Genomic DNA, 72089 nt, shown 5'->3' with positions numbered 1-72089 from the left:
TCTTACTCATCAAGTGTCTCCATACATCCACTAAGTTAAGATCACTTATCATGCTTTTCAGAGCGTTCTTCATTCTCGGGACATAAGTACTCTCTCTTCCTGTAGATCGATTTAACACAGGGTCTTACAGAACATTAAAATCACCACCTACAACTACAGGAACTGAAACTGCTGCCGTCCTCAATTCTAGATCTATAATGTATTGAGGGTTATTCTCATTGGGACCGTAATATCCGATGCATAAAATTTCCATATCAGCCCATCTTACCTGTGCTGCGGCCCATCTACCTGAACTGTCTGTGCTTGACTCTTTCATTTCTACTCCACGCCCAATCCTACTCAAGATAGCTACCCCCTTATAGCAAAATAATTGATCTGAGGGAATATAACTTTGAACCCAGCCACACCGCCCAAACAACTCCTTACTTTCATTTGCCATAATATGCGTCTCCTGTAGCACCATTACCTGGACCTGGCTATTTCTTAAATTCTCAAGTATTTTCCTCTGCCTAGGTTTAGTCCTCATGCCATTCACATTCCAAGTGAGAGACATGTGCATTCCTAACAGAGACTTTGTGACCTGCCGGAAGTTCTGTCCGTGATGGGGCATGTGGTGCCTGACGATAATTGCATTTCAGTCTCAGCAAATTTGGCAGCGAAAGTCATCACGATCGCAAAAATGAAATGAAAAAAAAAACGCGAGTGGTGCACATGTGCGTCACTGCAAGTGCTACCTTGCTGGCCACCAGCTTGCTATTACGCGCATGCGCGTGCCCTCTTGAGGGCGTTCTAAGAAGCTGGTCGCCAGCACACTAGCACTTTTAAAAGCAGCTACTAAATGTCTCTGCCAGACCACCACATGCGCTGGATCAGGCTGAGACCTTAAAAGGGCTTTTTCTGAACCTAGGGCTACCTTTTTGTCTACATTTTCCTATTGAAAATTACATTGGGAAAACATGTTTTGGGACTCCACTTTTTTGTCATCCCCCGCTTGTCGCTTCACAGTGAAATTTTCAAGACAGGAGCTGACCGGGGTGAGCCACTAGTTTTGCTAATTTTGCGAAGCTTCATCAACCGACGCCAAAGATATTGAGGCCCACCTCTCCAAATAGAAATTTTTATAAATAAAGACTGGCCTCGGGGCATGGGGTCCCCGGTGCCAAAAGAGGCCTCAGGAGAGGGGGCCACGCAGCTCCCCTTCCTATAAAAAAAATATATGGCCATGCCCCGGGGGATGGGGTCCCCGGGCCAGAATTGGCCACGGGTTGGGGGTCCACACGGCCACCCTCCTGTTTACATAAAAAAAGGGGTTATGCCCTGGGGGATAGTGTACCCAGGGCCCTAAAAAGACAAGAGAAGGGGGGCCAAAATGTTTATTTTTAAATCTGGTTTTGCGGCTAGGCCCAGCCCCCTCCCTGAATTAATTCCCCTTGAATACTGAGGGTCACTGGATGATGTCATTAGTGATGTCATCAGTAATGACATTTGAGGTGTCATCAGTGATGTCATCAGTGATGTCACTGACCATGTCATGAATGATGTAATATGTGACGTCATCAGCAGTGCATTGTGGGGGCGTGAGTTATAGTTAGCTGAACTAACTATAATGGAGGGATTTCAATGGTTTTGTACGAGTGAAATATCCAACTAACTATAACGTCCCTGAAACCTATGGTTTTTTCAGTGAATTTCTAAGGTTTTTCAAATGCTCATTTCTAACTATAATATACCTGAAACTAGGGGTGGGCGGAATTTGCGTGATTGCGTTACGCAAATATCCACGAAATGGTAACAAATCTCCGCGAACACGCAGAAATTCCGCGAACACGCGGAATTGCTTGTTTGCGATGCTTTTTTACTGTTCTCAATAGCTGTTTGCGTGCTCGCGGAGAAATATCTCGCGAACGCGCATCTGAGAACGTGAACAAGCAAATAATTTCGTGAAGTCGCGGAACGCAGAATTTTGGCCAACTTCGGTTCTCTGGAAACGCGGGATTACCCAAATTTCGCAAATTCCACGAGCGGAACGGAATTTCTAATTATAACCTGCCTGAAACCTGTGGCATTTTAAGTGAATATATATATATATATATATATATATATACATATATATATATATATATATATATATATATATATATATATATATATATATATATATATATATATATATATATATATATATATATATATATATATATATATATATATATATATAACCTACTGGCGGTCGCCAGTAGGTATATATAGTTAGGATTTTTTCCTATGGGATTTTTGAAAATTCTATGTCGAATAACCTTGGCGTTTGTGCACGGATTTGGGTGAAATTTTCAGGAAAATGGCACATTTTGTTTCTGAGCAGCCCCTGAAAATTTTGGGGGGTTTCGTCAAGGGGGGGCCGAGAAAAAAGGGGGTCCCAAAACGCGTTTTTAACATTGAGTTTTCCATAGGGCGGTTGGACTCACTTTTAGCTCGAACGGCTGAATGGATTTACACAAAACTTTGCAAAATTGTAGATATTGTTTGCCCGACGTGCCTTTGCTATGTCTCAATATATGTGCTCCAGAGGATTTTGAGAAATTAACGTTTTAAAAAACAGATATATCTGTGACAGCGCTCCGGTTAGCGCTCCGGTTCGCGTACCTGACGCATAACGGAACTTCGCGAAGCGAAGTTGATTGGCTCTCCGGTGTCTGTCAACATTCTAAACAGTCCGGACCGGCCGCCATCTTGTCTCTCGGTAGGATCGAGAGACAAGAGGAGTAAAAAAACGAAGGGGGAATTTAATGAAAGGGGGCAAGGTAGACCCCTCTTGACCCCCTAGGAATGATGTTGGGGTTATTAAAGGGTCCCGTGGGGCAAATAAAAAAAATGTGATTTTTCGCGGTAGAAGCGCTTCCCGGTACGCGAACCGGGTCGCTCACCGGTAGCGTAACGGGAGTTCGCCATTTTGTGTTTCGTTTTAATTAAATCACAAGATGGAGGAAAAACAATGTGGGAAATGGGTATAAGGGGGCACGGGAGACGTATCCTGACCCCCTAGGTTTTCTGAGGGTGGCTAAGGAGGCTCATATATGTTGGAATAAAAAAAAATGCATTTTTCGCGCGGTTAGCTGCCGGTACGCGAACCGGGTAGCGAACCGGGAAGCGAACATAAGTGAAAATTTGTGAAAAAAGGTACATTCGAAATTTGGAAAGACTAATTATAATAAGGTAGCTCTGAAAAGAGCTTTTGTGTTCTGTGTAAGTTCTAGGTACTTATAAGTAGGTACCAATACACAGTCTTAAATTTTGTATGAAAACTCTGTTGCCCTCATCTGAGAAGTGCACACCATCTTCTCTGTAGATATCTTACATGTAGTAACGCAAGTTATTGTTGTAGATGGAGCCCATTCCATGGCCTCTCATGTAAGCTGAAACAGACTTATTTACATGCTTCCTCGCTTTCTCAATTTGTGGACAAAATTGATTGGACCACCTCCATTTCTGTCTTTGGTATATATTGGAATATACTAAGGCAGTTTGAGGAAAAAGTGCCATTAATTGCTCAAAGGTGTCCTTTAAGAGCATTTCCAGACCTACCCCAGTCAATTTGCTCCTAGTTTAAAAAATACATATAAAGATGAATAATGTCTCAAACAATTTTTGAATTATTATATATAAATTTATTTTTCTGATTTATTTTCAAAATTAAAAAGAACTTCTAATAATTCTTGGTCAGATTTTGTCTCATTTTCAATTAAGAAATCCACAGCTTCAACACATTGCAGAAGTTCTATGTCCATTGATTCATCAAAGAATTCTGAATCATTTTCTGTGTCTTGGTTGCATACTGCAACAATTTCCACGTTATTTTTCTGCTCTCCTTCCATTTCTATGCTGTAAAATGAATTTTAAAAACACATATCAGTACAGATAGGGCACTGTTGGGTTTAAGTACAGACAGGTAGTTTGGTTTTTTAAACAGTGATTTTTTTCGTTGGGCAGTGTATGGTATCAAACTGGAAGTAGAAATATCAAAACATTTATGTGATAAAGTCTAAGTTAATTCTTAATTATACAAGACAAGTCTAACTCCATCCATAACTAAAACAGAGAAGTCTATTTTATTCTATAAGTATTACAGAGGGATAGTATATAACTATCAGAAAATGTTTTCCTAATTAACTTACAGTACAGAAAATACTTCAGTTTTTAAAATAACATCTCACCTTTCAAATAGAAGTTTAAGTTATCAGTTGAAATGTACTTGATATGTACTTCAAGAAGTAGTAGTCAAAATGGCTGTGTTTCTCTCTCTTTCTTTATATATATTCAGGTACATAACCAATCAAATGTCATGAAATAATAGAAGATATTGAAAGTAGCATTTTGATTGGTTGTCAATTCTAACACTTCATAAGTGTTTTGGTTAGGTAATTTACCTCAGGATATTTAATCAGGCTTACAGCATAATTTTCACAATGAAATTCCATCAAATTTGGGGAAATGGTAGGGACTGCTATGTAGTAGGGGCTATTCGATATTTGATGAAAGTGTCTGTAGTGGTTTTTCTGTAAATTAATTTCCCAACTTTTTTTATCGAGCGCTTACCGGTGCGCTCCCCGGTACGCGAACCGGCAGCGTTACGTGAGTCCTCCATTTTGAGTATTGGTAGAATTGAGACACAAAATGTAGGACAAACAATGTTCGGAATGGGTAGAAGAGGGCACGGTAGGCACTTTGTGACCCTCTAGGTTTTCGGAGGGGGGATTAGGATGCTGATACATGCTAAAATATTGAAAACATTTTTTTTTTAAATTTCGCGGGGGGAGCGCCCGGTATGCGCACCAGTAAGCGAACCGGGGAGCGTACTTTGGAGAAAAAAAAAAAAGAATACATTTTACAGCTTTTGATATTTGCTATTAAAAAACCATTGAAATTCACTGAAAAAAACGTAGATTATAGACCATATATAATTAGGAATTAGCATTTACAAAACCTTGAAAATTCACTGAAAAAACCATAGGTTATAGACCATATATAGTTAGGGATTAGCATTTTCAAAACCTTATTTTACTCGCACAAAACCATTGAAATTCACATATATAGTTAGATGCACTAACTATATATCGCGCACCCGCAATCCACTGCTGATGATGTCACATATTACATCATTCATGACATGCTCAGTGACATCACTGATAACATCACTGATGACATCTCAAATGACATCACTGATGACATCACTGATGACATCTCAAATGAAATCACTGATGACATCACTGATGACAACATCCAGTGACTGTATGTTTCTGAAAAGTTAAAATATGTCTTACATATTGAAGAATGAGTGCATGTATAAGTGTCTGGATGAAGGATTTAGTAGGTGCATGACTGACTGTATGAGTGAGTGATTAAATGTGTCTCACTGAGTGCATGGGTTAGTGACTAAACTGTCTTAATTTGTGCATCATTATGTCTGTTGTTCTGTAAACTGCTGCATGTGTTGATCAGTAGCTATATGAGTAACTATATGGGTTATTGATTGGTTGCCCAAGTATTTGTATGGGAGACTGAGTGTGTGTGTGGGTGGCTGGGAGGTGTATGACTCTGTGCATAGATGTGTGAGCAGTTGATTCACTAGATGTATGGGTTCAAAAGTGCATGTGGAAACAGCTGTATGGGCGGTTGACTGTGTGCATGAGTGTATTGGTGAGTGAATGGATATCTCAGTGCTACATGTCAAAGTAAGTACATATGTAAAACACAGTACATGTGAGAGTTGACATATATAAATAACTGTGCATAAGAGCCAGTGAATGTGTGAGTGGCTGTATGGATCATTGTGAACTTGTATCAGGGATTGTATAAGAGAGTAAATATGTGTTAGTATATGTTTGAATAAGTAAGGTGTGTATAACTGTATAGTTGAGGAAATGGAGGTGTGATTGATTCTTTGCATGACTGACTAGGTGTGTGAGTAACTCCATGGATGAGTGACAGTCTGTGAGTGTCTGTTTACACTGAGTGTATCCAAGGTTATATTAGAGTCTGAAGAGGTTCATCGTATTATCACATGAATGATGTCATCAGTGATGTGCTCAGTAATGTCAAATGAGATGTCATCAGTGATGTCATTTGAGATGTCATCAGTGATGTCATCAGTGATGTCACTGAGCATGTCATGAATGATGTAATATGTGACCTCATCAGCAGTGGATTGCGGGTGCGCGATATATAGTTAGTGCATCTAACTATATATGTGAATTTCAATGGTTTTGTGCGAGTAAAATAAGGTTTTGAAAATGCTAATCCCTAACTATATATGGTCTATAACCTATGTTTTTTTCAGTGAATTTTCAAGGTTTTGTAAATGCTAATTCCTAACTATATATGGTCTATAACCTATGGTTTTTTCAGTGATATATATATATATATATATATATTTTTTTTCAGTCTTCTTTCTATGTTGTGGAGGAGGTGGGGATAAAATGGTGTTTCTCACTACCATCAGGTTGACACTGACGAAGCCCTAGTGGCGAAACGTGTTTTTTTTTCTATTTTCTATTACGGCTTTCACCTCCAGCCGTCAAACTCTAGCTGGGCGGGTGCACAGACTGTGAGGGTGAAACTCATGTATAATTTGCAAAAGATCTTCCACCAGGGAAATAACGGGCACTCACAGGTATATAAAATCCAATCCTTTTTAATCCTGGCGAACGCGTCTTGGCGTGACTGCCTTTTTCAATGCATTTGGATAAATGAAATGCTCATGAAAGGTTACCACAGTTTTCTAAAAGGTACCACACGTCTGTCTCCAGGTGGGTTACATATGGACATGGAAAGAGGACAACATCTGCTATGACATGACTGATGACACCACTATGAATGGCGGGGGCACGAGTTATAGGTACTTGAGATAACTTGTGAATTTAAGTTGTTTTGGTAATTTAAAGAATGGTATGTCTTAACCATCTTAAATATCTTAACTGACATTTTCCCCAATCTATGATATATATATATGAAGAGAAATGTGGCGCACATGTGATCAAGGTTGCGGAAGGCAGCCAAAATGCGTAATATGGACATACAAATTGAATAAAAGCACGTATGAATATGTAGTCTGTGCCTAACCTTTTTGTTGACTGCAAATTCAGGATGTGTTCGATATATATATATATATATTACCTACTGGTGGTCACCGTAGGTAGTTATAGCTAAAACCTAGTTTCTATAGGAAATCCACAACATTCTATTTGCAATATCTTTGGCGCTGGTGGATGAATCTTCGCAAATTTCTCCAAGAAGATGGCCTGCTCCGCTCCGCTCCTTCTCTGAAAGTTTGGGGGTGATTCTCGAAGCGGGCCGAGAAAAAAAGGGGTTCCCAAAATGTGTTTTCCCCATGCAATTTCCTTTCAGCCTGAACGGCTGAAAGGAATTACAGCAAACCTGGCAAAAATGTAGAGTTCTGTTCAGAGATGGGCCTTTTTGTTAAATGCTGTAAATCCGTTCAGTAGTTCCTGAGAAAATCAAAAGTAAAATCCTAGATATATATTGGAGGTGTTACGGCAAGCTTACTGTAAGCTTACTGTACTCTGTACCTTCCCGAGCACGAGCTGAATGCTAATTGGCTGTCAACTGTCTGACAACACTCCAAACCAGAGAGTGTTGGCAGCCATCTTGTGCCTCAGTAGACTGAGGCACAAGATAGCAGAAAAACAAATTTGGGGACAAAAATTGCGGGGTACGAGAACCGTATGAGTACTGTACGCATACCTTTCCGAGTACAAGCTGCATGCCTATTGGTTGTGAACACTCCAAACCAGGAAGTGTTGGCAGCCATCTTGTGCTCTGTAGACAGAGGCACAAGAAAGCAGAAAAACAAATGTGTAGAACGCAAAAAGGGGGCAGGGTAGAAACACCCTGACCCCCTAGGCCTGCTCAGGGGTCCCACAAGGACGCCCAAGGCCCCCAATTTTTTTTTTTAAACCTGGTCTGCTTTTTTTTAAATTACCCCCCAGGGGGACCAAATCCCGGGGGCATAGTGATAAAGGAGTGTGGGGAGGGCCCCAATCCCCCCCATTCTGCCCCGGGGACCACCACCCTTGGGGAAAAGCAACGCAACCCCCTGGCGCATACTGTAGGTTCCAGGAGGGCTATTTTGGCCCCCATGGACCCACAGTATGCAAGGGGAATTGGTTCCCCCTCTGCAAATGTGCCAGGGGGCTGTGTTGCAGAGAGGTGTAAAAAGGAGGTTGGCCTCATTACACCTCTCTGCAATGCAGCCCCCTGTCCCATACTGGAGATTCCTGGTGGCCTAGTTGGCCCCCAGGGACCCCAGTATGCAAGGGGAATTAGTTCGCCCTCTGCAAACGCACCAGGGGGCTGCGTTGCGCAGAGAGGTGTAAAAAGGGGCGTGGCCTCATTACACGTCTCTGCAACGCAGCCTCCTGGCGCATACTGGAGGTTCCCCGGTGGGCTAGTTGGCCCCCAAGGACCCCCAGTATGCAAGGGGACTTAATCCCCCAACTTAGAACACTCTACAGGGCGCGTTATCACAGTGGTGAAGGTAGGGGGTGGGGCTTGAGGTGATGTGAGTGCAAACATGCCCTGACGCACGTTTTAAGCTGGGGAATTAATTCCTGTTCAATCCAGAGGTCCCTTAGGGGGCAACTAGTCCAACGGGTATCTCCAGTAAGCGCCACAGAGCTGTGTTGCAGAGTGTTGTAAAAAGGGGGCATGCCCTTTGAATGACTCTTTGCAACACAGCTGCCTGGCGCATACTGGAGGTACCTGGTGGGCTAGTTGGCTCACAGGGGACCTCAGGATTGAAGAGGAATTCATTCCCCAATCTAGCTCACTACTATTCCTGAAAAGTAAATTTAACCGTACTTACCAGTAACTTGAATTTCCTTCCATAGGATATCATTGCCTGCTATATAAAATATATATAAATTAAAAAAATATTAAATAAAAAAATATTACAATTTCAATATTTGTAAAAACTATTTTTTTCAATTTAGATTACAAATGTGTAATGTAATTTAAAAAATAAAATATCTAAATATAAGTACTTTAAAATAATGTAGTAAATCAGTATAAAAAATAACAATTAATACATTTAACAATTATCATTTACAAAACCTTTGAAATTCACTGAAAAAACCATAAGTTTCAGCCACGTTATAGTTAAAAATTAGCAATTAAAAAACCTTAGAAATTCACTGAAAAAACCATGGGTTTCACACACGTTATCGTTAACTGGACATTTCACTCATACAAAGCCATTGAAATTCCCCCGTTATAGTTAACTATAACTCGCGCGCCCGCAATACACTGCTGATGATGTCACATATTACATCACTCATGACATGGTCAATGATATCACTCATGACATCACATCACCACAAATGGTTTTTTTCAGTGAATTGCTAAGGTTTTTTAAATGCTAATTTTTTATTATAACGTGGCTGAAACCTATGGTTTTTTCAGTGAATATATATATATATATATATCTTGAATGTGATCAAGCTTTGTGGAAAGCGAAACGCGTAATGGCGGCGGCTGGCTTGCTGGAGAAAATAAAGCACCTTGATTGAGCACTTACAAACGGATCTGTTCTTTCGTCATTGAACTTTGGGCTGAGGCGGCTGCCTCAGTTCGTGTGGCGAATTTACGTGCATCTATATATATATATATATATATATATATATATATATATATATATGAACTGCTTATGACCTCAGCTATTACATGACTCATGACATAGTGACATCACTCATGACATCACTGAGTACACCATACACAGAACCACTCACACCTCTATGCACCCTTTCTTGTTCCACTCACACACCCACAAAACCACTCACAAACCCATACAAGTACTTACACAACCACTCTTTCATACATAGAGCCACTCACACACCCACTCACTCACTCATACAGCCACTCACACAAACAGTCATTTACCAACACAGCCACTCACACAGCCACTCAGTCATCCATATAGCCTCTCAACACAGCCACTCACTCACCCATGCAAGCACTCACACACACACGTACACACCCAACCACTTACAAAACCATGCACACATCCACACAAGCACTCCCATATCTGCTCCCTCGCCGAGTCATTCACACAAATACACACACTATTCAATGCAGCCATTCACACACCAACTCACTTTAACAAAACATCCACTCAAACAGCCACTCACTCACCCATACAGCCCCTCATACATTCAGTCACTCACTCATATATCCATTCAGACACCCACTCACTTACCCATACAGCAGCTCACACACCCAATCTTTCACCAATACAGCCACTCACACAGCAACTCACTCACCCAGTCAGCTATTCACATATCCACTTAAATACCGATACAGCCACTCTCACACCCACTCACAAACAAATACACACAGTCACCCAGCTACTCATATAATATATGTTAGAAGTAGTTTCACTCATTAGTCGTGCACCTAGTATACTAATTTAACTTTTGCAATAGCTTAGTATATATGTATAACAATCATAAACTCTTAGAACATACTTACACTCACTAAGTGATGTCAATAGTGATGTCATTTGAGATGTCATCAGTGATGTCACTGACCATGTCATGACTGGTGTAATATGTGAGGTCATAAGCAGTGTATTGTGGAATCATAAGATATAGTTAACTCAGGTAACTATAACTGGTAAAGTTCACTATGTTTGTAAGAGAGAAACACAAGCTTAACTATAATATCCCTGTAACCTTTTTTTCTGGGATTTTCTGAGGTTTTTGGTTTTTGTTTGCGAACTGTATCCTGTAACCTTTGAGAGTGTGTGTGTAAATGAGCACAAACGTGTCTCTGTGGGTGTATGAGTCAGTGCATGAGTGTCTCAACAGGTGTGTGAGTGGGTGTGTGTGTCTGAGTGGGCCTGGGAGTGGATGCATAAGTGTCTAACAGGTGGGTGAGTAGGTGCATGAGTGTCTGAGTAGGTCTGTGAGTGGGTACATGAGTCTCTGAGTGGGTGGCTGAGTGGATGCATGAGTGTCTGAGTGAGTGTCTCAGTTGGTGTGTGAGTAGGTGTAAGAGCGTATGAGTGGGTTTGTGAGTGTCTCCATGAGTGTGTGAGTCAATCTCTGAGTGTGTGCATAAGTTTCTGAGTGGGAGTGTGAGTTGGGGCATGTGTCTGTGAATGGGTCCATGAGTGGGTGTGTGAATCTCTGAATGTATATATAAGTAGGTGCATGATTCTCTGAGTGAATTTGTGAGTAGGTGCATGGATATCTGAGTGGGTGTATTAGTGGGTGCTTGAGTGTCTGAGAGGGTGTGTGATTGTCTGAGTGGGTGTGCAAGTGTTTGAGTGGGTATCTGAGTTGATAGAAGAGTAGCTGAGAGTGTCTGTGAATGACTGTGTGTCTTTGAGTGGGTCTATAAGTGGGTGTGTGAATGTCTGAGTGGGTCTGTGAGAGTGTGTGTGAGTCTCTGCGAGGGTCTGTGAGGTGGTACAAGAGTGGCTGATTGGGTGTGGGAGTGGTTGCATGAGTCTCTGAGAGGTCTGTGTGTGAGTGCATCAGTGTTTAATTGGTCCTGAGTGGGTGTGTCAGTGTGTGTGTGTGGGTCATTTAGTGTGCACATGAGTCTCTGAATGGGTCTATGATTGAGTGTTTGAGTATCTAATAGGGTCTGTGTGTGGTTGCTTGAGTATCAGAGTGGATATGTGAGTGGATGTGAGAGTGCCTGAGTGTATATATGAGTGGTTGCATAAGTGTCTGAGTAGGTCTGTGAGTAGGTGTGAGCACATCTGAGTGGGTCCTTGCATGGGTGCATGAGTCTCTGAGTGGGTCTGTGAGTGGGTACATAAGTGTTTAAGTGGGTCTGTGAGTGAACGCATGACTCTCTCAATAGTTCTGTAAGTGGGTGTAAGAGTCTCTGAATGGCTCTATGAATGGGTGCATGAGCCTCTGAGTTAGTCTATGAGTGTGTGCATGAATGTCTGAATGGGTCTGTAAGTGGGTGTGTGAGTGTCTGAGTAGGTCAGGGTCAGTGAGTGGTTGCATGAGTCTGTGAGTGGGATTGTGAGTGGGTGTGTCAATGTCTGATTGGGTCTCTGATTGGGGGCATAAGTGTCTGAGTGGATCAATGAGTATGTGCACAAGGCTCTGACTAGTCTGAGTGGGTCAGTGAGTGGATATGTGAGTGTATGATTGGGTCTGTGAGTAGTTGCATAAGTTTCTCAGTAGGTCTGTGAGTGGGTGTGAGTGCTGAAGTGGGTCGGCGAGTGGGTGTATGAGTGTCTGAATGGGTCTGTGAGTGGGTAAATAAGTCTGTGAGTAGGTCTGTGAGTGGAGTGTAAGTCTCTGAGTTGATCTGTGAGTGGATGCATGGGTCTCTGAGTGGGCATGTGAGCAGGAGCATCATTGTCTGAGTGGGTCTGTGAATATATATATTTTTAATTTTCTCACTGATATTCACAAATTCTCCATGACGTTACACAGGGGCCGTTCTGACTGTCGTGGTTAATTTGTGAATATCTTGCATGAAATAAAACAGTCCAGAGACATATTGTACACATGTGGAGTCCGTGACAGATTCTTATATTCCTTCAATGGAGTCAGAACACATTCAGCCTGACCCCTTATGCCAAGGTCTACCACTTCATTTCAGCCCCGGAGACTTTCCAGATAAATGAAAACGTTGGCCGCAACTCTTTGCTCGGGTAGCAGCCATTCAATCACAGCATTCCAATCTGCGTGCAAATTTGTGAACCATTGCAAATTTGCCACAAATCATCTGCGATCATTGAACTATAAATTTGAATTACCTTCAATATCTCATAAACTACTGAATAGATTTATACCAAATGACAGCTAGCTTTCTGCCATATTTGGTATAATTCCATCCAGTGGTTCAGGCTGCCGCCGTGTCTAAAGAGTCTATGGGATTTAACATTGGAAACACACATTTTTTCACCCCCCATTTTTTGGGCCCATGGGTGGCGGATCACCCTGAAAAATTCCAGACACAGCAAAACTCACTATAACACTTTAAAAAAAGAAAATGGTGAAGGTTTGTTAAATGACGCCAAAGATAAAGGCAAGAAAAAAAACACTTTTTCTATGGACCTCCTGGGAGCAAGACCTCTGACCTCCTGGTCAGGGTGACTGCTCATGCAGCTCTGTCCTTAAGGCACTGCCCCAGCGCCTTCTGGTCTCCAGTTAGGTGTTCGAGGCCCTACTTCACCCGCAGGCTCCTGCCTGCACCTCATCCCTGGTGGTCCAGTGGGAGAGCCTTGCTCTTCTGCTGGTCAGCTCCATATGCCTTTTCTGTCTTTCTCTGTTTTCCTGTTGTTGTTCAGTTTTTCTATTGTTGCACTGTTTTTTTCTGCTGTTCTGTTTTTTGTCAGTTTTTTGCTTCTGCTGTTCTGTTCTTTGTCTGTTTTTTGCTCATTTGTCTGTTTTTTTACTCATTTTCTGTGCCCTGTTTGTGACCATTTCTGTGCAATTGTTTTGGGCTTTTTTCCCGCTGTTACTGCTCCCATGGCCCCTCCCCCGCCTGTTTGTGCTCCCGCCACCCATCTCCACCCCGACCCCTACGCACCAAAGCCAAGGCCGTCTGCACCCATCCGCAACCCAACTGTGACCAGCGCCAGGGATCATGGACCTCTGACCCCCCCGCTACGACTCAGGAACCTTCCACACACTTATTCCTGGATGCAACAACTTCTTGCTCTCAATGCCAAGCATCACCCAATGCCTGTTCTCCTGCCGACACTGCCACCGCACCTTCACCCACCTTCAGACCTTGACAACTACTGTCATCCCACCAGACGTCAGCGCACCCAAAGTCCTCAGCTGCATCCTCCTCAATGTACGCTCCCTGCACAGATACTCAGTAGAAATCTAGGACCTCCTCAACACCCTCTCGCCCAACGTCACTTTCCTCACAGAAACTTGGACCAACTGAACATCCGCACCTGACATAACAACCACCATCCCCAACGGATACAAGATCCAGAGGTAAGACTGCCCCAAACACCATGAAGGAGGGAACGCCATCGTCCATAAAAGCTCCCTCTGACTGACAACCTCCATCTCAAATGACACCTCACCCCTATGGAACACATCCACTTCCAGATCCAGGTCAACCCCAGAATGACTATGTGGAACTCTACCCTACAGACCTCCCAGACCTGCGCCATGTTCACTATATCATTGTAGACCACATCGCGCCCCTCACCCTCACCTCCACGGATTACATACTGCTTGGAGACCTGAATTCCCACCTTGACTACCTCAGCGACCCCAACTCCACCACACTGCTCGACAACCTCACCAACATCGGACTGAAGCAACTCATAACCACCCCCACCCACAAGGCGGGACACACCCTCAATGCCATATTTGCCAAAGGAAACAACATTCACTTCAGTCACACCAGCCAATCCCTCTGAATGAACCATCACTGCGCCCACTTCTCCTTCTCAAAACCCACCGCACACTAGACAAAGCCATGCCCCGCACAGAAACTGGAGCATGATCACCAAAGAGTACTTCATCTCTGCCCCGAGCTGCATTCCACCCCCACCATGACCGATGCCAACTCTGCAGCTAACGAACTCCACAAATGGATCGCAAACTGCACCAACATGCTCGCACCCCTCCAGAACACCTACAGACAATACACCATGAAAGCCACCTGGTTCACCACAGACCTCTAAGTATCCAATCGCTTGTGCCGACTACTTGAGAAAGCATGAAGTAACAGCAAAACCCCGGAAGCACGAACCACCTAAGGGACCGCCACAACGGCACACCATCAACTCATCAGATCTACAAAGAGGAACTTCATCCAGGACAGAATCCTCTCCAACTCCCACAGTTCCAAGGAACTCTTAATATTCATACAAGATTTCACCAGATGCCTCAGCGAAACCTCCGATGTCCCTTAACCCCAGTACCACTGCAACAAACTCAGCTCTTTCTTCTACCACAAGATCAGGACACTCTACAACAATTGCAATGAACATGGCCAAGGCACCGAGCCAACACCCTCCACCAGCAACACCACTCAACCGAGCATCCTCACCTGGACCCCTGTCACCACAGAAGACACCGCAAAGACCATGAGGAGCATCCACTCCAGAGCACCCACTAACCCCTGCCCGCCGCACATCTTCCACAAGGCTGCCTCTGCCATTGCACCAGAATTATATCGGACAGTCAACTACACCTTCAAAACTGGCACGTTCACCGACAACAGGAAACGTGCAGAAGTTAAACCCCTCCTCAAGAAGCCCTCAGCAGACCTGAAGGACCTCAAGAACTACAAGCCCATCGCTCTCCTCCCCTTCGCCACCAAAGTCACAGAGAAGATCATCAACATCCAGCTAAGGAACTTCATAAAGTTCAAAGACATCCTTGAAACTTCTCAATCCGGTTTCTGCAGCAACCACAAAAATGAGACCCCCTCCTAGCCGCCACGGATGACATCCGCACTGTCCTTGATCAAGGCTACACTGCAGCCCTAATCCTACTAGACCTCTCAGCAGCCTTCGAAACCATCTCCCACTGCACACTAGCCAGACTTCACGATGCCGGCATACAGGGAACTGCCTTGGACTGGATCCACTCCTTCCTCACCGGCCAAACTCAAAGAATAAGACTCCTGCCATTCCACTCCTAACCCACAGAGATAAGATGCGGAGTACCCCAAGGATCCTCCATCAGCCATACCCTCTTCAACATCTAGATTACCACCTTCGCAGCCATCGTCAGAAACAGGGACTCAGCATAGTATCCTACACCGACGCCCCCCAGCTCATCCTCTCCCTCACCAAGGAATCCAATATCAGCAGGCACAATTTCCAGGAAGGAATGAAGGATGTGGCATCCTGGATGAGCAGCAGCTGCCTGAAGCTCAACTCAGAGAAAACGGTAGTCCTCATTCTCAGATTCACCCCCTCTGCATGGGACGACACTTGGTTGCCCCCTTCCCTCAGAAACCCTCCAACACCCATGGACCATGCCCACAACCTCTACATCATACTCGACTCCTCCCTCACCATGAACTGACAGATCAATGCCATATCCTCCACTTGCTTAAACACACTCTGCATACTCCGCAAGGAATGTCTGACTAAATATCGAAATTAAAAATATCGACATACAAAAATATCGGGACAAAAATATCGAAGTCAAAAATATCGGAATCCTATCCCTAACAAGGTAAGTACAAAAATATCGAAAAAATAATATCGTAGTACAAAAATATCGAAATAAAAAATATCGTTTTTTAAAATGTATTAATAATAATGTTAAAATAATTATAAAATACATATAATGTTACAAATATTAAATAAAAATATTAAAACATAATTAAAAAATTAAAACTAATACATATACATTTAAAATAAATTAAAAACTTAATAATTTAATGTAATTTTATATTTTGTAATTTCATTTAATTGATTTAATTTACATTTATTTAATTTTTACCCTGTACGACTGTACCCCAAAAACCCAAAACTGACCCAGAACCCTAAAAATACCCCTTTACCCATGAACTAAAAACTGACCCTGAACCCTAAAAATACCCCTTTACCCAAAAACTGAAAACTGACCCTGAACCCTAAAAATACCCCTTTACCCAAAAACTGAAAACTGACCCTGAACCCTAAAAATACCCCTTTACCCAAAAACTGAAAACTGACCCTGAACCCTAAAAATACCCCTTTACCCATGAACTGAAAACTGACCCTGAACCCTAAAAATACTCCTTTACCCATGAACTAAAAACTGACCCTGAACCCTAAAAATACCCCTGTACCCATGAACTGAAAACTGACCCTGAACCCTAAAAATACCCCTTTACCCAAAAACTGAAAACTGACCCTGAACCCTAAAAATACCCCTTTACCCATGAACTGAAACTGACCCTGAACCCTAAAAATACCCCTTTACCCATGAACTGAAAACTGACCCTGAACCCTAAAAATACCCCTGTACCCATGAACTGAAAACTGACCCTGAACCCTAAAAATACCCCTGTACCCAAAATTAATTAATATTATTTAATTACCAATTAATTATTAATTAACAATAACAATAAAGTAAATATATTAGCACATTTGCTGTAATTAATTTAATTTAAAAATTAATATTATTTTGCACAATTAATTAATTAAGAATAACAATAAATTATATATAAAAATTACTATAATTAATTTAATTAAATAATTAATAATAATTAATTACCAACTAATTAATCATTATAAATATGAAAAAAATTATAATAATTAATTAAGTAATTAATAGAAATTAATTACCAATTAATTATTAATTAAAATATGTACAAACATATATCAATTAATTAATTATTATTAAATTACTTCCCACCCTATTCCCCTATAAACCCATAACCCGCTACAGAACATATTTATCAATTAATAAATTAATTAAAAATAATTTAAAATTATTTCTCAATTAATTAATTAATAATTCCTAATAATTAATAATTAATTTAACATAATTAAATTACTTCCCACCCTATTCCCCTATAAACCCACAACCCGCTACAGTAGTAAAAGACAATATTTAATAAAATAACATTAAAAATAAATAATAAAACATAATAAATACAATATAATATACACTAAATTTATTTAAAAATTGATATTAGTAACATCAAAGTTATTAATTTCGATATTATTAACATCGATATTTACAACTTCGATATTACTGATATCATACCAATATCGATATTTAGACTGTCGATATTACTTACCTTCGATATTTTTGTATATCGATATTTAAACTTCGATATTTTTGCATATCGATATTTAATAATCGATATTTTGTCTGTGTACCCTCCGCAAGACCTTCAAATGGATCTCCCCCAATCCAGGAAGATCATCACCCACGCACTCATCACCAGCAGGCTAGACTACTGGAACGCTCTCTACACTTGAATCAACAAATCTCTACTTCACAAACTCCAGACCATCCAGAACGCCGCAGTCAGACCCATCCTCAGCATCCCACAACAAGACCACATCACTCAGCACCTCCGAGACCTCAACTGGCTCCCCGTCAAAAAAGTGTAACCTTCAAGCTGCTCCCACACACCTACAAATCCATTCACAACACAGAACCCAAAAACCTCAACAAAAGAATCTCCTTCTTCTTCTCCTCCCCCAAGAGAAACCTCCCTTCCTCTGATCTAGACTTGGCTGAAATTTCCTGCATCCACAGAGCCAGAAAGGGACGCAGATCCTTCTCCTACATCACGGCCAAAACCTGGAACAAACTCCCCCTCACCATTAGATGAAGCCCCACATTGCAAGCATTCAGGAAAAACCTCAATACCTTGCACTTCGGATTACCAGAGCTGTCTGAAACCCCCTCCCCAAAGCACTTTGAGACCCTTACTGGTTAGTAGTACACTTAACAAATGTGTGATTGATTGATAGAAACATGGTCCTAACTATAACTACCTACTGGTGACCATCAGTAGTCAAGTCAAGTCAAGTCAAAATTTATATAGCGCGCTACATACCCAGAGGGTCTCAAGGCGCTAGGAGAGGGGTGGGGAATTACTTGTCGAATATCCACGTTTTAAGTTGCTTTCTAAATGCTAGGTGGTTCTGAGTAAGGCGAAGGTGAGTGGGAAGTGAGTTCCAGGTTTTAGCTGCCAGGTAGGAGAAGGATCTACCTCCCATGGTGGTTTTGTTGATGCGAGGTACAGTGGCAAGGGCTTGGTTGGCGGATCGTAGCTGACGGGCGGGGGTGTAGAAGGACAGTCTTGTGTTGAGGCATTCGGGTCCGATTTCGTAGAGTGCTTTGTGTGCGTGGGTTAGGAGCCGGAAAGTAATCCTCTTATTGACGGGGAGCCAGTGGAGGTTTTTCAGGTGACCAGAGATGTGATCTTTACGCGGGATGTCTAATATGAGCCTGGCTGAAGCGTTCTGGATGCGTTGGAGTTTTTTCTGGAGTTTTGCGGTGGTACCGGCGAAGAGGGTGTTTCCGTAGTCCAGACGGCTCGTGACCAGAGCGTGGGTGACTGTTTTTCTAGTTTCGGTGGGGATCCAGCGAAATGTTTTTTTGAGCATGCGAAGAATGTTGAAGCAGGATGAAGAAACGGCGTTGACTTGTCTGTTCATCGAGAGGGAGGAATCCAGGATGACGCCCAGGTTCCGTGCGTGGTCCGTCGGGATGGGTGCTTTTCCAAGGGCCTCTGGCCACCAAGAGTCGTCCCAGGCGGAGGGGGAGGTTCCTAGGATGAGGACTTCTGTTTTGTCTGAGTTCAGTTTCAGACGGCTGTGCTTCATCCATTCAGCTACTTCTTTCATTCCTTCATGCAGGTTGGTTTTGGCAGTGTTAGGGTCTCTGGTGAGTGATAGGATTAGTTGAGTGTCGTCGGCGTAGGAGATGATGTTGAGGTTGTGTTGGCGTGCGATGACCGCGAGGGGGCTCATGTATACGTTGAAGAGGGTGGGGCTGAGTGAAGATCCTTGTTGTACGCCGCAGATGACTTCAGTGGCCTCTGAGTGGAATGGTGGGAGGCGGACTCTCTGGGTTCTTCCGGTAAGGAACGAGGTGATCCATTCCAGTGCTTTTCCTTGGATTCCGACGTTTCTGAGGCGTTGTAAAAGGGTGCTATGACAGACCGTGTCGAAGGCTGCGGAGAGGTCGAGGAGGATGAGGGCGACTGTGTCTCCATTGTCCAGTAGAGTTCGAATGTCGTCTGTTGCTGCGATGAGGGCGGTTTCAGTGCTGTGCTTGGCTCGGAAGCCCGATTGTGAGGAGTCGAGGGATTTGTTGGTTTCGAGGAATGCGGCGAGCTGGTTGTTGATCGCTTTCTCAATGACTTTGGCCGGGAATGGAAGGAGTGAGATAGGGCGGTAGTTTTTGAGTTCGGTGGGGTCAGCTGTGGGTTTCTTCAGGAGGGCGCTGAGTTCGGCATGTTTCCAGCTTTCCGGGAAGGTTGCGGAGTTGAGGGAGCAATTGATGACGTGTCGGAGGTGCGGTGCTATGATGGAGTCTGCTTTGTTGAAGATGTGATGAGGGCATGGGTCTGTGGGGGATCCTGAGTGGATAGAGTTCATCAGACGGATGGTGTCCTCGGTGGAGATTGGCTTCCAGTCATTGAGGATGTTCAGGGGGGGTGGGGGTCCTGCAGGGGGTTGGGTGGGTTGGTCTTCGGGTTGGTTGTCGAAGCTGTTGTGGATGTCTGCAATTTTGTTGTGGAAGAATGAGGCTAGGGAGTCGCAGAGGGCTTGAGAGGGGGTGATGTCGTTGGAGTTGGCTGAGGGGTTGGTGAATTCCTTGACGATGTTGAATAATTCCTTGCTGTTGTGGGCGTTGTTATCTAGTCGGTCCTTGAAGGCGGCTTTCTTGGCATTCCGGATCAGTCGGTGGTGTATGCGGGTGGCGTTTTTGAAGGCGTCCTTGGTGCTGGTGGTTGGGTCTTTTTTCCAGGCCTTCTCAAGGGAGCGACAGAGTTTCTTTGATTTCTTAAGATCATCGTTGAACCAGGAGGCCTTCTTGCTACCTAGTTTGATTTGTCGTTTTTTCAGTGGTGCTAGGATGTCGGCGCTGTTGGATAGCCATAGGGAGAGGTTGGTGGCTGCTTGGTCTGGGTTTGAGGAGTGGGTTGGGGGGTTTTGAAGAAGCGATGAGGAGATCTGGTCGATGGTGATTTTGTTCCAGTTTCTTTGCAGAGTGGGTTGGGGGTAGTTGTTGGGTGTGGGCTTGTTGTAGGTAAAGTGAACGCAGCTGTGGTCCGTCCAAAGGAGAGCTGTGGTGTGGCTGAAGGAGACATGTTTGCTGGAGGTGAAGATAGGGTCGAGTGTGAGACCTGCGATGTGGTTGGGGGTAGTGACAAGTTGTTTAAGTCCGAGGTTGGCGAGGTTGTCCAAAAGGGTGGTGGTGTTGCGGTCGTTGTTCTTTTCAAGGTGAAAGTTGAGGTCTCCCAGAAGGATGTAATCCTCGGAGGGGAGCGCGTGTGGGGTGATGAAGTCCGTGATATCTTCACTGAATTGTGCGCGGGGTCCTGGTGGCCTGTAAAGGAGGGTGCCTCTGAGTGTGGTCTTGGGGTCGGTGTGGATCTGGAAGTGAAGGTGTTCAGAGTTGGCGAGATTGACGTCTGAGCTGGTTGAGATGCGGATGGATTTCTTGTGGACGATAGCGATGCCTCCTCCTGTTTGCTTGATGCGGTCCTTGCGGATGATCTTATAGCCTTCCGGGATGGCAATGGTGATGTCTGGGGCTGATGAGGCGTTCATCCATGTTTCTGTTAGGAAGGCGACGTCCGGAGAGATGGTCACATGTGCGCCACATTTCTCTACATATATATATATATATATATCATAGATTGGGGAAAATGTCAGTTAAGATATTTAAGATGGTTAAGACATACCATTCTTTAAATTAACAAAACAACTTAAATTCACAAGTTATCTCAAGTACCTAAAACTCATGCCCCCGCAATTCACAGTGGTGTCATCAGTCATGTCATTTCAGGTGTTGCAGTGATATTCACAAGTTGGCATGTAAAATGTCATATGTGATGTAATGTGAGAAGTATTTAGCAGTGCATGGCTAGGGCCACACGGACCGCGCAGGAACCAGCAAAATCTTAGTTGAATGTCAATGCTTATATTGGCGGCCATCTTAAGCTAGTGTATGTATGATTAAAGATGCTGAGTGGAGGATTTTTACGATGTATCCTAATGTTAATGGGCCGAACAAAAAGTTAGAAGTTCATCACGCAATTAACAAAGCTCATATAGCTTTTCCAAAGACAAATCAAATCTAATAAAACATTATCTGCAAGATGCCTTATTCATGAGGCCAAGGATCACTGTGCAATCTAGTAGTTCACAAAGCAGATAGAAGATTACATAGTCTTTAGGTTAACTGCAACTACAGTAGGGTTGCTAAGGCTTGCCATTCAATCTGTTGGTTAAGGCAATTATACATGTGTTCTTCCTTCTCATGAGCACAGTATCCACACTCCTGTTCCTGGCGATACCCCTGACAACTAAGGTCAAGTTGGTGTTCCTCTGTTTTTTGGGGGTTTTGTATTGAGGCACATGTCTTCTAATTGGTGTTATGCCTGATTTGCTTAATTTCTTGTTGAGCACTTAGGTTTCCACTCCTGCTTGTTTTGGTGGCGTACTTCTTTATTTGGTGGTATACTGTACAGATACATTCATGTCGCAATAGTTAACATGGTTCCTTATTTATTTGTGTAATGTTGACATTTTGTCTTGCAGATGGTCCCATTTACCCCTGAGGACAGAAACGCTACTGCTTTAATAACTAAAACTCTTATTTGTATATACAAAATACTTTTCTCTTGAGCATTTGTTATTTAAAAGAGGATACTCTTGTTGAGTGATTACCGTGGTAACTTGGATATCCATTGTTGTATTCATTGAAAATGTACAAGTGATTTCATGGAAAAGTGCAATTCAATTTGAGTATATTTTGACTGTGCTCCACTTTTTTGTCATATTTTCTATATAATAAATTAATTGTAGAATTGATATATAGCTAAAAGCATGAAGAAAATGGTGAGTGCAGGGCAGAAGATGGGCCTTCAACTGACAAGGGAGTAAAAAGTAGAGGTTTGAGCTGCACTTGCATTCTGTGTATGAGGATAATATACAAGGCTGAGCAGGATCAAATATTATCCACTCTTTGCTTTGCACATTGCCCTAAAACTTCTTCAAGCTATACATATCAAAAATACAAGAAGGAAGATCAAAAGTGGAGGGGGGGTCATACTTATCAGTATACCACTTTGTGACGTAGGTTTGCATTCACTAATGCATTTTCGAGGCTCACGGACCTGCTCCATTGTCTCTGCTAAAGCACAAGTTTAATCTCTTGCTGCATGCTGTGAAATTTTACACAAGCAAGTGCCATTACTGGATCAGATTTTTATGCCCATTTGTTTTTTGCCACCATATGCACATATGCAAGTAAAAAATATTTGTATGAAAAACATGAGGCTATGAATTTCCTTGAACAGCAATGCAGTGATCCCATTTTATTTGTCAATATGATTCTAAATCTAAATGTAATGTTATGTTAGATACAATTTGCTTTGTGCAGGGGACCAACACTATGTTCAGTACATCAGGTGATTTTAAAGTAACTGTTTGGACACCTTTGTCAATGCAGTTTACCATATCATAAAATATCATATATGTTTGTTAAACAAATATACTTTTAGATGTGTTCATTTGAGTAAACAATTATGTAAATTATAATTTGAGGTGTGATATAATCAGTGAAAATTATCTGCTAACTTAAGATTTGCTGAATTTAAACAGCTATAGTAACAATTTTGTAAGTGCCGAGGAAGCAAGATGCAAGATGGCAGCCGCTTATGAGGCCGATGACAGCACTACGACCGAAGGGCTGTGGTAGCGAGTAATGCCCTGTGGTGAAATTTGAGCCATTTCAATGCGGAAAATCGAGTTTTTGATGCCCCCCGGCCGCTGCTGTGTGTTGGCGGACTGGATAAGAACCGGGCTACAAGTATTGAAGCTAATCTTCGAGCGCCTACCTTGTGTGGAGTGCCCTGGGTCGATGCGATCCCCCGGGACAATGGGGCTGGAGAATGCGGGCACTGGCGGTGCCGCCAAGGCTGGGGGCGCCCGAAAACCATGAGGCGGACCCTTGGGGGAGAGAGATCTGGTGAGTCCAGTGGAGCCGGCGCCCAGGCGAGGGCACTGGAACAAAAAACACAACATGGTCAAACGCTCCAGGAAAAGAGGGGGGGCGGGGCTAATGGGAATCTTCATCAGGCCAGCCCCTCGGTGGCTGATTTGTTACAGAGGTCCTGAGAGAATCTGCCGGATTCCCCAGCAGCCTTACAGCAAGCAAACAAGGAGTGGAGCTGGGACAAGGCGAACCTGCCGGAGCAGAATGCTCCCAATTTCATGCAGCATTAGAGGTGATACCAGTCAGTTATGTGCAAGGTTCAGGGAGTGGTCAGGAAACTGACTAAATCATGTAAATTATAGGGGAGCGTATGCCAGAGCTTGAGATGAGAATCGTTACAGCTGATACAGACCTTACAGATGCACGGTTCAGACTGAAGCACATGAGGCCAGGTTAAATGACATCCAGTCGAATCTAAAGGACCACGAAAATCGTCAGGGGAGAAATAACCTCTGCGTGCTTGGGGTCCCGGAAGGAAGTGAGGGGTCTTATATTCGGAGATATATAGTGGAGATGCTAAGGACAGCTTTCCCCAAATTGTCTGAGTGGAACTGGTGACACAAAGTACAGAGGGTGCATCATACCCCTTTTAAGCTAAGGCACCTAATAAAAGAAGACTCAAAGCCCTGGGCGATTCTTGTCTACTTCGGAAATTTCTTGCTCCGCCAAGCAATCGCAGAGAAAGGGAGGCCTGAGTCCAAAACATCCAGTGGAGGGGTGTTGTTCTTTGTGGGCCCCAACTTCTGTCACGCTTCTGTGGAGAGACGGTGGAGACTGGGACAAATGATTAAGCCCTTCCAGGACAAAAATATCCAAGTATATTTAATAAATCCAGCACAACTGAAAGATTTCTGGGAAGGACAGACACGCTTCCTTTCTTCTGAAATTAAAGCGAAAAAGTTTCTGGATGGCCTGGATGAAGCTAAATGATTTGACTGAAGAATATGATGAAAACCATAACCAGGGGGCTATCTTAATAAGGACAAAGCAGCTTAGATCAAAAATGTTTAGAATAAATAACACTGGTGAAATGGTGAAATGACAAATGTTTTAAAAAAAAGATTTATTAAAAAATTAATAAAAAATATACTTGTACATATAGGAGAGTGAGGAAGAAATAATGTATGTAATATTTTCTAAAAAAAATGAACACAATATAGATGAATATATATCAAGGTATTAAGGCGCAAGTAATGTATTAATTTACAGTAACAAGCACCACAGGGAAGAACTAGATGGTTCTATATATATGTAAATTGTAAATTGATACTTGTTTAGCGCACTTATAAGATAAGCATATGCACAATAAACGTGGGTAGCTTAAATGATCGGAATAAAAGATTACATATGGCTAAGTTTGTTAGATTAAATAATCTGGATGTAGTGTGTATTTAAGAAACATATATCCAATGGGGAAAAGGAATATGATGAGTATGAGAGGTTATAAAATGCTGGCTTGTACATCCCAGACTTCGAGTATTCAAGAGTAGCGATTTTTGGTAAGGTTGCTATGGGCAGAGCCAAACGCAAAGCCACATGGGCTGCCGTGGACCGTGGAGGAAGTTGCGGTGGGGCAGAGAGGCGGGTGGGGGAGGGGCAGGGTGGGGGGTGCTAAAACCGGCATATGGATAATTGGAGGTAAGTAAACAATGTAATTAATAAAATGCGATGCAGCGCATGCTACGAAATTCGGTTTATTAATTACATTGTTTACGTACCTCCAATTATCCATATGCCGGTTTTTAGCACCCCCCATCCTGCCCCTCCCCCGCCCCGCCTCTCTGCCCAAGCATAACTCTCTCCACGGGCCGCGCCTGCACATGGGCATTGGGTGGTGGTAGAACTTGAGATCGGGTACACCGTATGCGCAATCTATGGCTCAAATCAAGATAATTCTGAGATCTTTGAGGATCTAGAGTTAGAACTAGCAACCTGGCCCTGTCCTTCAATCATCTGTGGGGATTCTAAAATATTTGCCGAGTTAGGCAGCAACTACAATTACCTGGGGCGGGAGCCTAGAGTACACAGAGCACTGGCCTTATTATTATTATGTTTCTCATATAGCGCCAGAATCGACCCCCGAAGGGGTATCTCCGCGCTTGCCTTGGGAACCCGTCCTGGCATTTCCCTGTGAGATAGCCCCTACAGGGCATCCCCAAGGTGAAAGCCAGGCATCCCGCCGCAGGGGGGGCCGTTGTGGAGATTAAGCAAGCTTAATGCCCAGAGTTGCAGAGTGTGAACCCATGATTAGGTCAGGCACCGAAGCGAGAATTCTCGAGTCCATGGACATTTGAGCTCAAGACCCTGCCGCGTCGGGAATTGAACCCTGGTCCCGGGTCTGACCTCTGCTTCAGGGTCTGCCTGCTCTAACCAGTGAGCCACACGCCTCCCTTATTAGTAGCCATGTTCTTGTTGACATATGGGGGAACAACTAATCTAATGAACCAGGATCCACGTACTATTCGTTTCCCTATAAAAAAAATACCAGATTTGATTATTTTCTTACCTCAACACCCCTTATTAATAAAGTGGGGATTAAAAAGTTACCGAAGGTAATCGCAGATCATAATCCATTAATACTCAATATTGAAATTGATATCCCCAATAAGATATATAATAAATGGACACTAGGTAGGAAGCTCTTGGTCAATAAGCTTTATAGAGAGCATATCATGAAATGGGCTCAGGAGTTCCTGGATTTTAATAGATACAGCGCTAGTCGCAACACGGTATGGAATGCTTTTAAGGCTGCCTTAAGGGGAGAGACAATTAGCTATGTAGCACGTAAAAAAATAATTGACTTGAGAATGAACAGCTAGTAGATGTGCTAGCTAGGGCACAAGTAGATCATACAGCCTTGCAAACACAGGGATGAGACGCAACGGATCTACAACTACAGATTATCTGTTTAAAAGCAAAATTAAACAGTTGGCTTACCCAGAAATCAGCAGCAATTTATCAATCACAACAGAGTAAAGTGTATGAGACTGGGGAATAGGCTGGGAAACTGCTGGCAATACGTATTAGGTAGGAAAGTGTCAGGAATCAAATAGCTGCAATAAAGAAGCACGGCCAAACATACACAGAAATCAGCCATATACTCAGGGTATTCCAGGAATATTATTAGATTCTCGGTAAAGAAGAGGGAGGGATAACTCATGAAGACATGTTCAAAATAGTAGAAATTGATCTAGGGCCTCTATTGTATAGTCAGGCTAAGTAGGAGTTAGAAAAGGAGTTTACACAAGAGGAGGTATTAGCAGGGTTGCAAGAGTTACCTGCAGGAAAGGCAGCTGGCCCAGACAGTATCCCGCTAGAGATCTTAAAGCAAATACAGATAGTTATCGCTCCTTTACTACTGGACTTGTTCATGGGGATACAACAAAATGGGCAAGTACCAGAATCCTGGAAGGAGACTGATATTATTATCTTTCATAAGAAAGGTAAGCCGCCGGATAATCCTTCCTTATATAGGCCTATATCCCTGATCAACTCTGAAACAAAATTATATTCCAAAATATTGGCTATTAGATTGGGGAGGATCATTGGCCATCTAGTTTCACCCTTGCAGCATGGGTTTATCCCTGGAAGGGGGACAACTGATCATATCAAACGGACCATAGTAGACACCGCCACCATATTAAACCTTTTCCGCCCCGGCCGGTACACAGACAAAATATCGATTTTTAAATATCGATATGCAAAAATATCGAAGTTTAAATATCGATATACAAAAATATCGAAGGTAAGTAATATCGACAGTCTAAATATCGATATTGGTATGATATCAGTAATATCGAAGTTGTAAATATCGATGTTAATAATATCGAAATTAATAACTTTGATGTTACTAATATCAATTTTTAAATAAATTTAGTGTATATTATATTGTATTTATTATGTTTTATTATTTATTTTTAATGTTATTTTATTAAATTTTGTCTTTTACTACTGTAGCGGGTTGTGGGTTTATAGGGGAATAGGGTGGGAAGTAATTTAATTATGTTAAATTAATTATTAATTATTAGGAATTATTAATTAATTAATTGAGAATTAATTTTAAATTATTTTTAATTAATTTATTAATTGATAAATATGTTCTGTAGCGGGTTATGGGTTTATAGGGGAATAGGGTGGGAAGTAATTTAATAATAATTAATTAATTGATATATGTTTGTACATATTTTAATTAATAATTAATTGGTAATTAATTTCTATTAATTACTTAATTAATTATTATAATTTTTTTCATATTTATAATGATTAATTAGTTGGTAATTAATTATTATTAATTATTTAATTAAATTAATTATAGTAATTTTTATATATAATTTATTGTTATTCTTAATTAATTAATTGTGCAAAATAATATTAATTTTTAAATTAAATTAATTACAGCAAATGTGCTAATATATTTACTTTATTGTTATTGTTAATTAATAATTAATTGGTAATTAAATAATATTAATTAATTTTGGGTACAGGGGTATTTTTAGGGTTCAGGGTCAGTTTTCAGTTCATGGGTACAGGGGTATTTTTAGGGTTCAGGGTCAGTTTTCAGTTCATGGGTAAAGGGGTATTTTTAGGGTTCAGGGTCAGTTTCAGTTCATGGGTAAAGGGGTATTTTTAGGGTTCAGGGTCAGTTTTCAGTTTTTGGGTAAAGGGGTATTTTTAGGGTTCAGGGTCAGTTTTCAGTTCATGGGTACAGGGGTATTTTTAGGGTTCAGGGTCAGTTTTCAGTTCATGGGTAAAGGAGTATTTTTAGGGTTCAGGGTCAGTTTTCAGTTCATGGGTAAAGGGGTATTTTTAGGGTTCAGGGTCAGTTTTCAGTTTTTGGGTAAAGCGGTATTTTTAGGGTTCAGGGTCAGTTTTCAGTTTTTGGGTAAAGGGGTATTTTTAGGGTTCAGGGTCAGTTTTCAGTTTTTGGGTAAAGGGGTATTTTTAGGGTTCAGGGTCAGTTTTTAGTTCATGGGTAAAGGGGTATTTTTAGGGTTCTGGGTCAGTTTTGGGTTTTTGGGGTACAGTCGTACAGGGTAAAAATTAAATAAATGTAAATTAAATCAATTAAATGAAATTACAAAATATAAAATTACATTAAATTATTAAGTTTTTAATTTATTTTAAATGTATATGTATTAGTTTTAATTTTTTAATTATGTTTTAATATTTTTATTTAATATTTGTAACATTATATGTATTTTATAATTATTTTAACATTATTATTAATACATTTAAAAAAACGATATTTTTTATTTCGATATTTTTGTACTACGATATTATTTTTTCGATATTTTTGTACTTACCTTGTTAGGGATAGGATTCCGATATTTTTGACTTCGATATTTTTGTCCCGATATTTTTGTATGTCGATATTTTTAATTTCGATATTTAGTCAGACATTCGCCCCGGCCGCAAGGCAACCTAGGCGGAAAAGCGGCAGACGGTCTTTCCGTCCGCCACGGTCCCCCCGCCATCCTAATATGGCGGGGGGAATTTAGGTGCGGATGGCGGGCGGATTGCTGGCGGTGGCTACCGCCAGCCTGATGGGGCAATCCGCCCGCCATCCAAATGGGCCCCTTAATTTTCTAAAACTACAGTTCGGCTATCACTAACTATAAGAACGAGTTGACTGCCTTTATTACTGGATTCTGAAACATTATTCAACCGAATTTTACAAGTTATGGGGATGGATTACTCCCTAAATGGTGTACTGTGTTTCACCTTAGCCAATGGATTTATTATGGCTACTTTTAGTGAGTCAATCATAGGGAAGTCTAGAGCCTTTCTACTTACTGTACTAATTTTCCGAGCTAGTGCATAAAAGGGACGAACTTCATTTAACTTGAGTGCTGTGAGCTGTTGAGCTGACTAGGGGGTAAACACTGCTCCCTTACCTGCCGCCTTGTTCCTGGCCTGTGTGGTTCTCCCTCCCGCCGCAGCTGCTTCCTTCTACACTAGCGCGGCCACTGAGAGGGGGGGACTACACCTCCCGAGTGCCCTTGCGTCCGGAAGCCACCTCCTAACATCCTGCGCCCAGAGGCGCTAAAAAAAGACAGGAGTCCCGGTGGAGCGGGGGTGTTGAGCTGACTCGGGGGTAAACGCTGCTCCCTTACCTGTCGCCTTGTATAATACCGGGCGAGCAAGCAGAGTTAAGTCCCCATTTGATAGTAAGCCCTGTGGTTTCCCCAGGTCCTGACCAAGAAGTGGGTGCAGTCAGGATAGAAGAAGATAGCTTGCATACTTCAGGAACCCCTAACTTATCACAAGTAGTTATCCCTGTCACCCCTGTTAATACGATTGAGCCAGTTGTTGTAAGGAAATCAAAGAGGCCAAAAAGAGGGGGCCAGAAAAGTATGAAAACAAACATGGCCATTAGCAACTCACCTCAAAGCAATATGGTTACAACAAGGTCAAAATTTACTAGACCAGTACTTTCGAATACTATTGACCTTGAGGCTATCTATTGCAAATTAATTGAGCTAATGAAACCCATTCATGGCAAAATTGACAATATGGCCAGGGAGGTACATAAACTTAGAAATCAGATGGAGAAATCCAGCACTGCAGCTCATCTTGATGCACTTAAGCTAACTCAAAATATGGATAATACATTAGTTAATGCGTGCCAGAACAGCATGAGTGCACCTAGACAGGTAATCGCCCAGCAAACTGCCCCCAAGGAAAGATCAACAAATGACCTGGTCTGTAGGGACACTGGAGTAACCAGCCGCCAAGGGTCAATCACTATAGACACTATTTCGGAAAGACTATCCCCTAATTGTTCTATCATCACCACAGGGCAGACAGTGTTGATAAAACGTAGCAAGCAAGGTAACCCAGAACCCAATAAGTTAGGCAGGTCAGAGCCCGTGCGCAAAAACCAGAATGTAACCCCAGCTGTGATAAATTTGCCACCTGAATGTGGTGCCTATGTAGCAGTCCTTGCGAACGTCCCAAAACTAAAACCCACCCAAACTGAAAATCATGAAATGTTAAAAAATAAAACCTTGCACTGGTTTTCTAGGTATTGTGGCTTTCCTATGTACGGGGCTAACCAGATAATTATGACCCAAAGAGTAGGCTGGTTGGGCCCCCTTGAAAAGAAAATCGAGGGTGGCTGCGTAATTATTAATTTCAGAACACCAGACTGGGCTAGGGATTCCATTATGAATGCACCCCTCCCCTCTAAATGGGAGTACAATACAACTTTACTCCTACTAGATTTTTTCTATAGGGATCAGATAGGTAACCAGACCAAAGTGCATATAAACGATTGTTTTAGAGTTAACCATTACACCAAAGCCCACAATTTGTTCCCCTTATCTAAAATACAGGATCGTTTCTCCATCCCAACTTTTAATAGATTTCAGGCATTTGAACCAATTGAGGGCATCGATTGACTCATGGGCCATTATGCTCAGAAGCACGTTGTTGACGCAACATGCCGCGAAATGGGAACTGATGTTCAGACCTGCATAGTTAACCCTAGGGAGATATTGTCTAGATCTGAAATTAATCCTAAAGTGGTCAGATTGAACAGCACAGCTAGCAAACCCAAGGAGGTGGTTTTATATAATGATATACAGATGGTTGTAGGTAAGGAACAATATAATACTACACCGCTAGTAGTTACTAGTATACTTGATAGTCTAGTAATATCCCAACCCCACACTATTTTACAGGTCACCATCGAAGAAGGCCTTAATATTATCACCTGGAACATAGCAGGCATTGGTGGGAAATTAACCACCCCATTTTGGAAGGATTTTACCACACAAGGGTATGACATAATCTGTCTACAAGAGACATGGCATAGAGAGTCAATTCATGTCGAGGGCTACACATCTTATTGTGTAGATGCAGCAACTTCTACTGCAGGTAGGGCGAAAGTTGGTCTCCTAACTTTGATATCAACCAGGTTAACTGAGTTCAAACTTGGGAGTTGTTCCGAGGTTGCCCCATATGCACGGTTACTACGCTTGAAGCATCATAAAGGCAGGGATTTGGTATAATTAATTTTTATAATAATATCTTTGGCCCCAGCAGGGGATTGATAGTGCAGGACATAGGGAGGGTGATAGATGAAATCCTAGCCCAGTCTAAAGATTTACCGGTTATTCTCTGGGACGGAGATTTTAATATACAGGCTTGTAGATATGCACAAAAGGGTATCTGTGGATTTCTAGGCAAGCAGGACCTCACAGGCAGTGCCCCATATAATCACTTTCCCCATAACAACTATGGAACTGCACTGAATAACCTAGTCACTAAATTGGATTTAGAGTTACTGGATTGCACTAAGAAAAAGGGTAACATCAAGTGGCCAACTTTTAAAGGAAGGGATGCCCACTCTAACATTGACCATATCCCTGTGTCTTGTGGTTTGGCATATTCTAATCTATGGATAGTTGAGCAGGCAGTGATCACAATAGTATTTCTCTGACATTACTGGGTTGAGGCCATAAAACTCATATTCATGGGAGTCCCATTCAGGATATCATGGCGGTAAGACCGAATGGCATGAGAATTAAGTGGGTTAACATTAATCCTGATAGACTCATGGCGGATGTTCAAGCCAAATGTAGTGCAGAAATAAGCTACTGCTTAAGTAACGAGGTGAACCCTGCTACCCTGCTTTCTAAGTTCTGTAAAATAAATACGGTAATTGAGGGCTTACTGACTGCTAGGAGCCAGAAATTGAGGACTACACAGGTCGTCTGGTTCGACAATAACTGTGGCCAAGCCTTAGTTAAACTAAAATTAGCTCTAGATGCCAAACCAAGAGACATAGTACAAATCAGGGATGAGCGCCAAATTTCTTTGAAGGCCCGGAAAAAAGAATTGCAAAATGAGGCCTGGTCTAACCTGGATTTGGCGACGGCCACAAAAAATAATAAATTATTCTGGGAGACTATTAACTGCCCCTTTTTAAAGAACGAAAACATTCCTGAAATAACTTCCCATTTAAACTGTAATGCCTGGATAGACCATTTTTCAAAGATTTTTAATTCAGATGGGTTGATTCTAGATTTTATAATGGAAAATAAATCCAAATGGCAGATTATGCTGATATCTATTAGCTTGACTGAGGTACATGAGGGTTTAGTAAAGAGCAATGGTGGCAAAGCCCCGGGTCCCGATGGCGTGCCAGTGGACCTATACAAGCATGAGATGAATTTATGGGCACCCATACTAACACATTTTTTTAATGGTGCTATTGAAGACAATCTTCCATTGACTTGGGGACAATCGATTATTGTCCCCCTTTTAAAAAAAGTTCAAGGTCAGAGGCACGCAATTACCGTCCCATCTCCCTCCTGGACTCATCGATTAAGGTCCTGAGTAGAATTCTTCTAGAGAGACTAGAAACTTGGGCAGAGGAAAATACCATCTTATCGCCTGTACAGTATGGGTTCAGAAGGGGGATGGGAACAATGGAGCAGTGTGTAAAACTCGACCTTATCATTAATAAATATACCACAGTTAAAGAAGGTAATTTATTTTTATGCTTTGCTGATTTAGGTTCTGCTTTTTATTAATGGGAACACCAAAGGAGAGTATACATTTGCTGGCAAGACTTTATGAAAATCTGTCTAGCAAAGTGTGTTTTGGTCCTGCCGGCGAATGTACTCCCTTTTTTAAGATCAATAGAGGCATCAGGCAAGGTTGCATTTTAGCACCTCTTTTATTTTCTTTGTTTATCAACCAAATTGTCTCAATCCTTAGAACGACTCCAGCGGATGCCCCCTTGTTTGATGGTAATCCCATCCCAATACTGATGTACGCGGATGACGCGGTCCTCCTATCACGCACCCAAAACGGTCTCCAACGCCTTATCGACAAATTCCAGATGTTTATAAACAGCAGGAAATTGTGAATTAACAAATAAAAAACTTTTGTAATGTCATGTGGGAAGAAGATCAAGCAAAATAGGACCATTTATCTAGATGATGTAAAATTAGAAATTGTTAAAAAGTTCTGTTACCTTGGCATTACATTCTCTGGAGATGGAAGGTGGGCCGACGAACAAGAGAGCGTACGACTTAAAATGGTTAGGAACACTAATAGTGTTTTTAGATTCACCACAAAATTGGGGTGCCGCAGAATTAAGGAGATGGTGTCAATTTATAATTCAAGATGCTTGTCATCCGCATTATATGGGGCGGGTGTATGGGGCCACCACACTCACAGCGGCAAGCTAATCCAACATGAGGAAAATGTATTCCTGAAACGCTTGCTGTGTGCCCCTGCATCAGCCTCTACTGACATAACCCATAGGGAAGTGGGCTTAAATTATGTTAAGGACCTAACAGCCCTGCGTCCGCTGGCATTATGGCGATCGATTTGGTCCAAAACCGAAACTAAATTCACCCAGGATGTAATTAGCGATTGTCTAAAGCTTGACTACTGTTCATGCATTCCATGGCTTAGACACATCCAACATTGGTACAAGTTACTTTTTGACCTAGATCCTTTCCAGGAAATGGAACATGGCAGCTCTATATCAAAAAAAAGAGTTTAAGGAATCCTTCCTATAACATACAAGGAATGCCCGGGTTGTCGAATGCGAGAAACAACGCACATTTACTTTTTATCAGGAGTATAATGTAAGTGATGGCTTCCAGCACTATTTAACAGAAGTTACAAGAAATTCCCATCGCTTTGCACTAACACGCTTAAGATTAGGCACTGCTCATCACCTTGTGGCATTTCCTTACACTAGACGGAACAGTACCTCTCCATGCCCTTGTGATGGTATTTCCAAACAGAGCTGTTGTTGTTTTATGTTGTTTTGTAAATGTTATATCTTTTTAGGAAATGTTATTTAAAACCCATCTTTTTAAAATATAAGGTACGATTCACCAAGGCTGCGATGCAGATAATGTTTGAATTGGGAAGTTCAGATGTATGTTTTTATGTAGCTACATAAATTTTAAGATGTATGTCCGCAAGGAAATCAATTATTATATGAACATGCAGTACCAGGAATTAACATATGCTACTTTTAGTGGGAGAGACGAGCATTCATTTTAGTCTCAGTAAGCGTTTTCAGGATACTAGCATGCGTATTATTAATATTGCGAGCTTTGCACATGTGTTATAAATGAAATTGCACTTTATTATTTCCAAGTTTTGCACATGTGTTTTTAAGGATATTACACGTACGTATTTTTGACTATTAGCATGTGTCACTTTACTATTGCGAGTCTGCACATGTGTTATAATGGAAATTGCACTTTACTAGGCGTATTTTGCACATAAAAGAGTACAGTAGTTTCTGCACACATCTCGCGACTGTTTAATCATCCTTGAAAATTTTGATTTATGTCTAGGTGTTGACATTGCAGGGTTCATTTTCTACTACGAAAATTGTATTATATTCCCTACATGTAATGTTATGTTTTATGCTTTGTCTGCTATATGGTTATATATATATACCTAATAAAGCATTTTGAACTGCAACTGAACTGAGTGCTGTGATGGCTGTTGTAAAAGATGATATAACCATGGTAAAACGTGGTGAGCCCTCTGCAGTTAAATTGTGACACTGCACTTTCTGTCTCGGGAGCATGTAGCATTCAGTACATTAATTGACTTGCATTAACCCGGAGATGCGTCTCTGTGGGCCCATGATAAGTTCGCTGTTCTGTGCCTTTGTGATTATTTTCCGGTGCATTGGGTATGTGTTAACTTGATTTAGTATGTTCACCGCGTGCAATTCTTTTCTATACTCTGTAATATATACATATAAGTATTTATTGTATTCACCTTTTTAAATATGGTGCTAAGGTAGTCAAAATGGATCACACAGAAAGAGCCGTCAGCAGAAAATAACTGTTAAACACAGTAAAAAGAGGCACGGTATGTATTATCTCGCCCCATAAATCAAACTGAATGAACAAATTAAATATTTATCAGCTCATCTTTTCATCACATGGGGTATCTTGGCGCTATGACTAAATAAATATATGAGTGAGAGCAAGCAGAAAATAACTAACGAAAGGGGGGGTTTTAGAGCTCAACAAAAAGGTGTTACGTTTATAGATGCAGCAAAGCGAAAATGGTGTATTTGTTCGAAAGTTATTGTGGTCAACACAGGAGAAGCTCTATCTTTTGGACGAGAATCCCTGAAATGAGGAACTTCGGCCAGGTGAAGTGAGACTGAACAGAAAGGAGGCAAAGGCTAATATTGTGAGATATGGATTGAAACGCAATCATTTTTTTACATTAGCAACCAGTGTAGATTGGGTCAGGCCAACGTTACACGGTCAAACTTAACATAGCTAATAGACCAACCTGGCAGCTATATTAAGAAAAAGTTGGAGTCTGGATTCATCTAACATAGTTAGTGCAATCTGGCAAGTCAACTGTGCCTACTGCTTATTCTTTCCACTGATGCTGAATAATGGGGAGAACCTTCCTTAAGTCCTTTAACTGTTGGAGGCATGCGAAGACTACTGCACTGACTAGATATGTAAGGGGGGGGGGGGTCCTTTATCGTAAACCCAAGATTCTTAACTAGGCCTGCTGAAGATTCTTAACTAGGCCTACAGGCCTGGGGGGTGGGGGGGGGGGGGGAGTTGGGGGGGTGGAGTTTACCTAACCAGCTGGGCCAAAAGTTGACATTCGTGAGATTAGGACTGCATATTAGCACCTCAGTTTTACATGCTTTGAGTTTCAGCATATTCCTTTTTATTCAAGATTATATGGCAAACACTGATTCTTTTGAGAAGGGCAATCAAGTTTGAAGAACAACTAAGTGCCCTCTCCACAAGTCATGCAGAGTAGGCCGAAGGATCTCATGATATCATTTATGGGATTCATAATATATTAAACAGAATGTATGACATTGATGATCATTGGGAAACATTGCGTACACACATTGCACCTGTGTAGAAACAAAACTCAAATTAGAGAGGGCAGGTGCTTGCCCAAACCTAGAGGGGAAAATGAGAACCAGGCGAGGACAAAACCCCTTATTCTTATCGCAGCAAACCGGCCGATTAATGTGGAGTGGTCACCACTGTCATAAGGGGGTGAGTCCCAAGAGGAAAAACCATTCACAACGTTCTGTACAAGGTTGCACATAGCAGTTCCTGAGCAAAAGGACTGAGGCTTCGGGCTGTCTATGGGAAATGTGCCGCTACTGCAGATGGATGTCTTAGTCTATTACAAGATGAGAGCATGGTCATTTCTTATGGCAGGGCAAAGAGTGGACCATTTGAGAAGCAGTGAACACCCACGAAGTTGTAATTTTCTACTAATTGGTATACCATCTATATTGTTCAAAAGTAAACGTATGTACTTATGTAAGCCCCTGAGAAGTATTGCAGTACTTTAACAAAAATAAAAAAACAGGATGTCAAGGCGCAACAAAACCGTGGTGGCCGTCATGGGGGGACAACTCATTGGGATATCCTGAATTAATGAAGAAGAGCAACTGACAGGTGTGCAAGGACATTCAAATAACCTCCACCAGAATCTGTACCTGGTCCTGGTGTTATGAGTCACTTTTAATGGCGTCATACTTTGCTGCAGAAAAAAAGTCTATTGCCCAGTTTTTAGGAAGGAGGCAGAGAGCTGGCTTGACACGCTCAGCTGTCTAGCCGAGTGACCGTCACAAACAAGGTACATGAGGGGCGAACTCGTGAATGGGATTATCACAATAAACGCCATCAGGTTGATGTTAATTTTCGTACATGTTTTTAGTTGCAGTCTGTAACACGGGCATGTCTTTGGGTAGGCACCACTTCCTCTCTGACTATCTAATCCATAGCTTATCGACCCTTAATTCAGCCACGAACCAGCTATTACCTGGATTCAATGCAATTGAAAACTTCTTAGCGGGCACCATTGTACGATCCAAGTTTATACACAAATAAATGTGGAGGAGGACGCTAGCAAACATCTGTTTAATAAAAAATTGTGAAATAATACAAAAAAAACGAGTGGCATTCTACAATTGTGTGCATTTTATGACCTAACTTTATTATGTTTTTTATGGACAAGGGACCGATTGCAAAAGGCTTGTTGGAACTGAGAACATGGAGGTATTTGTGGTACAAAAAATAACAAATCCAATTGAAGCTTGGTCTGACTGTGACATCTGTTACTACGAGTTCACCTCCCTGACCAAGCCCCACGTTTGGCAGCAAGGTCAGTGGGAAAATTAGTACACAAGAGAGGTGTCTCCCTTCTGAGCCAATACTGACCCTAAGTTGCCCTGAGCTGAAGTGACCCCTCCTTTGAAAATCATCCAAATTGTTTTGGAGGATTCTAGCCAATAGGGTTAGTGATATGCCCCCTCCCCAGAGCGAGTGGACATGCAAAGGGTGTAGTCACCCTAAAGGTAAGTAGCCCATTGGCTATTACCTTCTAACCCCTGTCACACCCATGAATTAAATATTTAGGGGCGCCTCTGAACATTAATCCTAAAATTACTCATGACCTATAAAGAAGAGGACAAAAAAGAGCCATGCAACATTAAAGACTGAAGACACCAAATGACTTGATACCAGCCCTACCGGCCTATCTCAAGCTGTTGAAGACCATTCTATAGAAAAGCAACTTGTCCCGCAGCCCAGCAAAATCCAGAACTCTGGGAGGACTGCTTGCCTTCTACAAAGACTACTAATCTCCCATGGATAGTGGGCCTGTCCAGAAGAAAACCAACTTTAAAAACCAAGCGCTCTGCTTGTGGAACTGCGTAGTCGACCACCTCTGCACCGACGCCCATGGCCCGAGTCCAAGACGCCCACTGATCCAAAATTGGTTAGCTAGCAACCTTGAGCAAGAGTCACGACAATCTGCACCGGCAGCCCCTTTGCTACTGAAGGTGTACATTTTGAGCTGCCATGTGGCCCCCCTGTGCACACCTTACCTGATCTTGTTAGTCCAGCCTCTTGTGATAATCACATTTTTATCCAGAGTAAAAGGGGGAGGTGTCAGACATTGAGTTATTGATTTTTATGAGTTGTGAGCGGTTATGTAGAAATGAGGAGAACCATTTTAGGACATTGCCATCAGCTCCGACACGTTTTTGTAGGGCGTCTAAGAGTAGGTTGTGATCAACCCTGTCAAAAGCAGCTGATAGGTCGAGGAGGACCAGTAGGCATCATTTGTTGGAGTCAAGGGAGTTGTGGATGTCGTCTGTAATGCTCAGTATAGCGGTTTCTGTGCTGCATCCCTTTCTGAACCCAGATTAGTGTGAGTCGAGTAGGTTATTAGATTCCAGGTGTTGGTTCAGTTGGGAGAGAACACATTTCTCCTGGATTTTGGCTAGGAAAGGGAGATTGGTGATGGCCTAAGATTTTTGAGGTCATTTGGGTCGGCATCAGTTTTTTTTAGAAGGGGGTGACTTGCCTTGTTTGAGGCAGTCGGGCATCAGTTCGTTGTTTAGAGAGCTGTTGATAATCTTTGTCCACAGTGGGGTTAGGGTGAGATTGAGGTTCCTGGCTAAGGAGGCAGGTAAAGGGTCTGCAAAATGGTTGGAGGGTTTGGAGTTAGCAATCACATTAGAAATGTCCTCTTCGGAGAGAGGGTTGAAGTCTTTCCACCGCTTGGGAGGGGATGGGTGACTAGGGTGAGGGGTGACTTTGGGGGTCGATGGAGGAGCGGCCTCGGCTTCCTTGAACGTATTTTGAGCTGGGGATGGGAGAGGTTTCATTAAGGGTGCAGATTTACTGTGTTGGGATTGAGGGTGGTGGCCTATGGAGAGATCTCAATACTGGAGATGTTGTCATCGAAGAATTTAGCCAGGTTGTTACACTGAAGTTTGGAGGCAGGGGGTAGCTTTGGTGGGCTTGGAGGTCTGTCTCTGGATGATGTTGAAAAGTTCATTGGGACGGTTTTTGGCTTTGTCTATTGTGTTCCGGAAGAAGGAGGCTTTCTCCTTGATTATGTGTTTTTTGTAGTTACTGCGTTCTTTCCTGAGTTGGAAGAGGTTGATTGTGGATGGGTTCCCTCTCCAGAGCCTCTCAGGAGCTCTTACTTTTCTTCGTTCGGAGTTAAGGTCGTTATTAAACCAGGCTTCCGGAGGGGATGTCTCTAACTCTTTCAAGTTTTAGTGGGCTAGTTGTTCAATGGCAGTTGTCATTGTTCTGTTGTACAGAGTGGTGAGCTCAACCATGTTGACGTTGTCCGAACAGGTTGGGAGCAGTGATGTTATGGTTTCTTGAAGGGCAGGGAGGGATATGTTTATGACTTTCTGGTCCATTGGGGGGTGATTTGAGACTTGATTGGAGGAGCTACTGTTTGGTTGATACTGAAAAGGATGATGTGGTGGTCTGACCAGTCGATTGGGAGAATGTTATTTATGGTTATAGTTTTGTAATTGACAATCATAGCATCTAAGGTAGAGCCCTTGTTGTGGGTTTGACCCTTGCAGTGTTGGGTGAGCTCATTTGTTAGAAGGAGTTCATTTAGGGACTGTATAACAGTGTCATTTTCATTGTTACAAGGGAGGTTGAATTCAACCAGGATGATGTTGTCAGAGTTTGCTAGGGAGCAGTGAGTAAGTAGGTCCAAGATTTGGTCACTGAACGCAGGAGAATTTCCTGGGGGTGGTAGATGAGATGGCATTTTGTTGTTTTGTAGTTTAGGCTTGTTATGATGGTGTTAGGGTATTCGAAGGTTGAGAAGGAGTGAGTTTTGAGTTCAGCTATGTTGATGTTGTTCTTGAGGATAATGGCAGTGCCGCCACCACGTTGGTCAGTTCTGTATTTTATAATGATGGAGAAGCCAGGGGGGACTAGGAGGTCAAGGAGCGGGTAAGGGACGGAGGTGACACAAGAGATAGTTTGAATGAACCACAGATGCAGGATTGCTCTGGGTACTCAGGCTCTGCATAAGGGTAGAAGGGTTTCACCATTTTGGATTTGGGCAGAGTGTGGCACTTTTGAATTGTTTGCAATAGGGCATACAGACCTGCTTCAAAAGTCAAAAGTGGTTACAGTTATAACTTTTTTCCCATTGCTTAGGGACGTGACAGGAGTGTCCCTGCATTCGCAGGCTAGTGCCAGGCACAAATATGGCACCCCTGGCACCTTCATCAGAGTGTGCTTGTGGAAGAACACAATAAAGGACTGCACTTAATGTTTGAGACCTGTCAAGAGACCTGAAAGGGTGGACCTGCTCCCATTTTTGCCCAGGACAAAAGTCAACTCTAATGGCCAGTTGGCTGAACTTCTGTTGGGCTACAGGGACACAGCAAGCTGCAAGAAGCTCTTTTTTTTCTCGTAGTTTTATATAGCACAAATTTGACCCGAAGGTATCAGAGCGCTTCACATAAGCACCAGTTGTGTTACACAAGGACATATACATTTTTGTTAGACACAGGGAGATTACGTGATTTGCCTACAATCACAGGATGTTGAGCGTCATTGCAGAGACTCGAACCCGGTTCCCAGATTTGGGATCAACTGCCCTGGCCATTAGGCTACATCCTCTCTTTTTTATAACCACCCACTTGACCTGCTCCAAACAGACCTACCCTGGACCCTACTAGTGACATTTATGGAGGGGGTCTTTCGACCCCCAAATCAAGTACAGCTCCTGAGGTCCTATGACCCTTGGCTGGGTCAAAGTGTTCTCCTTCTAACATTTTGAGAAACCTGGGCTTTGAAATGTTTTGGTTTGAACGACCTCAGGAGGTTAGGGACAAACCTGCCAAGTAGATCTGACCAAGGTGCCATGCTGCTGGGTTGAGGATTTAGGTTTCTCCCACTTGGAGCTTCTCTGCAGTAGCAAATCTATTTCAGCAGGACCTTGGTGAGAAGGTATCTAGCCTCTTGGAGAATAATTCACCTATAGCGTGCAGCCTTGCCCTACTGGAGGAATCACAACACCAAAAAAGTGACCAAGTATAAACACAGAAATGTGAGAGGGCAAAGGTGCCAAAAGTATCTGGCCAGAGGGAAGACTTTCCTGGATGCCAATTTTTATTTTTCCCACACAGGGTTTTTCCTGCCTAAATCAAAGGCTTTACCAGGACGGTGACCAATGCCTATCTGGCATCATTGAGCCCTTCTCCGATACAGCATATTGCCTAGCTTCACTGAAGGACTTTGACTTCCTTTATCATTATTAATAGGTTATGGACCTGATTTAAAGTTCAGGGGATGGGCTACACTGTAAAAAATGTGACGGATATCCCACCAACCATATTACAAGTAGACAATATCCAATGGTACTTGTACTACGGTGCACAGAATATTCATCAAGCTTCATCTGAAAGTAAAATCTTCATCCGGGTCAACCTGGTTGTTGTATCTGCCCCAAGCCACACCACAGTCCGCCTCAAATCATGCCTAGGTCTGAGCTACTGCGACCAGTTCAAAATAGTTAGTGCTTAATGCTTTGTGGCACTATTGTTGTTTTGGTGGTATTTTGTTCATTACATTATTCTATATTTTTACAAATTGGAGTGGAATTTTTATAGTTGTGTTCCTAAATGTTTAAATGTTTTGGTAATTCTAAATGATTTACATATTTCCTTAAGTTATGCCTGTCTGCTCTGCGCCATAGCTACTGGGGTTGAGCTCATATTTCAATTACTACAACCTTTCGTGGACCTAAAAAGCTGTTGAGATTACTACTTGGGGTGGACTCCCATCCACCTCAACTAATCATCCTCTTGTTCACAGTGAATAAAAGAACATCTCGCTCTAATAGCATTTATATAGTCCACTGAGAATAAGAAAAATGACCAACCATTGCCTTCAATCAAATGGCATAGTTAAAAAAACAATGTATCCATACTATCATTTGAATAATGGTAAATCCTTCTGTTATATTGACATTGTAGTCTTAAGGCTGTTGTGATAGGTCCATGCAAAAGAAAATTTCCGCATCCAGTTACATAATTTAAAAGCCCCAGTGTTACTATAAGAAAATGAGGGATAAATTGTGGTCTAAGCGGATGGCCTGGGTTGATGGTTGCATGGGTTCAATTAAAGACTTTCATAATAAAACACATGGGTTTAATCAAATAATCTTGATGTACCCATGCACATATTGCATATTTTGGGTGTATATGTATAATGGAAATATATCAAAAATACCTGCATAGTACACCACCCAAAGTTCCTATTATAGACCCATCCCCTGCTCTGTCATAGACTGGTTTGTTTACTCTTGCCATCATGCAATACTATTCCATAGACATCTTCTCTTGTTGGAGATGTTCCTGCTGCAATAAAATATTGTCAGATGTTAAGGCATGAACAGTTTTAAAGATAGGTCCTAGTAATTTGTAAAATGCTCTGTGTGTTCTGGTCAATGAAATAGCCAGCCTGGTGTAGAAAGGAAGCGTCGGGAATTTGCTCGGGGAGATTGAATATTGTGTAGCCAAGTTAATAGGCAGGAAGGCAAAGGAGTAGTTAAGGAGGCCCATCAACATACTGTTACAATAACTCAGTTTACAGTGAACCAGACAATTAGTCACTGTTTTTGTTCTGTAGAATGGAATTCTAAGTCTAATTTTATGAATGCTCTTTATATGGTGACAATGCAAGTGCAGATGGATTCCAGATACAGGTTAGGAATACAGAGATGGCCGCTCCTTGGTGCAAGTACTGCACCCGAATACCAACCAAACCAAAAACCTAAAAAAAAAATTAACAAATAGCAACAAAAAGGGAACTTAATCTTCAAATATGTATGCACATGTACAATGTTACTGTGGTTATGCAAAATAAGGCAATTAAATAATGTTTATCTTTTTTGCTGGCATGCTCAGACTGAACATTTTTGCCTGGTAAGAGATCCTAGTGGATGAAGGAAAAAAAGTACAGTTAAAGAGAAGGAAACCGGTGTCCAAATTAAAGATCCATAAACATTATTAAAATAAACTACCATCATACTAAACCGACAGTGAGTACAATTTGAAGGATTTGAGATAAACAAAATAAGACAGCTGATGGATAATTTTTGGTAACAAAACAGATCCCCTGAATATAGAATTATACAGCAGTCCAGTAATGTCTGTTAGTATATACATTAGAAAGTGCCTTAAGTGTTAAGACCGGTTATTATGGAGGTAGTGGGAACAAGGTACTGACTGAGCCAGTAGAAGATTAGGTTGCCTTTTGGTTACAGATTAATTTTCTAATAAAAAAGTTTAGACTTCAAATAAAATATGAAGCTCAGTTCACTCGTGCAAGAGCAGCTTGTAGGTGATGTCCAAAGTGGATTTGGTAGTTTTTCACTGCTTTAACAAGAGCTGTCAGCATAGACAACAAAGATTCAACCAAAACAGGAGATGTGATCCTATTAAAGTGTCTGGTTTCGATTTTTTGGTTCTCTCACCAATTGATGTCACCCAAATGAGAGTAAGTTGCCAACGTGTCAAAAGAGGGGTACCTTGCTTGAGCTAAGCTCAATGAGGGAATAAGTTGAATAACTTTGAAAGTGAATAAAATGCTTTCAAAGATACTGCCTATGACTGGTGTAAGATTTATGATCTTTAGACTACATGACATGGTTCTTTATTTTGTAGATTGACTGTCAGGTAGTTTTAGAGTGGGACAACTATTTAACAAGCCTGGCTTTAGTTAGGCTTCATTGGTTGCCCTGGTGTGCCACAAACACTTATTGCATGCTCAGGGATTTATTGACAATTTCTCTGACCTTCCTTAATCCCAGACCATTCAGAGGCCACTGTGTTGTTTCTAATGTATTCTATGAATGGGGAACACACCCCAGCCCTATTTGTATTAGACTCTGCATACATCTGGAGAGATTTTATGCCTCATTAAGAGGATCCACAGTGGCTCGCCAAAGTTCTAAGGAAACAAGGCAGTTTCTTTTCATTTATATTTCAGTGTGAGTCTTGCAGGTAAAAAGCATTTAATTACCACTGGCAAATTGGGGACAGTGGGGAACATGTGTCCTCATTATCTGATACCCAGCATTGTACTATAAAGGGAAACTTAGACAATATTTTTGCGACAACTTTAAACCGATGACAGGATCTATTTTCAGAAAATGTGGTATTTCCAGATGGTCACGATATGTCAACACTTGTGGCTTACACCTAGGTACATATAGCACAGCTTATGCGGTGGCAAGTACAAAATGTCTGGCATTTCACACTTATTGTCTGTCTATTGAAAAACAGTTAAAGGGCTAGCTGTTACTATCAAATCAAATCAAAGCTTTATTTGTATTGGGTTAATTAAAACCATTACACCGTATTAAAATATATAAAACAGCATGACAGTACTTTTGGTTCATGTGATTTGCAATAAATACAAATGCATATGTGTTCATGAAGTAGGAGCACTTTAAGAACTGTGCCTGGTGTTAATGTGTCATTATAAAGTGCAAATACATTTCGGCTTTGTCGAGAGTGCGGTTATTTACAATTTACAGCAGTGCTGTATGAGGAAGTTTTAAAATGCATTTTGTGTGATTAAAACTAATTAGTCTCATATCTACGGGTTCATGACTTGGATACCTTGGGACGCATGTTCTACATTTGGTCCTTCTTCCTATGTTTTTGAAGTAGAAACGTTCCCATGGCTGGCTTTTGTGTCTCTTTCCTGAAGAAGTTTGCTTACTTGATTGAGGAATTTTACACCGCAGCATATCAGGATAATGGATATGCCCTCCTTCCAACAAATTACTGCCTGTCTACATGTTCGAATTTTTAGAGCATTAAAAATAGGTTTTAAAAGAATCTTCCTCAGGTCAGTCAGTCAGTCAAACAAAACTTTATTTGATTTGTTAAAACCTTAAAAGTACATTCCACATTCCGTGATAAGAGAAAGGACAACAGCAAAACATGGTAATATTCAACAACAGGATAATATTAAAACCACAATTACACCTCAAGATACATGAAAATGAACTTCTCTTGTTCCTTTTAAAACGGAGTATTATAACATTTATTTGTTAAAATCGCTAAAATTTCCTATATATACCTTCTTCAGAATGCAATTTTTACTACTATTGTCCCTTAGTATCTCTACCTTTATTCAAGGATAAGGGCTACACTATACATGTTCTTCTGCGCATTTGAGGAACAACCTAACTTTATTCATATATTTCCCCAACGCGCAGGCTATATCTAAATTCTCCATTTCCACCAAAATAGTGGCAGCTTGCATTCTGTGCGTAATCTTATATTTTTTAAAAATCGGACATAAAAACTCCTTTCGAAAGTCTAAAAATCTCGTACAATCTAATAAAATATGTGACGTATCGCAGGTGGTTCCTAAAGTGCAAGTGCATTTCCCATTACTTCCTATCATTAAATTTCGAACCCCGTTATTTGCGTAGCCTGGGTTCTCGCCTCAGACTATGGCTGGGTCACCGATCCACGTAAGGGAAGTGTTGACTGCTCTCCCAAGCCACTTTCATGTGTGCTACCGAGGTCTTTTGAGCAAGGTATTCCCGATCATAACTACGGGACATATTGACCCCATGAGTCTTTAATTCTTTTTTCCCAAATCTTATGGGCTCTTGCGGCAAACGTACCTTCAAATCTAACACCCCATAAGCCTTGCTTATTGAGGCTCTCACCTCTTTTGCCCAGGGGAGCTCACTATTGGTAATTTCCTCCTTAGCTCATTGGGAGATTTTAGCAATTTCCCCTACTCCCAACCGCTGCCAGAAGCGTACAAGGCTCTTGCAAACTGTAATAGCCCAGGAGGTTATTCCCAGCTCCAGTCGTGCTGCCTGCACCATAGAGGATTTTGGCAGAGCGAATAAGCTTTTTAATATATTTCCCTCTTCTCTATCCCAGGAGGTCTTGCCACTGAGATGAATAACCTTGGCTCCATACAGAAATTGTGGGGGGACCATTGCTTGATAAGCTTTTAAGACCGGTCTATCTGACCTTTCACCATAGGTGTTATTAAAGCTTTTTAGGCCTTTGACCAATGCCAGTGCCCTTATTTTTAATGCTTGCAGGTGTGTATGCCATTTCAAGTTACCTGAGAACCACGGGGCATATTATCAAGGGGGTTTATCTCCGCTTTTTTGGCTTTAAAAGCCAAGAAAGCGTAGATAAAATTATCTCCCTATTACCTAGCTGCTGCTAACACCAGTTAGCGACAGCTAGTAGGAGATAGCGACCATCTTGGGCCCCACTTTGCATGTCAGTGATATTTATCACTAATGAGATGCAAAGTGGGCGTGCCAAGATGTTAGAGACTGAAAACAGTCGCTAACATCGCTATCTCCTATTACCAACTTTTGGAGATATTCGCGCTAAGCGGGAATATCTCCAAAAGCTAACACCTGCCCTGAGCAGTTCTTAGCCATGTTATCCAATGGGAGGTGGATAACATGGCTAAGAGCATTAGCTCGCTAATGCAGGAATATCGCTGACTTTTCAGCGATATTCATGCTTTGCGGCGATTTTTACCGCATTTGCGTTAAACCTTGCTAATACCAAGGTTTATTTGCGGTAAAAATCGCCGCAGCGCTGCGGTAAATTTTTGTCTCTAACCAAGCAATAGCGATAATTATCGCTATTGCTTGGTAATATGCCCCTACATTCCCAAATATCTATAGTTGGTCACCCTCTCAAGCAAGGTTGTGCCAAGATACCACGAGAACTTCACTTTCCTTCTCCCAAAACATAAAATGTTGGTTTTATCCATATTTACCACTAATTTTTTACTCGTACAGTAATCTTTAAACCTATTGAGTTTTCTCTGGAGGCCTATCTCCGTTTGATCCATAATTACTAGATCATCAGCATAAAGGAGGCACGGTATGTGCCTTCCTCCCAACTTCGGGTTCGCCCCTCTGACATCTCTTAATACTTGGGGTAGGTCAGCTAAAAACAGAGCGAACAGCAGGGGGGCTAGAACGCACCCCTTTCTTAAGCTGTTCCCAATAGGGATTCTCCCGGTCAGTCCTCCATCCGTGTCCAATATTATCTGTGCCCAATTATCTGTATGTAATGCTTGGACAAGGGCCAGCAGGTCATCCTGTAGTTCATACCCTGTTAGTGTTGACCACAGCTGATCCCTGTCCACAAGATCAAAGGCTGCACGGAAGTCAACGAAACAACAGAATAGATTACTCCTCTGATCAATTGACTTCCGTGCGATGGACCACAGGGCAAAACAATGGTCAATCTTTGAGTGGCCTTCTTTGAACCCCCCCTGCTCTGGGGGTATTATCTGTTTGTCTTCCACCCACTCCTTTAGAATCCCTAGGATTACCTTGGCAAAGACCTTTTCACCTATATCCAAAAGGTTTATTAAGCGGTAATTTTTGGGGGTGTTTACATCACCTTTTTTATGGATTGGCCTAACAATAGCCCCTTTCCAATTTGCAGGGAATTCACCTGTATTTGGGATCCATAAAAACATATTTGAAAGGAACTCTGCCCACCATTCTATGTTTGTTTTTATTATGACAGCTGGCAGGTTGTCAGGGCCGGCTGCCCGTGTTAGGTTTAGTCTAGATATTATGGTTCTAATCGATCTGGGAGAAAATGGGTTTTTAATTCTTCACTTATTCCTGGCCAGGCATTTACCATTATTCCCTCCCTCATTGGCCATTTCCCATAAATTTCCTCTAGATAGGTCAGCCACTTGTCCTCTGGTACTGAGCACTGCATGGTCCCTTGTGCTTTTCCCATACAGTCCTGTATTAGCCTCCAAAAGCCTTTCACATTTTTGTCTTCAATTGCCACAAGTAAATTATCCCAACATTTGTCCTTAAAACACATTTTTTTTATCTCTAATAACTGACTTATATTTTAGCTTCATTTTTTTGAGATCTGATACCACTTCCTCACTATAGTTACCTCTGTGGCGTCTTTCTTGTTTCCTAATACCGGCCTTTAATTTCCGGCATTCGGCATCAAACCAGTGTTTGTTATTATTAGGGTGTAATGTCGCATTATTTACTGGGTTTTGATTATTACACTTTAACTTAATCCGGAGGCATTCCACCAATTGCCTTAATATACCCTCGTACCAGGCTATACTTTCTTCTGGTACAAGGTTACAGTTAGCTGATATGCACTTAGTTTCTGTATGTATTCCTCGGTGATTCGTGTTGTTAACCGCTTGGGGTATTCTACATCTACTGATAGCACTTTTTGTCTTTGCGGGTGGCCATTTACCTGAAGTTCAACCTGCAGTGGATAGTGATCACTACCCTCCACCCCCAAAATTTCGAACTGTTTGATAAGGTGGAAATGCCAGGTCTGTATGAATACATAATCTATGGGGCACAATTGTTGCCCTACCTTAAAGGTACGCTTCGCAGGCCTGTCTGCTTCCTTTCTACCATTGGTACATACAAATCCCATAACCCCCAACAGTTGCCCGAGCTCATCATCTTTACTTGAAGTTTCACAGCTGGGAAATTGTGCCCGCTCTATTTTATATGCATCCAACAAGTCCTTCAACCAAGAGTCCATTGTTTTAGGATTCAATTTATGGTTGAGCATACACACAGCAAATGCATTAATGTTTTGTTGCAATATCCGCAGAGACTGCAGCTCGTTATTTGTGCTTTCCTTTTTCATGTTGATTTACAAAAGGGGGTGGTGATGAACAGAGTGTCTGAATTGAGCAGACCACTCTTACCCAGTCCAAAGATCAGGGCTTGATCCATCACCGTTATTTATCTCACTGCCCCATCCCAGCTCAGAACCTGGCTATATGCAAATCAGTCTGTCCCTGGCCCAGTGCATCATGGGAACAGGGCAGACTAAACTACCAAGCCAATTCTTTACCAGAAAGGAGACAAGCTACCGGGGACCGGTTTCTGGCATTTCAGCCTCTTCGGCCCGGCTTGCTTGAATCCTGATGGAGCAGTGAGAAAGGGACTCATGTCTGAGTATACCCTGCCACACCTATAGTGGCCAAAATCGATTTACAAAAGGGGGTGGTGATGAACAGAGTGTCTGAATTGAGCAGACCACTCTTACCCAGTCCAAAGATCAGGGCTTGATCCATCACCGTTATTTATCTCACTGCCCCATCCCAGCTCAGAACCTGGCTATATGCAAATCAGTCTGTCCCTGGCCCAGTGCATCATGGGAACAGGGCAGACTAAACTACCAAGCCAATTCTTTACCAGAAAGGAGACAAGCTACCGGGGACCAGTTTCTGGCATTTCAGCCTCTTCGGCCCGGCTTGCTTGAATCCTGATGGAGCAGTGAGAAAGGGACTCATGTCTGAGTATACCCTGCCACACCTATAGTGGCCAAAATCGATTTACAAAAGGGGGTGGTGATGAACAGAGTGTCTGAATTGAGCAGACCACTCTTACCCAGTCCAAAGATCAGGGCTTGATCCATCACCGTTATTTATCTCACTGCCCCATCCCAGCTCAGAACCTGGCTATATGCAAATCAGTCTGTCCCTGGCCCAGTGCATCATGGGAACAGGGCAGACTAAACTACCAAGCCAATTCTTTACCAGAAAGGAGACAAGCTACCGGGGACCGGTTTCTGGCATTTCAGCCTCTTCGGCCCGGCTTGCTTGAATCCTGATGGAGCAGTGAGAAAGGGACTCATGTCTGAGTATACCCTGCCACACCTATAGTGGCCAAAATCGATTTACAAAAGGGGGTGGTGATGAACAGAGTGTCTGAATTGAGCAGACCACTCTTACCCAGTCCAAAGATCAGGGCTTGATCCATCACCGTTATTTATCTCACTGCCCCATCCCAGCTCAGAACCTGGCTATATGCAAATCAGTCTGTCCCTGGCCCAGTGCATCATGGGAACAGGGCAGACTAAACTACCAAGCCAATTCTTTACCAGAAAGGAGACAAGCTACCGGGGACCGGTTTCTGGCATTTCAGCCTCTTCGGCCCGGCTTGCTTGAATCCTGATGGAGCAGTGAGAAAGGGACTCATGTCTGAGTATACCCTGCCACACCTATAGTGGCCAAAATCGATTTACAAAAGGGGGTGGTGATGAACAGAGTGTCTGAATTGAGCAGACCACTCTTACCCAGTCCAAAGATCAGGGCTTGATCCATCACCGTTATTTATCTCACTGCCCCATCCCAGCTCAGAACCTGGCTATATGCAAATCAGTCTGTCCCTGGCCCAGTGCATCATGGGAACAGGGCAGACTAAACTACCAAGCCAATTCTTTACCAGAAAGGAGACAAGCTACCGGGGACCGGTTTCTGGCATTTCAGCCTCTTCGGCCCGGCTTGCTTGAATCCTGATGGAGCAGTGAGAAAGGGACTCATGTCTGAGTATACCCTGCCACACCTATAGTGGCCAAAATCGATTTACAAAAGGGGGTGGTGATGAACAGAGTGTCTGAATTGAGCAGACCACTCTTACCCAGTCCAAAGATCAGGGCTTGATCCATCACCGTTATTTATCTCACTGCCCCATCCCAGCTCAGAACCTGGCTATATGCAAATCAGTCTGTCCCTGGCCCAGTGCATCATGGGAACAGGGCAGACTAAACTACCAAGCCAATTCTTTACCAGAAAGGAGACAAGCTACCGGGGACCGGTTTCTGGCATTTCAGCCTCTTCGGCCCGGCTTGCTTGAATCCTGATGGAGCAGTGAGAAAGGGACTCATGTCTGAGTATACCCTGCCACACCTATAGTGGCCAAAATCGATTTACAAAAGGGGGTGGTGATGAACAGAGTGTCTGAATTGAGCAGACCACTCTTACCCAGTCCAAAGATCAGGGCTTGATCCATCACCGTTATTTATCTCACTGCCCCATCCCAGCTCAGAACCTGGCTATATGCAAATCAGTCTGTCCCTGGCCCAGTGCATCATGGGAACAGGGCAGACTAAACTACCAAGCCAATTCTTTACCAGAAAGGAGACAAGCTACCGGGGACCGGTTTCTGGCATTTCAGCCTCTTCGGCCCGGCTTGCTTGAATCCTGATGGAGCAGTGAGAAAGGGACTCATGTCTGAGTATACCCTGCCACACCTATAGTGGCCAAAATCGATTTACAAAAGGGGGTGGTGATGAACAGAGTGTCTGAATTGAGCAGACCACTCTTACCCAGTCCAAAGATCAGGGCTTGATCCATCACCGTTATTTATCTCACTGCCCCATCCCAGCTCAGAACCTGGCTATATGCAAATCAGTCTGTCCCTGGCCCAGTGCATCATGGGAACAGGGCAGACTAAACTACCAAGCCAATTCTTTACCAGAAAGGAGACAAGCTACCGGGGACCGGTTTCTGGCATTTCAGCCTCTTCGGCCCGGCTTGCTTGAATCCTGATGGAGCAGTGAGAAAGGGACTCATGTCTGAGTATACCCTGCCACACCTATAGTGGCCAAAATCGATTTACAAAAGGGGGTGGTGATGAACAGAGTGTCTGAATTGAGCAGACCACTCTTACCCAGTCCAAAGATCAGGGCTTGATCCATCACCGTTATTTATCTCACTGCCCCATCCCAGCTCAGAACCTGGCTATATGCAAATCAGTCTGTCCCTGGCCCAGTGCATCATGGGAACAGGGCAGACTAAACTACCAAGCCAATTCTTTACCAGAAAGGAGACAAGCTACCGGGGACCGGTTTCTGGCATTTCAGCCTCTTCGGCCCGGCTTGCTTGAATCCTGATGGAGCAGTGAGAAAGGGACTCATGTCTGAGTATACCCTGCCACACCTATAGTGGCCAAAATCGATTTACAAAAGGGGGTGGTGATGAACAGAGTGTCTGAATTGAGCAGACCACTCTTACCCAGTCCAAAGATCAGGGCTTGATCCATCACCGTTATTTATCTCACTGCCCCATCCCAGCTCAGAACCTGGCTATATGCAAATCAGTCTGTCCCTGGCCCAGTGCTTCATGGGAACAGGGCAGACTAAACTACCAAGCCAATTCTTTACCAGAAAGGAGACAAGCTACCGGGGACCGGTTTCTGGCATTTCAGCCTCTTCGGCCCGGCTTGCTTGAATCCTGATGGAGCAGTGAGAAAGGGACTCATGTCTGAGTATACCCTGCCACACCTATAGTGGCCAAAATCGATTTACAAAAGGGGGTGGTGATGAACAGAGTGTCTGAATTGAGCAGACCACTCTTACCCAGTCCAAAGATCAGGGCTTGATCCATCACCGTTATTTATCTCACTGCCCCATCCCAGCTCAGAACCTGGCTATATGCAAATCAGTCTGTCCCTGGCCCAGTGCATCATGGGAACAGGGCAGACTAAACTACCAAGCCAATTCTTTACCAGAAAGGAGACAAGCTACCGGGGACCGGTTTCTGGCATTTCAGCCTCTTCGGCCCGGCTTGCTTGAATCCTGATGGAGCAGTGAGAAAGGGACTCATGTCTGAGTATACCCTGCCACACCTATAGTGGCCAAAATCGATTTACAAAAGGGGGTGGTGATGAACAGAGTGTCTGAATTGAGCAGACCACTCTTACCCAGTCCAAAGATCAGGGCTTGATCCATCACCGTTATTTATCTCACTGCCCCATCCCAGCTCAGAACCTGGCTATATGCAAATCAGTCTGTCCCTGGCCCAGTGCATCATGGGAACAGGGCAGACTAAACTACCAAGCCAATTCTTTACCAGAAAGGAGACAAGCTACCGGGGACCGGTTTCTGGCATTTCAGCCTCTTCGGCCCGGCTTGCTTGAATCCTGATGGAGCAGTGAGAAAGGGACTCATGTCTGAGTATACCCTGCCACACCTATAGTGGCCAAAATCGATTTACAAAAGGGGGTGGTGATGAACAGAGTGTCTGAATTGAGCAGACCACTCTTACCCAGTCCAAAGATCAGGGCTTGATCCATCACCGTTATTTATCTCACTGCCCCATCCCAGCTCAGAACCTGGCTATATGCAAATCAGTCTGTCCCTGGCCCAGTGCATCATGGGAACAGGGCAGACTAAACTACCAAGCCAATTCTTTACCAGAAAGGAGACAAGCTACCGGGGACCGGTTTCTGGCATTTCAGCCTCTTCGGCCCGGCTTGCTTGAATCCTGATGGAGCAGTGAGAAAGGGACTCATGTCTGAGTATACCCTGCCACACCTATAGTGGCCAAAATCGATTTACAAAAGGGGGTGGTGATGAACAGAGTGTCTGAATTGAGCAGACCACTCTTACCCAGTCCAAAGATCAGGGCTTGATCCATCACCGTTATTTATCTCACTGCCCCATCCCAGCTCAGAACCTGGCTATATGCAAATCAGTCTGTCCCTGGCCCAGTGCATCATGGGAACAGGGCAGACTAAACTACCAAGCCAATTCTTTACCAGAAAGGAGACAAGCTACCGGGGACCGGTTTCTGGCATTTCAGCCTCTTCGGCCCGGCTTGCTTGAATCCTGATGGAGCAGTGAGAAAGGGACTCATGTCTGAGTATACCCTGCCACACCTATAGTGGCCAAAATCGATTTACAAAAGGGGGTGGTGATGAACAGAGTGTCTGAATTGAGCAGACCACTCTTACCCAGTCCAAAGATCAGGGCTTGATCCATCACCGTTATTTATCTCACTGCCCCATCCCAGCTCAGAACCTGGCTATATGCAAATCAGTCTGTCCCTGGCCCAGTGCATCATGGGAACAGGGCAGACTAAACTACCAAGCCAATTCTTTACCAGAAAGGAGACAAGCTACCGGGGACCAGTTTCTGGCATTTCAGCCTCTTCGGCCCGGCTTGCTTGAATCCTGATGGAGCAGTGAGAAAGGGACTCATGTCTGAGTATACCCTGCCACACCTATAGTGGCCAAAATCGATTTACAAAAGGGGGTGGTGATGAACAGAGTGTCTGAATTGAGCAGACCACTCTTACCCAGTCCAAAGATCAGGGCTTGATCCATCACCGTTATTTATCTCACTGCCCCATCCCAGCTCAGAACCTGGCTATATGCAAATCAGTCTGTCCCTGGCCCAGTGCATCATGGGAACAGGGCAGACTAAACTACCAAGCCAATTCTTTACCAGAAAGGAGACAAGCTACCGGGGACCGGTTTCTGGCATTTCAGCCTCTTCGGCCCGGCTTGCTTGAATCCTGATGGAGCAGTGAGAAAGGGACTCATGTCTGAGTATACCCTGCCACACCTATAGTGGCCAAAATCGATTTACAAAAGGGGGTGGTGATGAACAGAGTGTCTGAATTGAGCAGACCACTCTTACCCAGTCCAAAGATCAGGGCTTGATCCATCACCGTTATTTATCTCACTGCCCCATCCCAGCTCAGAACCTGGCTATATGCAAATCAGTCTGTCCCTGGCCCAGTGCATCATGGGAACAGGGCAGACTAAACTACCAAGCCAATTCTTTACCAGAAAGGAGACAAGCTACCGGGGACCGGTTTCTGGCATTTCAGCCTCTTCGGCCCGGCTTGCTTGAATCCTGATGGAGCAGTGAGAAAGGGACTCATGTCTGAGTATACCCTGCCACACCTATAGTGGCCAAAATCGATTTACAAAAGGGGGTGGTGATGAACAGAGTGTCTGAATTGAGCAGACCACTCTTACCCAGTCCAAAGATCAGGGCTTGATCCATCACCGTTATTTATCTCACTGCCCCATCCCAGCTCAGAACCTGGCTATATGCAAATCAGTCTGTCCCTGGCCCAGTGCATCATGGGAACAGGGCAGACTAAACTACCAAGCCAATTCTTTACCAGAAAGGAGACAAGCTACCGGGGACCGGTTTCTGGCATTTCAGCCTCTTCGGCCCGGCTTGCTTGAATCCTGATGGAGCAGTGAGAAAGGGACTCATGTCTGAGTATACCCTGCCACACCTATAGTGGCCAAAATCGATTTACAAAAGGGGGTGGTGATGAACAGAGTGTCTGAATTGAGCAGACCACTCTTACCCAGTCCAAAGATCAGGGCTTGATCCATCACCGTTATTTATCTCACTGCCCCATCCCAGCTCAGAACCTGGCTATATGCAAATCAGTCTGTCCCTGGCCCAGTGCATCATGGGAACAGGGCAGACTAAACTACCAAGCCAATTCTTTACCAGAAAGGAGACAAGCTACCGGGGACCGGTTTCTGGCATTTCAGCCTCTTCGGCCCGGCTTGCTTGAATCCTGATGGAGCAGTGAGAAAGGGACTCATGTCTGAGTATACCCTGCCACACCTATAGTGGCCAAAATCGATTTACAAAAGGGGGTGGTGATGAACAGAGTGTCTGAATTGAGCAGACCACTCTTACCCAGTCCAAAGATCAGGGCTTGATCCATCACCGTTATTTATCTCACTGCCCCATCCCAGCTCAGAACCTGGCTATATGCAAATCAGTCTGTCCCTGGCCCAGTGCATCATGGGAACAGGGCAGACTAAACTACCAAGCCAATTCTTTACCAGAAAGGAGACAAGCTACCGGGGACCGGTTTCTGGCATTTCAGCCTCTTCGGCCCGGCTTGCTTGAATCCTGATGGAGCAGTGAGAAAGGGACTCATGTCTGAGTATACCCTGCCACACCTATAGTGGCCATCATGCACTGGGACAGGAACAGACTAATTTGCATACAGCCAGGTTCTGAAACTGGGATGGTGCAGTGAGCTAAAAAACGGTGTTGGATCTAGCCCTGATCTCTTGACTGGGTGAGAGCTTTCTGCTTAATTCAGAGACTCTGTCCCTCACCACCCCTTGTTGTAAATATTTTTGTCCACCCTAAGCGTGGAAGGGTATTCTCAGATGTGAGACCCTTGCTCATTGCACCATCAGGATTCAAGCAAACCGGGCCGAAGACGGCTGTAATGCCAGAAACCGGTCCCCGGGAGCTTGTTTCCTTCCCAGTGTAAGAATTGGCTTTTGTAGTTTGGTTTGCCCTGTTCCCATCATGCACTGGGACAGGAACAGACTAATTTGCATACAGCCAGGTTCTGAAACTGGGATGGTGCAGTGAGCTAAAAAACGGTGTTGGATCTAGCCCTGATCTCTTGACTGGGTGAGAGCTTTCTGCTTAATTCAGAGACTCTGTCCCTCACCACCCCTTGTTGTAAATATTTTTGTCCACCCTAAGCGTGGAAGGGTATTCTCAGATGTGAGACCCTTGCTCATTGCACCATCAGGATTCAAGCAAACCGGGCCGAAGACGGCTGTAATGCCAGAAACCGGTCCCCGGGAGCTTGTTTCCTTCCCAGTGTAAGAATTGGCTTTTGTAGTTTGGTTTGCCCTGTTCCCATCATGCACTGGGACAGGAACAGACTAATTTGCATACAGCCAGGTTCTGAAACTGGGATGGTGCAGTGAGCTAAAAAACGGTGTTGGATCTAGCCCTGATCTCTTGACTGGGTGAGAGCTTTCTGCTTAATTCAGAGACTCTGTCCCTCACCACCCCTTGTTGTAAATATTTTTGTCCACCCTAAGCGTGGAAGGGTATTCTCAGATGTGAGACCCTTGCTCATTGCACCATCAGGATTCAAGCAAACCGGGCCGAAGACGGCTGTAATGCCAGAAACCGGTCCCCGGGAGCTTGTTTCCTTCCCAGTGTAAGAATTGGCTTTTGTAGTTTGGTTTGCCCTGTTCCCATCATGCACTGGGACAGGAACAGACTAATTTGCATACAGCCAGGTTCTGAAACTGGGATGGTGCAGTGAGCTAAAAAACGGTGTTGGATCTAGCCCTGATCTCTTGACTGGGTGAGAGCTTTCTGCTTAATTCAGAGACTCTGTCCCTCACCACCCCTTGTTGTAAATATTTTTGTCCACCCTAAGCGTGGAAGGGTATTCTCAGATGTGAGACCCTTGCTCATTGCACCATCAGGATTCAAGCAAACCGGGCCGAAGACGGCTGTAATGCCAGAAACCGGTCCCCGGGAGCTTGTTTCCTTCCCAGTGTAAGAATTGGCTTTTGTAGTTTGGTTTGCCCTGTTCCCATCATGCACTGGGACAGGAACAGACTAATTTGCATACAGCCAGGTTCTGAAACTGGGATGGTGCAGTGAGCTAAAAAACGGTGTTGGATCTAGCCCTGATCTCTTGACTGGGTGAGAGCTTTCTGCTTAATTCAGAGACTCTGTCCCTCACCACCCCTTGTTGTAAATATTTTTGTCCACCCTAAGCGTGGAAGGGTATTCTCAGATGTGAGACCCTTGCTCATTGCACCATCAGGATTCAAGCAAACCGGGCCGAAGACGGCTGTAATGCCAGAAACCGGTCCCCGGGAGCTTGTTTCCTTCCCAGTGTAAGAATTGGCTTTTGTAGTTTGGTTTGCCCTGTTCCCATCATGCACTGGGACAGGAACAGACTAATTTGCATACAGCCAGGTTCTGAAACTGGGATGGTGCAGTGAGCTAAAAAACGGTGTTGGATCTAGCCCTGATCTCTTGACTGGGTGAGAGCTTTCTGCTTAATTCAGAGACTCTGTCCCTCACCACCCCTTGTTGTAAATATTTTTGTCCACCCTAAGCGTGGAAGGGTATTCTCAGATGTGAGACCCTTGCTCATTGCACCATCAGGATTCAAGCAAACCGGGCCGAAGACGGCTGTAATGCCAGAAACCGGTCCCCGGGAGCTTGTTTCCTTCCCAGTGTAAGAATTGGCTTTTGTAGTTTGGTTTGCCCTGTTCCCATCATGCACTGGGACAGGAACAGACTAATTTGCATACAGCCAGGTTCTGAAACTGGGATGGTGCAGTGAGCTAAAAAACGGTGTTGGATCTAGCCCTGATCTCTTGACTGGGTGAGAGCTTTCTGCTTAATTCAGAGACTCTGTCCCTCACCACCCCTTGTTGTAAATATTTTTGTCCACCCTAAGCGTGGAAGGGTATTCTCAGATGTGAGACCCTTGCTCATTGCACCATCAGGATTCAAGCAAACCGGGCCGAAGACGGCTGTAATGCCAGAAACCGGTCCCCGGCAGCTTGTTTCCTTCCCAGTGTAAGAATTGGCTTTTGTAGTTTGGTTTGCCCTGTTCCCATCATGCACTGGGACAGGAACAGACTAATTTGCATACAGCCAGGTTCTGAAACTGGGATGGTGCAGTGAGCTAAAAAACGGTGTTGGATCTAGCCCTGATCTCTTGACTGGGTGAGAGCTTTCTGCTTAATTCAGAGACTCTGTCCCTCACCACCCCTTGTTGTAAATATTTTTGTCCACCCTAAGCGTGGAAGGGTATTCTCAGATGTGAGACCCTTGCTCATTGCACCATCAGGATTCAAGCAAACCGGGCCGAAGACGGCTGTAATGCCAGAAACCGGTCCCCGGGAGCTTGTTTCCTTCCCAGTGTAAGAATTGGCTTTTGTAGTTTGGTTTGCCCTGTTCCCATCATGCACTGGGACAGGAACAGACTAATTTGCATACAGCCAGGTTCTGAAACTGGGATGGTGCAGTGAGCTAAAAAACGGTGTTGGATCTAGCCCTGATCTCTTGACTGGGTGAGAGCTTTCTGCTTAATTCAGAGACTCTGTCCCTCACCACCCCTTGTTGTAAATATTTTTGTCCACCCTAAGCGTGGAAGGGTATTCTCAGATGTGAGACCCTTGCTCATTGCACCATCAGGATTCAAGCAAACCGGGCCGAAGACGGCTGTAATGCCAGAAACCGGTCCCCGGGAGCTTGTTTCCTTCCCAGTGTAAGAATTGGCTTTTGTAGTTTGGTTTGCCCTGTTCCCATCATGCACTGGGACAGGAACAGACTAATTTGCATACAGCCAGGTTCTGAAACTGGGATGGTGCAGTGAGCTAAAAAACGGTGTTGGATCTAGCCCTGATCTCTTGACTGGGTGAGAGCTTTCTGCTTAATTCAGAGACTCTGTCCCTCACCACCCCTTGTTGTAAATATTTTTGTCCACCCTAAGCGTGGAAGGGTATTCTCAGATGTGAGACCCTTGCTCATTGCACCATCAGGATTCAAGCAAACCGGGCCGAAGACGGCTGTAATGCCAGAAACCGGTCCCCGGGAGCTTGTTTCCTTCCCAGTGTAAGAATTGGCTTTTGTAGTTTGGTTTGCCCTGTTCCCATCATGCACTGGGACAGGAACAGACTAATTTGCATACAGCCAGGTTCTGAAACTGGGATGGTGCAGTGAGCTAAAAAACGGTGTTGGATCTAGCCCTGATCTCTTGACTGGGTGAGAGCTTTCTGCTTAATTCAGAGACTCTGTCCCTCACCACCCCTTGTTGTAAATATTTTTGTCCACCCTAAGCGTGGAAGGGTATTCTCAGATGTGAGACCCTTGCTCATTGCACCATCAGGATTCAAGCAAACCGGGCCGAAGACGGCTGTAATGCCAGAAACCGGTCCCCGGGAGCTTGTTTCCTTCCCAGTGTAAGAATTGGCTTTTGTAGTTTGGTTTGCCCTGTTCCCATCATGCACTGGGACAGGAACAGACTAATTTGCATACAGCCAGGTTCTGAAACTGGGATGGTGCAGTGAGCTAAAAAACGGTGTTGGATCTAGCCCTGATCTCTTGACTGGGTGAGAGCTTTCTGCTTAATTCAGAGACTCTGTCCCTCACCACCCCTTGTTGTAAATATTTTTGTCCACCCTAAGCGTGGAAGGGTATTCTCAGATGTGAGACCCTTGCTCATTGCACCATCAGGATTCAAGCAAACCGGGCCGAAGACGGCTGTAATGCCAGAAACCGGTCCCCGGGAGCTTGTTTCCTTCCCAGTGTAAGAATTGGCTTTTGTAGTTTGGTTTGCCCTGTTCCCATCATGCACTGGGACAGGAACAGACTAATTTGCATACAGCCAGGTTCTGAAACTGGGATGGTGCAGTGAGCTAAAAAACGGTGTTGGATCTAGCCCTGATCTCTTGACTGGGTGAGAGCTTTCTGCTTAATTCAGAGACTCTGTCCCTCACCACCCCTTGTTGTAAATATTTTTGTCCACCCTAAGCGTGGAAGGGTATTCTCAGATGTGAGACCCTTGCTCATTGCACCATCAGGATTCAAGCAAACCGGGCCGAAGACGGCTGTAATGCCAGAAACCGGTCCCCGGGAGCTTGTTTCCTTCCCAGTGTAAGAATTGGCTTTTGTAGTTTGGTTTGCCCTGTTCCCATCATGCACTGGGACAGGAACAGACTAATTTGCATACAGCCAGGTTCTGAAACTGGGATGGTGCAGTGAGCTAAAAAACGGTGTTGGATCTAGCCCTGATCTCTTGACTGGGTGAGAGCTTTCTGCTTAATTCAGAGACTCTGTCCCTCACCACCCCTTGTTGTAAATATTTTTGTCCACCCTAAGCGTGGAAGGGTATTCTCAGATGTGAGACCCTTGCTCATTGCACCATCAGGATTCAAGCAAACCGGGCCGAAGACGGCTGTAATGCCAGAAACCGGTCCCCGGGAGCTTGTTTCCTTCCCAGTGTAAGAATTGGCTTTTGTAGTTTGGTTTGCCCTGTTCCCATCATGCACTGGGACAGGAACAGACTAATTTGCATACAGCCAGGTTCTGAAACTGGGATGGTGCAGTGAGCTAAAAAACGGTGTTGGATCTAGCCCTGATCTCTTGACTGGGTGAGAGCTTTCTGCTTAATTCAGAGACTCTGTCCCTCACCACCCCTTGTTGTAAATATTTTTGTCCACCCTAAGCGTGGAAGGGTATTCTCAGATGTGAGACCCTTGCTCATTGCACCATCAGGATTCAAGCAAACCGGGCCGAAGACGGCTGTAATGCCAGAAACCGGTCCCCGGGAGCTTGTTTCCTTCCCAGTGTAAGAATTGGCTTTTGTAGTTTGGTTTGCCCTGTTCCCATCATGCACTGGGACAGGAACAGACTAATTTGCATACAGCCAGGTTCTGAAACTGGGATGGTGCAGTGAGCTAAAAAACGGTGTTGGATCTAGCCCTGATCTCTTGACTGGGTGAGAGCTTTCTGCTTAATTCAGAGACTCTGTCCCTCACCACCCCTTGTTGTAAATATTTTTGTCCACCCTAAGCGTGGAAGGGTATTCTCAGATGTGAGACCCTTGCTCATTGCACCATCAGGATTCAAGCAAACCGGGCCGAAGACGGCTGTAATGCCAGAAACCGGTCCCCGGGAGCTTGTTTCCTTCCCAGTGTAAGAATTGGCTTTTGTAGTTTGGTTTGCCCTGTTCCCATCATGCACTGGGACAGGAACAGACTAATTTGCATACAGCCAGGTTCTGAAACTGGGATGGTGCAGTGAGCTAAAAAACGGTGTTGGATCTAGCCCTGATCTCTTGACTGGGTGAGAGCTTTCTGCTTAATTCAGAGACTCTGTCCCTCACCACCCCTTGTTGTAAATATTTTTGTCCACCCTAAGCGTGGAAGGGTATTCTCAGATGTGAGACCCTTGCTCATTGCACCATCAGGATTCAAGCAAACCGGGCCGAAGACGGCTGTAATGCCAGAAACCGGTCCCCGGGAGCTTGTTTCCTTCCCAGTGTAAGAATTGGCTTTTGTAGTTTGGGTTGCCCTGTTCCCATCATGCACTGGGACAGGAACAGACTAATTTGCATACAGCCAGGTTCTGAAACTGGGATGGTGCAGTGAGCTAAAAAACGGTGTTGGATCTAGCCCTGATCTCTTGACTGGGTGAGAGCTTTCTGCTTAATTCAGAGACTCTGTCCCTCACCACCCCTTGTTGTAAATATTCCTTTTTCATGTTGGCAAGTCCTTTGAATCTTACATTCCTAGTCGATATTGGATGAAACTCTTTTTTTTATTTCTATGCAGAAGTGTACAGACAGGTAGGCTCGAGGCTTTGGGTGTGTGTATGAGTTCATCACTGTCCATGCGTGGCGTCGTTTTGTCAGTATTAATATGTCTTCCAAAGGGATTTCTTCTTTACATGATTGTTACAGGCCTTATTGAATGATGCCCTGTCATTTTCGTTATCCCACACTCTTGAATGTCTATCTCCTCCAAGGATTTTCTTAGATGGGCACCCCATGAATTTGGAAGTTTTTGGGCCATTTGCGCCTGGACCTCAACCCAGCATATGCTGTTCAGCAAGCCTGGTTCAGAGGATCAAAGTTTCCAGCATAACTTCAGAAAGGTGTTCTGTGGTGATGTGTTGCTGGCAGAGCTTTATGAGTAGTCTATGATATCATCTAGAGTTTTGGTAAGCATCCTGCTCTGAGTGTTCCCTCAGTGGCAGTTGCTGCTTGTGCCTTGACTGTGCCAGATGGGATGGCTCTCTGTACCCCCATAATAAATACTTCTACTGGAAATCTACAACTGCGTTCTCTGCTTCGCATCAGTGGAGACAGAAGACGGGATCACATTCTGTATACCTACAGCCAATTCTGTTTCCTGCTCTACGTGTGCTGTTTCACAGGTATTCAATCAACTTAGCAGTGAGAAATTTTTCTTATAATTACCCCAAGGCACACTGGCTAGAACAGGTACAGAGAGCCATGCCCTTTTTGTGCTTTTTCCACTGACTGTCCTACGCTGTGCTTCAACCTTCTGCCGGTTTCACCAATTACTCTGTAATTGAGCGAGAGTTGCTGGCATGCTTCTGGGCTATCAAAAGATTCAGAAGTTTTATATGGGGAAAGACTTTCAAATTATTAATGGATCATAAACCACTTATCCCTATTCTCAATGGTAACATTAAAAAAGATCATACTCAGAGAATTGCTAGATTAACTTCTAAATTGGTACAGTATGATTTTGAAGTTGCGCATATCCCTGGCGGGAAAAACACAAGGGCAGACTTTCATTCAAGATCACCTTTGGGAAAGCATGATTTGTGTGATGACGATGCTGATGAAGAATGTCTTATTGCTGCAGTGGATGTGTGCAGTCAGAGATGTTTTACTGAACATGAGTGATTTTGTGCCATGGAATCGGATGCTGTACTCAAAAAAGTTAAAAGCTTCATAGTGTCAGGTTCGCCCAAAGAGAAGCACTTAGATAGTGAGCTCCATCCTTTCACCAAAATTGCTGATGAACTTTCTTTAGAGGCTTGTGAGATGGTTAGGCGGGGGGGATACATGTATTCCTCCAGAGTATTTGAGGTTGTGCATCGTTGATTTTGGCCATGCGGGTCATCTAGGACAGTCTAGCACAAAAAGGAGGATTTGTTCCATTTACTGGTGGCCTTCCATGGATTGCTCAGTCAATGATGCTGTGGAGGGATGTGTGACTTGTTGTGCAAGTGACAAAGTTATCACAGTCGCTGTTCCCCCTTTACAAGAGGTTGATGTACCCAAAGCTCCTTGGTTGAAGTTAGCCATAGATTTTGTTGGTCCTTTCAACGTTTTGCCTGGCAAATTCAAATTTGCTTTGGTTGTTGAACATTAGTTCAGCAACTGGTGGGAGGCTCAATTCATGCCTGACCCGAATTCGCAAGAAGTTATAACATTTTTCCAGTGTCTTTTTGCCAGAGAGGGTTTTCCAAAGGAGATTGTATCTGATAATGGGGTGAAGTTTACCTCCAAAGAGATGTCTGTGTTTTTGAGTCAATCTGGAATTTCATGTTGTTGTTATGCTCTATATCAACCACAGGCAAATGGTTTCATTGAGCGCACAAACCAGATTTTAGTGGAGTGCATTCAGTGGACTGTTTCTTTTAAATTTGATATCAACGAAGCAGTGCAGAGTATGTTGTGGTCTCATCGTACCACTCCCAGTCCCATCATAGGTTCTAGGCCTTTTGTTTTGCTTCGTGGAAGAGATGCTTCTTTCCATATGCGCCCTGCATGGATGAAAAAGAGGGACATGTGATCTTTGACTGCAAAGGTTCAAACTGCAATTAACAATCAAGTCCGTCCTGTTGTACATCAGGAGGGTGGATTTAAGTCCAGCATTCATGTAGGAGATTGGGTAAGAATTTAATCTCCCATTAATGTGGCAAAAGGTTTGGCTTTCAGGACGCTTTGTACCGTTAAGGGAAAATATTCTGTTATTGAAAAAGAGCTCTTAGCCTGTGTCTGGAGTGTCGAGAAATTCAAGCCATGCTGGTGGGGCAGATCATTTATCCTGAAGACCGACCATCGCCCTTTGGTTGAAATCCTGTCAGGAAAAAATGCCAAATGTACCACTGCTCATTTAGCAAGGTTGTCTACTAAGCTTCTAGAATACACATTCAGTGTAGAGTATATTCCCGGTGGAAAGAACACCAGAGAGACTGTTTATCTAGACTCCCCATTTCTGACACCAAAGAGCAAGAATGGGAGACTGAAGTGAAGGAGTGTTGTGTGGCATATATCAGTCAAGATTGTTTATCTTTTGCAGAAGAAGGCTAGATAACTGAGGTTGATAAAGATACTGAGCTCAAAGAAGTTGCTTCATTAATCAAGAAATCCTGGCCCAAAGAGAAATGTCTTTCCCTGAACTAAAGATGTTCTGGAAGGTCAGTGATGAGGGGAGTGTGGAAAAGTGGTGAGAGGCAACAAAATTCTACCTTTCATATGTTATCAAGAAAAGATAGTTTTAGCTGCATACTCAGGTCATCTTGGTGCCAACATCACCAAGAGGATAGTTAGAACAGATTTCTGGTGGCCCAAAATGGATATTGAAATTGATGATTTAGTAAGGCAATGTTCACGATGCAATGCCACTGACAAAGTTCTAGTTCTTGAAGGTGTAACAGAATATTCTGCGGCCCCTCCTGAGAGAGCCTGGCAAAGGTAGGGGATGGATTTTCTGGGACCCTTCCATGTTCTTCCCATCAACTCAAAATACTTTCTAGTTCTCATAGATCATCTGTCTATGTGGGTTGAGGTTGAGCCCATTAATACACCAAATCAACTGTTTAAATACAATTTTTCTCAGGAAAGGTTATCCTGAGGAAATCCTTACTGACAATGGTGCAATTTGTTTCCGAGGAGATTAATTATTTTCTACACTCCTGTGACATTAACCCCTTGCGTGCTTCTGTTGGCCAACGGCCGACGCGCTCACTACCTCTGTAGTGCTGCGCATGTCCTTTGGCTGACGCTGCCCCTCCAACTCTGCTAAACCACCGCACCGCGGCGGAATTGCTGCCGCAGTTACGCAGTTAAGCACACTAGAACTCCACTTTACCATCCACAAAGTAATTGCAAGGGAGAGAGATTCAATAGAGTTGTGATGGAGTGTGTGAAAACAGCTTTTAGATATAAATCCTGTGCTTTAGAAGCTGTGAAAGATTTAATTAGGTCATACCGCACTACGCCTCATGTCGCTACTAATTTCAGTCCCTTTGAATTTATGAGAGGGAGAAAAGCTTCATCACAAGTTTATCCTTCTGGATGGTGAAATCATTATATCAAAGTTGTGGCATGAGGCGCATGTGGGAGTCTACCAACAAAAAATCTACTGAGGCAAGTTCTAAACATTATGAGACTCCCAGGAGGAAAGTAACCCACAGACTCCGTGTTGGAGATTGAGTGAGAATTAAAAATCCTGTTTCAGTAAGAAAAGATCTCTCTTAGTTTTTAGATTCACAGCAAATTGTTGAAATTCGTAAAAATGCTGTCCAATTGTTGAATGAAAACTGGTGGAGCACTTCTCGTGTTGCCAGAAACCCATGTATTCCCTCTGAAATTGTTATGGTTAACAACAATTTTTTGTGGGGGGGGGTGGTGTCAGGAAGAGCACCAGAGTCCATGCCAGACCACGAAGTTTACGAGACTATATTTAGTCCATGCTAATTCACATTCCGCCCCAGCTCAGACAAGGCTATATGCAAATCAGTCTTGACCCTGTGCCTCATGGGATGTAGGGTGTTACCCAGAAACCCAGGATGCTTGCATCCCGTTCAGGGAAGACCTGGCTTGGCAGTTCGGGCTGGACTGTTCCCATGAGATACAGAGTCAAGACTGATTTGTATAGCTGGGTCTGAACTGAAGTGGCGAAGTGAGCTAAAGAATGATGCTGGATTCAACCCAGATCTGTGACTGGGGGTGAGTGTCATGATAACCATATAAATGCAATAAAAAAACCTGTGCTTTAGCCTTTAATGTTGGCATGGTTAAATAGCAAGAAAGACTGGAAGAAGCAGGGTATAAGTATGAGTTTATTTGGAATTCATTCCTTTACATCACATGCCTTACATCGCATGCCTATACAACGCGGTTGTTACATGACCGCGTTGTTATAAAAAAAACTATTACATCGCAAGTCGTTTCATCGACTTGCTGTAGGAAGCATGCTGATCTTAGGAATAGTATCATTTACTATTCCTACTCCAGTTTGTGCAAAAGCAGGGAAGGTGTTAGATTTACAATCCTACACCAATGCGCCCCCTACAGCAAGTCATTGAAATGACTTATGATGTAATGGTTCGCATTGTAACAACACAGTCATTTAATGAGCGCGTTGTAAAGGCATGTGATGTAAGGCATGTAACGTAATGTTACGGCGGTTTCCTGTTTATTTGCAGCTAGGTCTATTTGTGCCACAATGCACAGCCTCTTGAGCACCAATATTTATTTTAAGGATGTTTGTGAACCTTGGATGTCTTCCAACAGTAACTGAAAATGCATTTTACTGCACACAGTGTTTACTATTATTGTATTTTGGTTTGTTGATGTACTCGGATTGTGCCAGCTTGCCTGCATTTGGTTTTACCAGTATTTGTGTTGCTGTTAACTTCAAGGTGTGTTTCTCGGAGTGCTAGCGCCATCTTTTCTGGCTTAGCCCTTCCAAGCAGACATTAATTTATGCAGGGAGTAGCCCTTGTCTGGCACACCACAAAATACAATGGGATATTTCTTTCAGCACCTTTGGATTTTTCACCAATTTACATAAGAATTGTACATTAAAATACCTTATTTGACCCTGTATTTTCAAAATGTACTTGCAGGATAGAATTCCTAACCAAAACTCTCCTTTAGAGGGTCAGCCTTACTCGCTTGCCTCGATTCCTCGATGCCTATTATGGAGTGGCAAATCTCAAAGTGGTTACCGACTGACTCTTTGATAATGGGGAGATCCTACCTTTAAAACAGAGCTGTGAGCAATGGGAGACTGATTACCATTACATTATATTTAAGCTGGAGTCCTGCCAAGGGACACTCCACCAATAACCAGTATGATTCTCCAGATATGGGCTGCCACACTGAAACAGATGTGCTGGTAGGGACGTCTAAACATGGAAATCCCACAATGGTACGAATAAGGCACAGCCAGTGCAGATAAGAGCGGTGGCGCTGGGTGGGGGTGGGGATGGGGATTCAACAGACAATGAGGGAAAATTAATTATTTATTTAATTTTCTCTCTGCGTTGTCTGCCGAATTCACCCCTCCCTCCCACCCCACTGCTCTTACCTGTATGTGCCACTCCTGGTAGGTATACTGCTCACTCAGGAGGCTGCACTACCACATTTTGAACAATGAGATAGATTAGGAATCTCCAATCTGGGGGCAGTCCTTTTACATAATACATTTGAATCCTTCACAGACCACATGTTACCTTGCTGAAAATGCAGTTTAATCAATTTTTACAATTACTGTATGCACTTCAACCTTACATAAGGCATCTTCATTGATACATAACTTCTATCCATTGGAAACCAAACTCACCATAGAGGAATTCAGGGAGAGAAAACAGATCTTTAACCTGTACAAATCTGTGATGAATAATACACGAACACCTTAGACTGGCTTAAGTCAGCTTGGGAGGTGGACATGGGCTCCTGGGAGGACGAGGAATGGCAGAAATCATTGGCAGCACCCTGAGAGATAGCAACTGATGTAAAAGTTCATTTGAAACAATTCAAATACATAAATTGGGCATACTATACCAGAGCTGAACCCTGGCATCTAAAGCAGGATTCTTCATTGGTCTGTCTAAGATACCACACTCAGGAAGGAGATTGGTTGAACACCATTTGGAGCTGTGGAGTTCTACATAAATTCTGGAGGGATGTGGAAAGAATGAGGTTATGGGAGCGTGGGTCTCAATTAACCCATAAATTGCCTTATAAATATTCTAGATGGTCTGGGGCTTATGAGATACCAAAAAAACATTCTTGTTTTGTGTCTGATAGTGGCTAAAAGAGAGATAGTCCAAACCTATCCCGCAATACCTACCTTCACAAAAAGCTGGTCCTTGATGACTCTAAACTGTCTGAAAAGGTTGTTTATGAAGCAACAGTAGCGCCTATTGACATCTGAAAGTGGGGGGGCGAATAAGCAGCAGCAGGTCTTGGGGCACACAGCTAATGCATACATGCCATGCAGACTGTGACGTGTTAACAACAAAAGTACTTACCATCGTCAGTTTCAGGGACCACCATCTATTTAGTGTCCTCGGAAAAAGGCACAGCTGTCTGTTCCCAGAAACCACCACAGAGGAAGGTGACTTTAGTGAAGAGAGGAAGAGCCAATGAACCTAACCAATCCTGGAGCTGCTTTCATTCAGTTTTCAGCATGAGAGTAGTGCCATGATTGTTTGGAACAGACTAAAGTAGGGCTCCTTTTCAGACTAGGAACCTATGTCTGCAGTCTGCCCGGCTGTTATACAGATCACAGAGTGCTGCAGTCTAAAGTGCGTATGTCGGGCTGGCCATGGCAAGACAGCCGGCCAATCTGACATGTGCAATCTACGATTTAGCCAACTCTTTGCAAGTTGGAATAGTCCCACCCTTATACTCGAAGTGCACCTAAATGGTAATGACCATTACTATTGTATTTAATGTACATTGTTTGCTGCATCTGCTGTGCTAGCAGCAGGCCGGGCAATGCTCCTCCTCCCTAAAGGAGGCAGCACGGCTGTGATGCAAGGGGATACCATGAGAGCACCATAAAATCTGGGCGGCTGGGCTCAATACCTGGGTCTAATTGATTATCATGTAATGCATGCATGATAAATCTAGACATAAAGGAAGTGGCTAATTAATTTAATACTTGCATGAGAGCCACAGTGAATTGGATGAACAACCAGTGTCTGAAGCTAAATTCTGAAAAAACCGAGGTGCTTATCCATGGAAATGATATTTCCAATGCATGGTGTTCACAGACGTTGGGCCCTCTGCTTTCTCCTGCGCTGAAAGTAGAAATATGAGAATCAGTTTGGATTCCAAACTCACCTTCATTTATCAGACCAATCAGCTTACGTAGGCTTGCTTTTTTCTGTTAACAACCCTAAAGAAAATTCTGCTCCTCATAAATTATGATCTTAGGAAAACAGCTGTTTATTTGGGCATAGCAGAATGCAGCAGCTCGTCTGCCTAAAAATATAAAGAAGTTGGACTCTGTTTCAAACGTCTTGGAGTAAATACATTAGCTCCCTGTTAAGAAGAGGGCAGAATTTAAAGTGCACTGAACTGCTCATAAAGCTCTTAATCTGATTGGCCCTGAATATCTCAAAAGAAGCATGTCATGGTATCTACCAAATAGGTATTTACGAACTGCAGTCTCCTAAAAAGTGGTGGTACCTAGAATTCACAGAGTTAGAAGTGTTGTTTACCACACTTCCAAGCTCTGGAATCATATATCTGAGCATTTTAAAGGCCAATCCAATTTGCAGGTTTTTAAAAAAGAGATGCAAACCTGGCGTTTTGCTTTTCAATTGTAGTTTTGATCATGGTTGGTTAGAGGAGCTGACAGTAGACGCTTAATGTCAAGATGCCTCCAGGCATATATCGTGCTTTAAAAAAATCAAATCAAATCAACTGTTGTTAAAAACCTTTTCAAAGATCAATTTACAAAAAGAATTCACAACTGTGTGGGCCTTCTCTTGAGGCATGTCAGGACATAGGGTACACCTCTAAGGGCTCCATAGGAACAAGGGAGTGATGTTCAAAACCTTCTTGCGCTGAGTCAATATCAGAGAAGTAAAGGCACATTAGCCTTAGGGTCAGCGCAGTCGCGTATGATCCTTCATTTGTGTCGAGAATGCACTACTTGATGGCCCACACATGAAGGAGTACATTTTCCGGTAGTCCCTGAACTCTCGCATTGTTTGATATGGTGGTAGTTATCGTGATTTTATCCGGAATGTCTTCCTTCGTGATTCACAACATCCTTGCAAGGAAATCATGGCACAATGCTGCAGGACCTTGCTACGTTGATTCAGGATTCCCTGTTGCTTCCTTTGTAATTCATTTGGGGACATTGGTGAATACAGAGAAGTATCTTGGGAATCAAGTTATACTGAGAAAATTTACTTTGAACTATTTTCCGGCAATTAATTCTGAATTTTAAATCATTTTACTAGAGTTGGATTCTATGAAAGAACAGGAATAATTCTCATGATAGAACAATGTTACAAGTGATATGAATATATGATTATGCATAAGGTATTAAGAGTTCTTAAGAAACGAATACATCAATTGTTAAGATAGGAACACAGAATAATAATGTTTGTTAATTACTTTTTCTGTGACACAAGCAGTCACGTAGGAACTAAGTTATTTTTCAAAAGAGATTGGATAGTTGCGAAGCTTGAGGTACTTATCTTACTAATATGGAGAAATGTCGATGGACATACATGCAAGATGCTCATCGCTTGTATGTGTTAATTTCAGGGACCCCAAGATTCATATCAGACCACAGAAAATAAGGTACACAGAGATAGAGCTATCCCTGTTACTGCCAGGTACATAACTCTCATCGCAGAATTTAACATGACCTCGCTTCACATGCCAGTTTTCTCACAAGCCCTTACCGATGGAGTCTGCGGTGTCACAATTTTGATACCTACGAATGTAGATGTGGACTCCACCATACATTCTAAATTACTATTTATGATAATAGAGAACACTGTAACTGCTCCTTAACTATAGGACTAATGTGCAATAAAAAATGTTTGTAGTGAATAGCCGAGCTGGATATTATTTAAAATCTATTTGTTCTGGACTACACTTGCCAACGATTTTTTACACCACTGTTCTGTATAATATTTTCTTTTACAAACCAAAGGAGCATGAACGTATGAGAAAATATTGTTCTATATTTTAAACTTTTGAATGTACTTTAAGGATAAAACATTAAGATTTATTAAGTAATGAACAACTACTGACCAGATTTGACAATGATGAACTACATTAAACACCTTAACTTTCCTCAAGGCAATAGTACCATACACCATGAATATGCATCTTGTAAATCGACACCAGAATATCGATGGCACACAATATTAAGGATAAAATATCAAAAACAATATATTTACAGGTAAGTAAGTCTATATGTTCTATATCTAACTTCACATATATGTTCCTCAGTTATATATAGAGACACACACACACTGCTTCATGGTACACTATATGCAATTACCTTTCGATATGTTGTCCCTCTATATTCTGTCCTCGATATTCTTGTATCACGATATTCTGGGGTTGATATTCAGTGATATAATCATCACTAAATGGTTACTGTTCTCCTAATGTCTACTTTTCATGCTTTTGGGGAATTTGAATATTGCAGTTCCAGTTTGGACTCTAGTCGTGGTCTGAGACGTGAGATGTAAATACTTTTGTAGGCCATTCTGTAAAATGCATTGTGCAAATGCACTTTCATGCCCAGGTGATGTGACTATGGTGTTCCTTAGTTTGCATTGGTCTGCGGCCCCCAGGAAATGAAAGCAACCATTTTGCTTGTGGGCCTCAACCATATCACAAATGCACATGCCTCTAAGTGCATGCCACTGCC

The sequence above is a fragment of the Lissotriton vulgaris genome, unplaced genomic scaffold, assembly GCF_964263255.1.
Source record: "Lissotriton vulgaris unplaced genomic scaffold, aLisVul1.2 SCAFFOLD_1277, whole genome shotgun sequence".
Taxonomy (NCBI): domain Eukaryota; kingdom Metazoa; phylum Chordata; class Amphibia; order Caudata; family Salamandridae; genus Lissotriton; species Lissotriton vulgaris.
The sequence above is the reverse complement of the archived record's forward strand: the minus strand, read 5'-3'. Positions refer to the sequence as shown.